Below are 72089 nucleotides of genomic sequence, written 5' to 3'. Positions count from 1 at the left end.
AGTGAAACAGCTCTCAAAATGATGTACGTTAGAAAAATTTTTTGGCTAAAAGCTAAAGATAAAATAACAGACACAAAAAAATAACAGATTTAAAATGATGGACTTCAGAGACCCTTTTGGCCTATTTCTAAACCAAACTAAAAATAAAAGACATCAAAGACAGTTGTTTTTTACTAAACACTAAAGAAGAATAACAATACTAGACATTAGGATATGTTTTTGGCTAAACATGACTAAAACGAATTTGCATCTGAGAAATTTTAGTCTTAACACTTAACCCAAATCAGAACTATTGATATTAGAGACATAGTTTGGCTATGAGTAAATCAAAATTAAAAATGATGGGTATGAGAGACATTTTTCGGCTAAATGCTGAACAAGACTAAGAATGGTTGAAACTAAATACTTTTTTCACTTAAATATAAACAAGACAAAAGGGAATTTCAAAGTGAGGGAAGCATGCAAACAATACTTTCTGTGGAAAGTCAGAGACGTGACCAATTTTTTCTTTGAAGTCAGGGACACGTGAATGTGAATTACAATTTATTTTCCAGTCTTAAGAAAATGAACAGGATTTCATATAAGGGTCAAACACAATTTTTTTTTCAGATCAGAGACACGTAAATAGAGTTTTCTTAATTCGGAGACATATTAATAGGATTTTAGGAAACAGAGAAAGATATATGAGTTAATTTTATAAATTCAGATACACGTGAATTGAAATGTCTAGAGGTTTTTGCCAAGGCCTGATACATATGAACAGGATTTAGGGAGTTTGAGAAACACAAATTGGTTGTTTTTTAAAAGTCAGAGAGGTAGATGGGAATTTTCAGTGGTTTTTAACTTAGTATTAGATGCATGGACATAATCTTTTCCAAAGTTAGAAATATGCAATTAATTTTTTTTTCAAAGGTCAAACACGTGAACAAGAATTTTTATTTTCAACAAAAAATAAGATGCCCAAAATATATTTGTCATTAAATTGTCCAACAATTATGTTTTCTTCGAGATTTTTTCCCTCGAAATTTGTTTCCTCATAATTGTTTTTCTTCAAGATTTATTTTTTCGTGATTATTTCTCCATTACTTATTTGATTCGAAATTCTCTATTTTTTTATTTTTACAAAATACGATTAGCTTTCAGTCTTGTTGCACAATAGTTTTTTTATTACTGTTTTTTTTTCTTAAGTCAGAGACATGAATGAGTTTTCTCTTTACTAAGAAACGTCAGTTGCAATGAAGGGGACTGATTTTCAAAAAAGTAATATCGGAAAAGAATTTTGTCAAAGTTGGAAAGCAAGCAAAAAGGAATTTTTCAGCCTTCAAAACTTTACTTACTTAGACTTAGGTCGTCCCACGCCTGAAGGCGCATAAGGCAGCAACAGTTGTTTGCCAAGACGACCTGTCCTGAGCCCTAGACCAAAGCTCCTATGTCGAAGACATCGCCAACTTTGCTTCCTTCTCTAATATCCTGTCAATGGTCATTTTGGTTCTCCCTGACTTGCAGAGGCCAGGGGGTGTCCAACACCATATGTCACGAGGCAGCTTTCCATCACCCATAAGCACCTTGTTCCCAAAATACATCCATTGTCACTTTCTAATGACATTAAGCCTGGAGAAACGAGGAGGGTTGGTCAAAGGGCTCGTAACCCGCCACCGTAAAGACCAATTACTCAAGAAACAGCAGGAGAGAACCTCGGATTGACTTCTTCTTATTCTAAACATTAAAAAAGAATATTATTTTCAAAATTCAAACTCGCAAACTTGCTTAAAGTAAAACACACAAATATGAAGCTCGTGATTCAAGTTAATAAATCAGAGACACATAAACAGGATTTTAAGAGGTTTTCCAAAAGTAAGGCAAAACAAGTGGGATGTTTTTCAAAAGTTCGAGACAAGTGTATGGGAATTTTCAGGGAGTATTACCAAAGTCTGGTGCTTATGAAAAGAATTTTTCCAAATCAAGTACATACAGATTTTTTCCAAGGTCAAAAATGTGAACGAGCTTTTTTTCCAAATTCAGACAAATGAACAAGATTTTGCTCCTTAAAAAGATGAAAAAGATGTGTGGAAAAAGATAATCGTTGAAGATTTTTTTTCAATATTTTATTGTTCAAGATTTATTTTCTTCAATTTTATTTTCTTCGAATCTTTGTTCTTCCATATGTTATCCTCAAGATTTTTTCTGAGTTTTTTTTTTGTTCAAGATGTTTCTTCAAAATGTTTTCTTCAGGATTTTATTTTCTTAAGGAATTTTTCTTAAATCAGACATGTAAATAATTTTATTTCTATTTTTCAAAAATAAGAGATAAGAATGGTATTTTTTTTTAATGTCGTTCTTATCTCCTATCTCTTATCCACAAAACAATATTTTTTCTTTTAAAGTTTAGATGTACATGATTGGGCCTTTTTTTCAACACTGCGAAAGATGTGAGGGATTATTTAGTTTTAAAAAGTAAAACAAAACAGATTTTTTTTAGATTGAAAAACATGCAAAACAAAATGTATATTTAAAAATGAGGAAAGTGAAATAATTTTTCTTATGGGCTAGAGACACATGAGTGTTAACTAAAACGTTCTGACAAAGGTCTAAGTGAGATGAACTAGACTTTATTCCAAGAACAAACGCACCTACAATATTTTTCTTCAATAGTCAAAAACACGTAAATAAAGTTTTTATATGTCAGTGACATATTAGCAGGAGTTTTTAGGCTCTTAAAGACTCAGAGAAAGATAAATGAGTTGTTTTTCAAAAGTCAGACCCATGAATAAGGATTTTCAAAGGGGTTTTTACCAAAGTCTATGTCATATGAATCGTATATTTTCCAATATCAAAAACATTTAAACAATTGTTTTTTTTTGTCAAAGGCCAAATATATTAACGAGTATTATCTTTAAAATATTCGACAAAAGTACAAAATTTGGAGTCAAACTTACTGATCCTAAGAAAAACTAACCTAAGATCTGTTTTCATAATGTTACCTTGCTTAAAAATAAGCTATGCTGCCATCTAAACATTGCCAAATTAGATGGATACACTTTGGGTTTTAAGAAATTTTACCCACTATGACTGCCAATGAATATATGGCATTAGCAGACATGGCTGAAAGAAATATTTTTGATGCTGTCCAATATTCAACTGATATTTAATTTTTATTTATCAAGAAAATGCAAAGAGGTTTTACTTAGCTTAGCAAATTCCAAAAGTGATTTTTTTTTTGTAGTAAAATATTACTTAAAAAAAAATAATGGTAATTTTTTATCTTCAAAGATAATTTGATGAAATTAAGAAAAAATATGTTCGATTGATGTTTCTCTTACTTAATTCCACTTTGGTTTTTTTTTAACTTAAAACCCCTTTGAAAAAAATTTCCATTCATCTACCTCTAACATTTGAAAAAAATTATTTTGTATGTTTTTAACTCTCTGAAAGAAATACTGTTTATATGTCTCTTACTTTCAAAAAGTAGAAATGAATCAATTACTTGTTTGACCGTTGAAAAAAATATGATATGTGTGTCTGATCTTGGAGTAAAATCTCTCTCAGAATTTGATGAAAGAAAACACCTGTAATTCATGTCCATGTTTCTCCAGCCCTAGAAAAAAAAATCATTCACTTGTCTGGCTTTTAAATAAACGTTTGGTTTCCCAAGTCTTTTGGACTTCAAAAATTTAGTGTTACTAGTATTTAAAATTGAATAAAATACCTTATACTTCTTTCTGACTCTTGGAAAAAAAATCCAAGTGCTTTTGACCCTAGAAAGTAAATTCTGTTTAATAATTTCTTAGCTATTTAAAAAAGTTCTATTTTTGTGCCTATTACATTTGAAAAACAAAATGAAAAACACTTAGGTAGCTGAATTAAAAAAAAACTAAGAAGAAAATCTTCAGGAAAATAACTAAAGAAAAAGCTTAAAGGAAAATATCTTGAAGAAAAAAAATCTTGATTAAAAATCATCTTGAAGAAAAAATCTGGAAGAAAAATAAAATCTTGAAAAATAATATAAGAAATCTATTTTTACGTTATTTATTTTTATGGAAACATCTCATTCTTATGTCTTACTTGAAAAATGAAACGCTCTCCGTGCCTTACCTTTAGAAGGAATTTGTGCAAGTTTCTGATTAGGAAAATCCTGTTCATATGCTTAAGACTTTTTTAAAGCCCCCTGAAAGTCTCCATTCACATGTTTCTGACTTAACTCTTTTATTTTCTCTGACTCTTGAAAACTTCTAAGAAACCTGTTAATGTGTCTCTGATCATTGAAAAAAATTGGATTGTAGGTCTGACCTTGGAATAAAATCTTGTTTATCTCTCTTGTACTTTGGAATAACTGTTTTATTTACATTTAATCTATCTCTGACTTTTGAAAAAAAAACTTTATCAACTGTCTGACTTAAGAAAAAATAATTTCTGTTTTGTATATTTTTCTTACTGAAAAAATTCTCTTTTGCTTAATTTTTTAAATTTGGAAAAAAAAATCAAATCTTTCTGTCTTAATTAAAAAGTCGAATCCATGACTTTTGAAAAAGAACTTTTGTTTTGTATGTTTCTTTGATTTAGATTAAAAAAGCGTTTTTGCGTTTCTTACTTTTGAAATAAATTCATTGAATTTTTTCACATCTTCACATCTTTAAGACTTAATCTAAATTTATTTAAAGACTTCACATCTTTAAGGAAAAAAATATAGAGGAAAAACTTTTTTTTTAAATCTTGAAGAAACAAATCCTGAAAAAAGCAAAATCCTGAAGAAAAAAAATCTAAAAAAAAAATATTTTGCACATTTCAAAAACATTTCAAAAAATCTCGTTTTTGTGTCTGACTTTCAAAAAATAAATCACAATTACGTTTATGACCCTTGAAAAAAATTGTTTTCTTGTCTATGACATGGTAAGAAAATCCTGCTCCTAAGTCTCATACTTTGGTGAGTACGCCGAAACTTCCAATTCAAGTATCGAAGACTTTTAAAAAACATCAATTTATTTTTCTTTGACTCCTTAAATCCTTTTTATGGGTCTCTGATTTATAAGAAAATATATTAGCTGGTCTTTTGACTTTCAAAAAATTTGTTTACGTGTCTAACTTTGATATAAAATCCAATTTATTTCTCACTGACTTTGCCAAGAACCCTGTTATTCATATTCACATTACTCTGACTTACAAGAAAAAAAACTCACCCATATGCCTTAAAACAGAAGAAAAAACATTCTATTTTGCATGTTATTGTCATTAAAAAAAATCTTTTTTGGCTTTTTTAGCTTTTAGTAAAAAAAGAACTTGAATGTCTATCATTCTAAGTCTAGTTCAGCATTTAGAATAAAAATGTCTCGAAGACTCATTATGTTTATAGTATTGTTTCGCTTTTAGTCAAAATATATCTATGATATCTCTTGTTTTTAGTCTTATGTCCGTTTTTAGTCTTCTTTAGCATTTATCAGAAACATGTCTTTAATTTTTATTAAAAATAGCCTTGTTTAGCTTATAGCCAAAAATGTTTTCCAATGCTTATCATTTTACTATTGTTTAGCCTTTAGGCAAAAATTTTTCTATGGTCCATTATTTTTAGTCTTGTTTAGCTTTTTAATAAGAAAATGTCTGCAATTTCCATTATTTTTAGTTTTTTTTTAGTCTTTAGTCAAAAAATGTCTTTAATTCCCATTGTTTTTAGTCTTATTTAGTGTTAAGCCAAAAAGTTTCTCTGATACTCATTATTCTTGGTCTTGTTTAGTTTTTAGCCAAAAACTGTTTGGAGTACCAAAATCTTTAATCTTATTATGTTTTTAACCGAGTTTTAGTTTTAATGCCACAAATGTCAATTACTCTTAGTCATAATTAGCTTTTTAGCCAAATATGTTTCTAATATTCCTTTCTTAGTCTTCCTTAGCATTTATCCGGAAATGTCACTAAAGTTTATTATTTTTAGCCATGTTTCGCTTTCAGCTAAAAAACAAATTTGAATTGCCCTTCGCTTTTATTTTTACTTAGCTTTTAGCCAAAAATATCTTTGATGTCCATTATTTTTATTTTTGTTTGGCATTTAGTTGAGAAATAGTGTCTTGGTTCCCATTTACTATAAATTTGTAAAGTTAATATAAGTGCAGAGGCATATTTTTTTAATATTTTTTGGGAATTTTATTTTACTGGTTTTAGCAAATACTAATCCGCAAATTACCATTATTTGAACTAATTTGCATTGGAACAAAAGAAAAGAAAAAAGTTAATTTTTAATTTTTTGGCAATGGATAAATGCACACCGAGTGGGTTTATGTGTGAGTTCATTGAATTCTTCATACATTATTAAGTTATGCTTGATATAATCTACTAGTTACGTATAAGGTATTTTGCGTTCCTTTATATATACTAAATAAAAAAAAAGGTTTTTTTAACTGAAAGTAAGGAGCGGCATTAAAACTTAAAACGAACAGAAATTACTTCGTATATGAAAGAGGCTGCTTCCTCATCAACACCCCGCTCTTTACGCTAAAGTTTGACTCTTTCTCTCAATTCTTGTTTTTAAAACAGTAAAAAACTTTAGCGTAAAGAGCGGGGTGTTGATGAGGAAGCAGCCTCTTTCATATACGAAGTAATTTCTGTTCTTTTTAAGTTTTAATGGTGCTCCTTACTTTCAGTTAAAAAACTTGTTTTTTTTATTTAATTTCTGAACGTTTTTGAATCAATGCATGTTTTGATTTTGGCTCTCCGCAGAGGAATAATCAAAACGAAATTTGCATTTTTTTTTGGTTATATGGCTTTCTCATAATTTTGATCGAATGACAGAGAAAAAAAGAGAGGGGGAGGAAGCCTAGTTGCCCTCCGATTTTGTGGTTAATTAAAAAGGCAACTAGAACTTTTAATTTTTTATGTATATTTTTATCAGTAAAAGATTTACGTAACATATAACTTAGCTTACGTAGAGAACTTTTGTATTCTCATATTTTTATTACATATATGAGGGGGTTCACTCCCTCGTCAGTACCTCGCTCTTTACATTAAAGCTTTAATTTTGTCCCAATTCATTAAGAAAGACCCCTGAATCACAAAAGTCGTAGAATAAATAGTTGAAATTACTGAAAATACTTTAGCGTAAAGAGCGAGGTATTAGGAGGAGGTGAGCCCATCATATGGGTAATAATTTTGGTTTGTTTTAAGTTTTAATGGTGTTCCTTACTTCCAGCTTAAAAAAACTTTTTCATATTTATTTTTTCATTGTTTTTTTTTTTAAATAATGCTAGTAAATCCTGCGCTCTCTTCATGGAAAGTTTCTTCCCCCATAACAAATTCTCGATGGAAAGCTCCCCCAGTATATCCCCCTCTTCCCAACTCCTCCCCCCAACCAAAAAAAAAATCCTCCTGAAAACACCTGTACACTTCCCAATAACCATTACTATATGTGAACACTGGTCAAAGTTTGTAACTTGTTGCCCCTCCCACGGGTACTCTGGGGGAGTAAGTCGTCCTCAAAGACATAGTTATAAGGTTTTTTGACTACGCTGAATAAAATGGTTATCTCAGAATTTTAATCCATTGTCTTTGTTAAAATAAATAGGGTTGGAGGGGCTTAGGTGCTCTCCAATTTTTTTGGTCACTTTAAAAGGGCACTAGAACTTTTCATTTCCGCTAGAATGAGCCCTCTTGCAACATTCTAGGACAACTGGGTTGATACGATCACCCCTGGAAAAAAAACAACAAATAAACACGCATCCGTGATATGCCTTCTGGCAAAAAATACAAAATTCCACATTTTTATAGATATGAGCTTGAAACTTCTACTGTAGGGTTTTCTGATACCCTGAATCTGATGGTGTGATGTTTGTTAAGATTTTATGACTTCTAGGGGGCGTTTCCCCCTATTTTCTAAAATAACACAAATTTATTCAGGCTCGTAACTTTTGACGGGTACAACTAAACTTGATGAAACGTATATATTTAAAATCAGCAGTAGAATGCGATTCTTTTAATGTAGCTATTGATATCAAAGTTCATTTTTTTAGAGTTTTGGTTACTATTGAGCCGGGTCTTTCCTTACTACAGTTCATTACCACGAACTGTTTGATATTTTAAATCAAGAATTGTATTTATCTTAGGGTATGGAATGTATTAAAATGTGTATACTTGTGATATAAAAAAGGATTTTGATGATTGAAAAAAATACTTTTAATTGTCTACTAAAAATTTATAACTTATTAAAAAGTTAAAGTAAATATTCATAAAGGGCAGTAGGCACTATTTTATAGCTTTTTCAATGGTCAAAAGATCAATTGTTATTAGCTGGGTGCGAAACAGAAAGATTCAAGGTCAAAAAGGGATGGATCAAAGGAGGGGCGGATGAGGTGATTATTAGTTGTGCAGTATTAGGAGCTTGTCCAATGATTTAAAATATTCAAACGATAAAATTTATTCTATTCAAAGTCTTTTGATTGAAAATAGTTAATATAAAAATTTTAAACATAGTATTGCTAACTGCAAAGATCCACTGGCGTTGTTGCTGTGTTCTATCACGAAAGATTTTCATATTTCTTACTTAGAAAATCAAAAGCTTAATAACAATTTAATAGCAAGGACACGAATGACTACTGAATGTCCCTAGGTGAAACCAAGACCAGTGGAGTTTTCTTAGATTAATCATAGGCCAGAGTTTATTTTTCTTTAATGGCATTTTAATAGCAAGGGAAAGAACAACTATAGAATGCCCTGCATTTTACGCTAAGAGGTGAAACCCAGACCAGACGAGTTTTGGAGATTTTTTTGTATGTCAGAGATGCAACAATGGGATACTTCTTGTATTTTGTCTATTCAACTATAATGTAAGAAGCGAAACTGAGAATTAAGACTAACAGAAGTTGTTCCGTATATGAGGAAGCAAACCTTTAATTATTGCCTTGATGTTTACGCAAAGAAGTGAAATCAAGACCTGAGGATTTTTTTTTTTCATAGGCCAGTGTTTATTTTTCTTAATTGTTGATTTGTTTATTAACACACACACACAGCTACACAGAGTCAGGCAAACACACAAAAAGTAAAACACAGATACGAAGACAGAGACAAAACACAGAGAGGAAACAAACATATACACAAATCAAACAAAATGGACTCACAGGCACAAACATTGTCAGTCAAAGAGGTACAGAGGGAGAGAGGGAAACATCTAAAGAGGGAAAACACACACATACACACACAAACAAAAACACAAAGTGTCACCCACAAGTATGGAGAGAGAGGCGAAAACACTGAGAGGGAAAATTTTGGAGATAATTTAGGAGATATACTGGATTATATCAAGAAGAGCAATACATATGATTTCGACATCTCGGTATTTTGTATATTAAGCCCTAGTGAAGTCCCATCATTATCACAGTCTGGAGCCAGTGTCTCAAAACTTGCCGATAACCACTCTACTATTGTTGTTTCTAAATTGCCAAGATTTGTTAGAGATCCGACAAGCCACAAAGACCTTATCGACCAATTAAGTGGTCATGATTCGGTTGCTAGTATTCAACCGGTGGGAAATAAACTGTTCTTGAACATTGAAAAATCGGTAGCTTCTGATTTCTGTGAGTCTATGAAGTCTGTAGTCTCGGATATTGGCACGAAGATTCTGCAGAAACGTTAACTTTGAATAATAAAAGGAATCCCGCTTTTATTTATGGCTTCCAAATTCAAAATGCACTCAGGAGTCGTTGACACAAACCGAATTGGTTTGTCCCATACTATCAAGCTAGACTTTTCAGATTCGTTTGCAAAACGTGACGCTATGAAGAATGGAGTAAAAATCGGTTACGAGATTTTCAGAATTTATGATTTCGTAAGTGTACCGCGATGTTGCTTTAAGTGCAGGTCTCCTGATCACTTTATCAACGATTTTACCAGTCAGGTGGAAAAATGTGCACGCTACGCCAAAAATCAAATTTTTTCGAAAGAGGCACCCTGTACAAATAGCCCTAAATGTGCAAACTGTGGCGATTTTCACACTTCATATAGTCTATTATTTCCATTGCTCAAGTTTTGTATTGCGACCACTATGAAAAAATTATGTCGAAAAATTTGTGAATGATAAGAATTTTCTGAATAAATAGTAATTTGATATTATATCATGCATGAAGGAAGCTGAGAGGGTGGCTATTCCCGAAGAACGTGTTAAATTTAATACGCGGAAGCCTGAATGGTCATGGGATCCGGGTCTAAAATCAGTGAAAAATAAAGCCAAATTTTCGCTAAGCATTTGGGTTTCTTGTGAACGACCACGTAGCGGTGTAGTATTTCAGCTTAAACAGAAAACTAAATTAGAGTATAAAAAGTATTTACGGTCTGCAAAATCTAAAATTTACAAATTCCTGTCAAGTAATTTAGATTAGAAAAATGTTGTTAATTCAAATAAAATCGATGACTCTTCGTCAACAAGTAGCCCAATTAGTCCTGCTGCTTTATGCAATTATTACGACCAGATTTTTAAAACTATAAACCATTTTGTTCCAGCTACTTTTATGAGGTCTCTTATTTCTGCGCTTCCCATATCACACCGCCAGAACCAGATTCTCCCAGTTAATTTAGTTTCGGTGGCACAAGCTATAAAGAAGCTTAAGTCTAGCTCTATTGATAGTGATGGTATAAGTGCCGAACACCTAAATGTTGATTGTCCAGCTATAGTCCAACATTTACAACTTCTGTTTCAAATGTGCTTATACACCTCGGTCGTGCCTGAATGTTTTTTGTGTGGAACAGTTACTTCGATCCTGAAAAGAGGAAAGATTCCGACTGAGTGTGCATCTTACAGGCCAAAAACGGTTTCCTGCAATATAAGCAAAATTTTTGAGTATCTACTCCTCCCATCAGTTAATTCTTTGGCATATTTTGGTGAAAACCAGATTGGGTTTTCGGCTGGGGTAGGTTACCAGCAGGCTCATCGGATTTTGGCTAATGTTCTTACTTAGGCTACTAAAAAGTGATTCGAGTTACATTTATGTGCTTAGGATCAATCCAAAGCTTTTGACACTGTTACGCATTCACAAGCTATCTTTTCCCTTTTTTGCCACGGTATCAACATATAGGTAATTTTTATTCTTAGATATTGGTATTCAAATCTCTTTTTGCGGATTAAAACGGATATGAGGGTTTCAGATAGAAGAATTCCAGTACGACGTGTGGTCCGACAAGGTGCTGTCCTCCCCCTTTTAATTTCAAACTTTGTATAACATCTGTCCTTTCCTCTATCCCACCTACCTTCCTCTTCAATTCTGTAAATATTTCTTATCTTGTCTATGCGTATGATATTCTTTTGATCAATAGGATTAAAAAAGAGCTCTCTTTGCCTGTTTCAACAGTAGCATCTAAACTTCATGCGATTGGACTTTCTCTTAATATTTCAAAGTGTGAATATCTTTCATTTACCTCTAATCTGTGGATCTTTTTCTATCCTGTTGATTTCTTCATTTCGGTGGTTGGGAATTAATGTTAGTAAAACATTAAAATCCTTACGGTCTCTCGCTGTTGTTGATTGCAAGATAAAAATCCAATTAAGTTACTCTAAAATTGTTTCTAGCCTAGGTAGATACAATAGAAAGTCTCTTGCTAAATTATACTTGGTTTTTACAGATCATTCGGTTTTGTTTCTTTCTGGTATTTACCCTATTTTTCTTAAAAATGATAATAATTCAAATCGTTCTTACTATTTCCGGTTGTCCCATTTTATATTGTATTTGCGTCCATGGTATAGGAATAGGAGCCAAATATCTGTTTATGGTTTCTCGGACATTGGATCTAAGCTCACGGATATTGTTGGCAAAATACCACGACCTAGTTATAAGTATCTGCCAGCCCACAGAAGCCTTACTCGTTTGCTTTAGTTTCTTTTTTTCTGTTTTGTGTAGTGTTTGTTTTGCTTCTTTTATTGATACTCTGCTTTGATTTTTTGTAGCAGGTCAAAAAAAAACATTGGAAAATGGTTATGCACTGCATTTAAACCATTGCTTCACTCCCAAAAATCTTATATAAGAAATTCAGTTGATCTTGTAGAAAAATTGAAACAAATACACATTTCCGAAAATTCCATATTAAGCAGCTTTGACATAGTTTCTATGTATACTAGTATTGATGTTTCAAAATCTGAAAAATTATTACAAAATAAACTGGAAAACAATTACCATCTAATCGAAGAGTCAGCAATAAGTCTGGACATTGATGTTCTCATGCATTTGGTTAAATCATGTAACAAATATTCCATGCACTTCCAGTTTCGAGATTCATATTATAAACAGGTAAGGGGCCTTCCTATGAGAGCACTTCTATCAGGCCGACTCGCAAATATTATCGTCAAAAATCTTGAAGATTGGGCCCTAGATTCGTATTTTCTTAATCATGTGTTTTGGGGACGTTTCATGGACGACAAAATTTCAGTTTGGAATTATGGCGAAAGTGATCTTAAAGGTTTTCTAGAACTTTTAAATACTTATGATAGAAACCTGCAATTCACTCTAGAGACCAAAGAGATGGAAAAATACCTTTTTTAGATGTATTGAAAATACGCAGTGTGAATAAACATGATTATATGGTTTACAGAAAACCTACGCATAATAATAGATGCCTTCACTTCAAATTTAACCATCCTCCACAGGTTAAAAGAGGTGTGGTAATATCTCTTGTCAATAGAGTACTTAATATCGGTTCAGAGCCGTATGTTAAAAAAGAATTAAATTTTATTACAGACATACTTTTTGGCAAGGGGTACCTAATTTCTCTTATAAATACTGTTATTGCTCAAAGATTAAAGATGCATTCTTCTAAAGCCTTAAATCCCACACCAGTAAATGATTCTAATAAGCCCCCAAGCACGATTTACCTGCCTTATATTCCGAAAATTACTTCAAAACTGAAAGAAGTTTGTTTAAAGAACAATTTACATGTTGTATTCACAAGCAATTTAAGTATAATGAATCTTGTCAATTCTAGTAAGGATAAAACTCCAATTACTCGTCTACGAGGGGTGCATCAAATACCATGTAGTTGTGGAAATTATTACATTGGTCGAACCCACCAGAATTTGAGTACAAGATTACAGCGACACAAAGAAAGTATTGAAAAAGCGTTGAAATCTAAAAATAAATCCATATCTTTCGATTTAGCTTTAAGTAATCATACTTTTGAAAAACCAAACCATTATGTTGTATTTGACGAAACAATTCTAATTAGCAATGACCTAGGAATCAAACAAACTGTCCGTGAGGCAATTGAAATCAAACGAAACTTAAATAATAATACATCCCTAAATAGAGACTTGGGTGAATACACACTCAATTCTATGTACACAAAATTGATTCTAGAAAATAATCTAATTCAAAATAAAACAAAAATAGGAACGGACAAAAACAAGCCCAATATCAAAAGAACTATCAGATTAGCTGCAGAGAAGGCAAATATAGCAATAAGAAATCATTCCAATTTTAATAAATACAGTTAGTGAAATGAATGAACCTTTTTATCTTGTAAAATGTTAGCTTTTATCAGAAAGTCTTGGCTGAACTTTTTGTTAAGAAGTAATGATGCCAAGGCTATTTTAAAATAAAAAATGGATTTTTAACTGAGAACTTTTATTGTAGGTGTTTTATTGTTTTTTATTTTTTCTTTGCTGAAGACAGCCCTTAGATATAGGGCCGAAATAGTAGAATAGGTTTTGTTGGTTCACTGTCTTGGGAAAAAGTCCTCATTATTCTCTCTTTTGTTGTTGTAAATCATTATTATTATTAAACAACCACACAAAGTAAGAAATACAGGCACACACACACACAGTCAGACAAATAGACAAAAATAGAGATACAAATCATGCAGAGGGGGGAAAGCACGCAAACACAACAAAACTACACAAAATCAGACACAAGGGTACAAACACAAATAGAGACACAAGCATGGAAATAAAGACGAAAATACAGAGGAAAAACACACACAGGTAAACACATATACCCACAAGCACACAAACAATCTTACAAAGTCAAAAACAAATGCAAACACACAGTTAGGCTCACCGGCACGGAGATAGAGATAGACAAAACAGATAAAGCCCATAGAGGTAAAATAAACGCATACCAAAATAAACACAACCACAAAGAGGAAAACACAAATATTCACGCAAAACTACTGAAAGTCACACAAACACACACAGGCATATACATAATCAAACCTATTTTATCCCACTGTTATAACAGTTTTTAAAGGTCAATGGTAGAAGGCCAACGAAATGATGAAATTTACAAGTCCCCAGTTCATTCTCTGTCTTATTTTCACTCTCTGTGCTTCAGTTTGTCTGAATGTGAATGTGCCCGTGTGCCCCAATTTGTTTGGTTTTGTGTTTTTGTTTGTGTTCTCCCCCTGTGTGGTTTTGTCTCTCTCTTCGTGCCTGTGTGTCTAACAGTGAGCTTGCCTTTTTGTCTGACTCTGCGTGGCTGTGTTTGTAAGTGAATTTGTGTATATATTAGTGTTTGTGTTTTTCCCCTGTTTGCTGTTACCTCTTTCTCCGTTTCTCTGTGTCTAAGTTTGTATATTCCTGCGTGTAAGACATTCCGTAGCAGTATGTCTTTGCAAATTTGTTTTTTTTTTTTTGACTGAGTGTTGTTGCCTCTCTCTCCGTTTCGGTGTTTCTGACTATGTGTGTGCATATGTGGTCGTGAGTCTTGAGTCGTCATTGGCTGTGTCTGAGTGTGTGTTTTGTCCTTCTATTCCTGCCAATGTTACTGACTTTGAGTGTGTCTGTTTGTCTGACTTTCTTTGGCTGTGTGTCTTTGTGTGTTTTTTTCCCTTTTTTCTTCGTCCCTGCCTATGTTTCTGAACGTTTGTTGTTGTGTGTGTGTATTTGAGTGTGTTTCTGACATTACGTGGATTGAATCCCTTTACACATTACGTGTCTGACATTTGTGTTTTTGTGTGAGTTTGCGTGTCTATTTGATATCCCCTCTGCGTGTTTCTGTCTCTCTCTTTCTCTCTGACACCGTGTGTCTGATTGTGTTTGTTCCTTTGTGTCAGATTTTGTGTGGTTATGAGTATAAGTGTGTGCCTATGCGTCCGACTTTGTGTGGTTATGTGTTCATGTTTTTTTTGTGTTTGCCTGCTCATTTGTTTTTCTCTCTGTATGTTTCTGTCTGTTTCTCCTCTCGCAAATGTGTGTCTGACTGTGTTTTTTCCTATGTTTTTAACTTTGCGTGGCTCTGTGTGTTTTGTGTTTTTTGGCTCTGAGTTTTTGTGTGTGTTTTTTCCCTCTGTTTAATTCCGTCCCGTATGTTTGACTCTTGTGTGTTCCTGATGTATATGTGCTTCAATATTCTACGTCTTTTGGTTTTGCGAGATTATGGATGTCCGTTTCTGTGCGTTTGTGCGGGATTGTGTTGTTGCATTTCTTTTTCCCTTCTGTGTGTTTTGTGTTTCCCCTTGACTGTATGCCTGAAAGTGTTTCTGTTTTTGTATTTGTCATTAAAAGCCCTCAAAAACATCTTAGTTTGTTCAAATTTTGCTCTAGCGAGATAATATGAAACTTGAAAAGAAAATATTATCCAAATGTGTTCTTATCACCGGGGAAAGTACACTATTGACTGAAAAAACGGGGGATTTTCCTTGAAAGAAATCAAAAATATCTTTAGTTGGCTCAAATTCACTTTTAATAACAAGCCTCCACACTGGAATGAGTTTTTAGGATCCCCACTTTTCTTTAATTCGTGGGTGTTTTCGCTTATATTTTATCCTTTAAGAGCTTGTTTCAAGTTTTTTTTTTATTTTAAAAGTTTAAACAGCCTTTTTGGTGTTTTATGAGCCAGCCATATATTGTCATTGTGGCCTCAATTGCTATGAGTCATCAGAAGAAATGCTAATAGGGAATGATTCCTTAAGCGTAAATTATCGATTCTAGTGTAAACGAATATTTTTGAATGAAAATGCCCGAAAAAATGCCAGATGTGTGAAATAGACTCTAAGCACTAAGAGTAACCCCCAGTAATATCTGATAACATTCTCAAAAGCATTACTCAACCGACAGGTGAGCTCTGAATATTAGTAAATTTTATTAATCAATTTTCGACCCAACATGTCAGTTATTTCAATCATATGGGAACAAACAATTCATATAATCATTATAGTAAACGCAAACGGTGATTCTTTTTTCGTGTAAAAGTTTGTTTAATAAAATATATTTCCTGAATCAAAATATTAGAAAGGGGTTCATGGTAGAGATCTATAGGGCTCCATTCCATTGATGGTGATTCCTTTCAAATCCTAATGTGGTCAAAAATCTTTTGTTCATATAGGTTTCCTGAGATAAACGCCTTGAAAAAAAAAACGGCTTGAAAAAAAAAACGAAATCCTGAACAAAAATATATCTTAAAAGTATTATATAACATACTGTATGTATGTAATCATTAAGTACTACCCTTATGTTTGTTTCCCCCCTTCCAATTGGGTCTTGGGATTCTCCACTTGATTAGTGGACTCTAGCATGTCTTTTTAAGATACAGTCCTTACCACCACCTCCTGGTGCTCAGGTTAGGGTTTAACAATGAAATTGCAAGTTTAGGCCCTCCGTTGGAGTTGTATTTTAGGGTCCACAGTGAAAGTGGACACTGGTTTTGGGGTAATTGGTATTTGGTATATTAGAACCTTAATGGAATTGGTAGGTAGAGCCCCTTTCATTGAAATCGAATGCTTGGGTCCAGTTCTTCAGCTTAGGTTAGAGGCTCAATATAATTTGATCCTAGGAGGCCTGGTAGAATGGCTTGCTTGGATTTGGTATTTTCAAGGTTCCCCAACTAGTGGACCCCCTACCCTGCCATCGTAGGTTTTTTAAAAATAAGATAAACTTTTAGGTAGTAACTAAAGAAACCATGAAGAAAAACGTTTCGATGAAAAATTTCTTTAAAAACATCTTTTGAAAATTTAAAACGTCTTGAAGAAACTTCTTGAAGAAAAATTGTCTTAAAACCACCTTGAGATGACTTAAAATATCTTGTAACGTTTTGAAGAAAATTGTTTAGAAAATGTCTTGAAATGACTTGAAACGTCTTGAAAAAATGTCTTGAAGAAAAATATCTTAATAAAATGTCTTAAAATGTTTTGAAACTTCTTGAAAAAATGTTTTGAAGAAAAATGTCTTAATAAAACCCAAAGTAAACAAAACTCTTTTGCATAACAACCAAAAGTAAACAAGCCCTAATACGTAACAGATTTTTTCCTGACCCTCTAATTAGTCCTATTGCGTAATAACCACAAAAAAAAACAAGCCTTATTACGTAATAGCTTTTTTCTGTCTCTCTAGCAATTCCTCTTTCTTAATAGCCTAATGTAAATAAACCCTGACCCGTAACAGCTTTTTACCTGGCTCTCTAACAAGTCATATTACGTAACAAGCAAAACCTATTACGTTACACTCAAATTCTATTAGGTTACAATAACAGTAATTCTGGAGTAATGAAGCCCTTGAACGTTATTTAAAGATTCTCTGTTTCGGTAGAACCGATGTAATTCGAGATCGAAGAAGCCCCTGAAGGTTTTCCACACGCCCTTAGGTTTCTTAAGCATAACAACTATATAAAAAACTTTCCTATAACGTAAAAAGTACCTGAATCACTGAAAAAATTATTAACGCTTGCATTTTCAGGGATTTACCGTTCAGCCTAAGTCATTAAGGGCAGAAAGGAGTAGTGGCAATGGATTCATTTAAAGTGCCTATGGTGTCACTACTGCGTGCCTCTTCCTCAATCCTATTAGTTTACACAAATGTTGCTAATTCTGGCCCGAGTCTATAAAAATAAATTAAATATAACAAAAGCCATTCAATTCTAATAAGAAGCTTATTCGAATCATTGAAAATATTGTCATACCGATGGAGATTTGTATGAAGGATATCTGAGGGGTTTGTTGTTTGTCCCTTTTTTTGGTCGTAAATGTATGAAGTGGAAGTGAAAATTAGCGACAAAATAACTTTTATTCATTTTAAATCTTAATTTTGTCCTTTCACTCAATGTTGAATATTTTTTGTTGAATTTTTTTAAAACTTAATGCTTTACATGAAATGTTTATGCTCTATATACGGACAACAACAATATTAGGATTTCAACTTTATTTAAAAGTACTAATTTCTTTTTCACTCTTTTTGAGCCTCCTCCTCCCACCTATTTTCTCTGCATATTTCTTTGCCTCTATGCTATCTGTAACTTTTTCATTACTTCTTACTAACTTAGTCATGGGAATTTAGATAATTTTTTGTTCTTTGTTCAAAAATCAATGCTTTGTCGTACATGGATAAAAAAGTGATATTTTAAGTTAAGCACAAGTTTTTCTATAGGTTAAAAATCTGATCTCATACATTATTTATTTTTGGATATGAAAGTAAAAACGAACTTGAGGGTTTACCTGTATTTTCCAATTTTTGTATACCTCTTTTTATATATAATAAATTTTCTTTAAAATATTATAATCCATTGGTTCTAAGGCTTGGTTTGTAACTATCTAAGTCCGGAACCAATTTTGCAACTCCTTTGAAGACCAAAAAATAATTTGAGGACCAAAAAGTAGATCGGAAATATTTTCAGTCTGATGACTTTAATAAATAAGAAAATATTGAGACTTTAAGAAATAGATATTAGCATATGTTTATTAAAATAAAAATAATAAATTCCTTAGTCTACACTTATAATTTTATTCGTGTTTTTTTCAGTAAAATAAAAAATATGTTCTGGTTTCTAGGAGAAATTTAGAAGCTTACAAAATATCATTAATGTGCTTTCATGCACAAAATCTGAAATTTTGAATTTTTGTCAAAAGATATCAAACCTTTTTTTGATTGAAAGAGTAAATTGTGTTTGTAAGTAAAAGTTCTATTTCTCTTATTGAGTGGCCAAATATATTTCGGGGGACCTAGTGCCTTCTACCTATCACGTCTAATTTTCCCCATAGTCTTCTGACCAAAATTGCGGGAATTCCCTTCTGTTCAACAAAGCCGAAAGATCTAACAAATAGTTATTTTAGTACGAATCGATCCCCCCATACCTGTGGGAGGAGGCATCACATTTTTGAGATTTAAGGGTATAGTGCAGTCATACTAACTATAATTACCTTATAAACACAATTTTTGAGTAGTATCTGCCCGCCCACAGAGGCCTTACTTGTTTGCTTTAGTTTCTTGTTCTTCTGTTTTGTGTAGTGTTTGTTTTGTTTCTTTTATTGATATCTGCTTTGATTTTTTGTGGCAGGTAAAAAATAACATTGGAAAATGATTATGCACTGCATTTAAACCATTGCTTCACTCCCAAAAATCTTATAAAAGAAATTCAGTTGATCTTGTAGAAAAATTGAAACAAATAGACATTTCTGAAAATTCCATATTAAGCAGCTTCGACATAGTTTCTATGTATACTAGCATTGATGTTTCAAAATCTGAACAATTATTACAAAATAAACTGGAAAACAATTACCATCTAATCGAAGAGTCAACAATAGGTCTGGACATTGATGTTCTCATGCTGTGGGAGGAGGCATCGCACATTTGAGATTTAAGGGTATAGTGCAGTCATACTAACTATAACTACCTTATAAACACAATTTTCGAGGGGGATAATATTTCTAGAGGAAAGTAAGGCCTGAGGATTTTACACAGTCAAATTGTTTCATGGGTGAAGGAAATTCTGCTTCTTGGGAGATCCAGATAAGTAGTACTATTTTTTACTTTTCTATATATAGTATTTGGTATTTTAGAATGTATTACTGATTTTGAAGATAAAAGATTACATGGGAGTGATTACTACTTCACTTGTTGAGACTACTTGTTGAAACTCCTCTTCAAGAAGGAGAGTTGATCCCTAGAATTTGTAAAAAGGATAAGAATTAATTTAAAATTTTTATAAAAGTAAAGAGAATATTCTGGAGGGAATCGTAAATTCAAAGTTCTTAGCGAGGAAAAAATGGTCCGAGGAAATTTTCAACAATAGAAGAGGAATTTAAGCTAAGTTGATCTTATCGAGGGGAATATTATTCTTGCAGAAGGAATTTTTATGAGGGGGAGGATATTTTCATGGAAGGGGGATACATCTGCATAATTTTAGATTAACATGTTTCCTAAAATCTACAATCTCAGAATTTTTGTTTACAAAATATAAACACAAAAACAATTCGGGCAACTTCTATAGATGTAAAAGTCAGAGAATGGCAATGAGAAGCTTATTTGAAGCCTGATCAAACATTTGCATACCAATAGAGAGTGTATAAAGGGGAAGTCTAAATAAGAGACATAATAACTTTTGTTCATTTTAAATCTTAATTTTGCTTCTTTCATTCAATATTGTTTATTCTCAATTGAAATTTTCTTATTAATAGTTTACAAAAGCATTTTTACTCTAAAAACTAAATCCGAAAATTTTAATATTTCTACTTTAGTTAAAAGTGTTAATCTCTTTTTGTCTCTTTTAAACCTTCAGTTGTCTTTCCGTTTATTTGTTTCTCTGCTATCTGTATTTTTTTCATTATAATATATATATATATATATATATATATATATATATATATATATATATATATATATATATATATATATTATAATTGAGCGGATTTTCTTAAAAATTAGCCACATGGTAAATATGAATTCTATAATTGATTAGTTCATTCAGGGTTTTTTGCAATGTGTTAATATTTGTGATTTGGTAAAATTTATAATATTTAGTTTACCTATTGTTGCTAAAGGGAGGGATATAATAATAGGATAAGCTTTTTTGGTTTTACTTGGTTGTTTTACATTTGCTGTTTTTTTTTCTTTCATAGGCGCATATTTTGGGGGTGATCCTGACGCGAGGATGCCATTCTGTGGTAGCCACAACACTGTGCTGGGTAGAGAATTTAGAGTGGCGAAACCCTATATAGGCCAGTGTATTCTCCTGATGAGCCCTTATGTTGGGTGTTGCCTGTGTGAATTATTTGTCTATATTATTTTTTCTATTGTTTGGTAAATGACGACTTATACTTATTGACGACATGACTGCCTGTCCATGGATTATTCTTTATGGTTGATTGTATGTGGCTATGCTGTTTGACCTATGTGATTGTATGGATGAGTAGGGTTAAGGCCTCATTCAAGTGCTGGTCTATATTAATCACTAATTTAGGAAAACAGTCTTCCTGTTCTCCTTCTGTCTCTCTTTTTTTGTGTTTGTGCTGTTGCATTGGTGATTTCTCTTTTCATGATATATATATATATATATATATATATATATATATATATATATATATATATATATATATATATATATATATATATATATATAGAGTGAAAATGTGCTAGGTGTGATATTTATTGTGGCAAAGATTTTTAAATTGCAATTGGGAGGCATCATGTTGAGTTTGGCTTCGAAATTCGGAAGTAATACATTTAGAGCATATTAGTATCATGAAAATATCTGAAAATGCTTTATGAATGATTAGGAAGTGCTAGAGGGGTATCAGACCGCATCGAAGTTTTACAAAATCATTGGAGGAGCGTGAATAAATCATTAAAAAAAATATTTCAATTTCCTTTTTAAAGAATGAGGAGATATATAATTAAAGACGAAGCATATTGCGTATGAGCTCTTGAAGCCTAAGCTTTTGAAGAGAACTGATTGGAAACACACGATCAATAGTTAAATTGATCTAGATTGTATACCATCTATCCGTCTGACCGAATCTAAAAAGCACCCAATACATCGGTATGCAAATATTTTTCAGTTCCTTAAATAAGAAATCTATTACAATTGCATGGCTCTTGCGTCTTAAGATTGATTTTTTTCAACGAATTGGACAGAAATGAACCTAAAGGTAAGAATTTAGCATAGATATCTAGGATTGAGGAAGTTGCAGTACCCCACCTATATGAAATAATTTCTGTTCGTTTTAAGTATTAATGTTATTTTTAAAGTTTTAGTAGGATATTATTTTTGTATTTATTATGTTGCTAGAGTTGTTTTTACTTTATATAAGTAAACATCATTTCTAAGATTGTAACTTGATAGAAAAGTTTTAATCTCAAATCATGCCGGGCTATCCTCCTAAAGTGAAAATATCCACTCCTTCCTTGAAATTCATTCTAAATAAATAATTTTCTGACGAACAGTTCATCCAAGCTTAAGTTCTCTTCTCCTTTTGAAATTTTCCCAACAACCTTTCGTCCTTGCTGAAAATTTACCCTTGACACTTCCCTTCTGAAAATTTTCTTTATTTTCATATAAATTCAATTTTATTTCTTTTTGTTTTAAAAACAATCGTAGGAATCAACTGTCCCTTCTTGAAAAAATTATCCCAAACCTCCTTTCGAGGGATTGTGGGGGGTCAAGAAATCATGAGAGACATAGATATAATATCCTTTGACTACCCATAACGGATGACAGTATTCATTCAATAATTAAGGCTAGAAATGTAAAGTAAGGAAAGAAAAAAAGTAGAAGGAAAAAGAAAAGAGAACAAACGTAAATTAATAAAACAAAACTTAGAGAACTATTTGTAGTATAAATTAGGATCTAATTCATTGTTTTCCAATAAGAAGCTTTTAATCTTACTTTTGAACTCTGGTAGGCTATTAGTATTTCTCAAAGTATTTGCCAAATAATTCCATATTTTCAGCCCTGTAAATTTGATTAAAAAACCAGTTGACGTGAGACTTCTCGCTTCTGTAACTAGTTGCGATGCATATAAAGTACCATATTGGTGAATTTCATCATTGCTTCGAAAAGCCGACATAAACGACTCAGGTGTGGTTTTTGTGATTAATATATTTATAAGTTTTGGCAATCTCTTTTTCTCGAAGTCGAGCCATATTTAATTTCTTAAGTTTTATTAAAAACACCTTCACACTCTGACGAGGATCAAGCTTGCAAATTGCACGTATAGTTTTATTCTGAAGAATTTGAACTTGCTTCAATTCTGACTTATAATTTGATGTCCAAATGCATGTTCCATATAAAATATATGAGTGGATTAGACATAAATACAGGATCAGTGATATTTTATGGGTAAAAATAAATTTCAGTCTATGGAGAATACCAACAGCTCTTGACAGCTTCATACGAAGGAATTTAATGTGGATTGCCCAATCCTGCTTTTCATGAATTATTATACCTAAATTTTTTATGTGGTCAAGTCCTTCAATTTCTTCATAGTCTGCCATATCTATCTTGCTTTCGTAAACTGGGTAATTTCCATGTTAAAAAATGATATACTTCGTCTTTTTTGTATTAAGGGAAAACAACTGCTCTTCAAAGAATTCAGTTGCTGCCTGGAGGCAAACTTCAGCGTTTTTAATTAGTTGCTCACGGTTCTTATGTTTTAGAAACAGTACTGTGTTGTCCAAAAAGTTTATTATATATGCAAAGGGGATATCATGTGAAAGTTCATTCAAATAAGTTAAAAAAATAAAACTGTCCAAGAACTGATGCCTGGAGTACCCCACAAGTTACATCCGAGGAATCTGATAAGATACCATTAGCAAGTATTTTACAACGTCTTTTTGTTCAATATGACCTAATCCATTCAAGAACCGTTGACTTTATCCCGAATCCTTCTAATGTTTCAAGAAGGATGTGAAAATCAACACAATCAAAAGCTTTTGTTAAATCTAGAAAAATCACCAGAGAATATAAATCATCATCTTGCGTTGCTTTTATATTCATTATAAGATCCGTAATTGCAATTTAAGTGGATCCGTTTTTCCAAAATCCATTTGCTTATCAAAAAGAATTTTTTTAGCTACAAAGTATTCATACAGTCATTTAGCAGCAAACTTTTCATATATTTTTGAAAAAATCAGAAGTAAGCTGATTGGTCGATAGTTATCAATTACTGTTGGGTCTTCTCATTTAAGAAGAGGGGTTAATTTGGATTCCTTTAGTTTAGTAGGGAAAATACCTTCGTCATGGCTTCTGTTTATAAGGACTGTAAGAGGCTCAATGATTGCTGGTTGTATTTTTCTTATTAGTTGCAAAGAAAGTCCATTTAGGCCGTTCACCTTATCCCTTTAGTTTCATAAATACATATTTTACTTCATCACATATAACAGATGAAAATTTTGTAGTTCTGCCAATGTCACTTGCTTCTATAGTTTTGGTGGTGTTACCTTTGCCATGAGTTTTCTTTTTGACTTTGCATTCGAAAGTTTATGTTTTATTTTTGTCTCATATTTACAAAAAATGGACCAAGAAGACCTGAAATTTCTTCCGGTGATTTAATTCATTCTTTTTCCCTCACTAGTTCTTTTATATGATGTATTTTTTCTGATTTATTTAGATCGATGACCGAATTAGTAATTTGCCAATTTTTCCTGTGGTTCCCATTTGCATTTTTAAAACAATTTTGAAAATATATTTCCTTTGCATTTGTTTTTAGCTGGTATAACTTTTTTCTATAGTCTTTATACCGGTAAAAATTCTCTTTAGACTGATCATTTAAATATTTCTTATAAAGAGTTTCGCGGCTATTAACAGAAACGAGAAGTCCTCGTGTCATCCATGGTCTTCTAGGTAAATGCTTACGCTATGGCTTTTTCAACATAGGACAGTGGCATTTATAACTGCTAGAAATTAAATTAATAAATGCCGAATACGCTGAATCTGAATCAAAGTGGTCTTGAAAAAATTCTTCCCACTGAATACAATTTAATCTTAATACCATATTCGCAATATTCTTTTTTGACTCATCTCGACGAATAAGACTTTATCTCTGTTCTACCAATCACTACATCAGTGAAAGTAGCAAAATGATCTGATGTTTGAAATAATTGTACTTCTACGATCTTTACAAAAATATTTTGGTGAGATAAAAATATATTATCAATCAGAGTCGCAGACGTTGGGGTTACCCTTGTGGGTATTCGGACTAATGGTAGGTAACCATATGACACACAATTTTGAAGAAATAACAGATTTTTCGTATTTTGTAACAATAGGAGATTCATATTAAACTCCCCAAGCATTTTTACCAGGTACTGATGACACTTCAACTTTGAAAAAAGGTTTTCTAGTTCAACCATGAATATTTCCGCATCACCTAATGGGCTATGATAAACCAACACCATTAAAATTTCCTGATAATTTCATTTTACCTTGAGACAGAATGACTCAAATATTCCTTCAACATGAACATTAAAATCAGGGATTGGTGAACCATCAAGTCCTTGTCACACATAGTACGCTAGGCCACCTTTCCCTAGCTTTTCATGGTTTATTACTTCTAATGAGAAATCCGTAATATTAAGCATTTTCTTATCCATACTCTCTGTAAGGAATGTTTCTGTCAGCGCTAGATCATCATTTTTGATTATATCTACTAATAACCTCATATATTTCATCATATGCTGTCTGTAATGACTGACTATTTATGTGACCAGCCCTTAAGTCCAACTTATTTACCTTTTTCGAGCATTCACTTAAATATCTGCATATCACCAATAATCCACCCTTTTCTTTGTCATCTTCACCTAGCATTGTGTTTATCAGATAATCAAGGCACAGAAGATTTCTGTGAAACTTTTCTAGTCGATTCATCCGTATAAACCACTAAATGATCTAATTAACAATCACTGATTCATTGCAAATAGTCCCTGTCTTGTTACAATATTGGATGAGAAGGTTCGGGCAATGCGACTATGTCATTGATTTTCGTAATTCGCTTTGTAGTTGACCCGATTTTGGCCATGATTTTTCCGTATACTGTACAAACATTCCGATTTCCAACTTTGTCTTTTTTAGCATTGAGGAGGTCTAGCCTCGCTTTAGTCAAGGACTCAGAAATGAAGAGACCTGTTCCCTTTAATTTTCTTCTTTCACCCTGCAATATTTTTGCCATTTTTATCTGTATTTTATCTCTTCTCTGTCTCGTTGCCAATCCTTCGAACATCACTTACATCGGCTATGCTGAGGTCACTAATTTCCAGCTTTTTTTCATAATGTTCATGAGACTTGATACCACAGTTTGTGAGACGGAAACCTCTTTCACCCCATGTATGACCAGCTTTGTTGCCTTCGCTTCCTGTTTCAAAGAGTCGACCTCACACCATAGGAAATTGAATCACTTTTCATAGGTCGAGATCATTTCTTCAATTCAAAGTAGTGACTTATGGTACAGTTCAAACTTCACGTCGCATTCGATCTTCAAACTTTCGTGGACAGCTTGAGTGATTTTTAGATCTGAGAAGTCGTGATTCCTGGTACACTGTCCTTTAGTTTTTCTACTTATTTTGTGATTTCAGCAGAAACCATTGTGATAATATTGGCTTGATAAGATACTATCTTGAGCGCTATTTTGATCAAGCGATTCTCGAAGCGAAGTTGCGTTACACTAGACAGTTCCACCAATATCCGAATTTTGAAGCATTTATTTTAGTGATTTTGCCACTGCTGGCCTTTTATCGTCTTTGGCCACTTCATAACCAGCATCGTATTTGATTAGTACCCCAGAAGTAACAATTACAAGTTCGTTTTTACCTCCGTAGCAGAGTAACTGGTACTTACCTTGACCGTCCTTAATTGGTATAACTTTTAGTATCTTCACGGGCCAGCTTTTGTAGTGTGTAAATCTGAAAAACAGTATTTCACCATTTGCAAACATCCTTATCATCAACGGGTGGGGACGGAAACTATCACTGACTATATCTCGATACTAAAGATTTGATTATAGTTCTAAAAATACGGTAAATGACTTATCTCTTCGAGGTCTCTAATTAATTCAATATATAATCCTTTTTCCACCATTGGCTCAGATTCATTCTCTAATTAATTCAGAACATAATTATTTTGTCACCACGGCTTAAAACTGAAATTAATTTTTTTTCATAGAGAAAATAAGTTTTAACAGGTCGAAGAATAAATGAACACTGAACAGTATTCATTTTTTTGTAATAAAAAAACGGACAAAAATCATTATAAAATTTTTTCCACAATATGTTTTTGAAATAAATGCAAGGAGTTACATTAAAACAAAAAATGAGCAGAAACAAGTCAATTAATCTTCCAGACCTGAAGGTACCACAAATCACGATGTTAAATGAATAAAACCCAAAACAAACAGACTTTAAAAAATAACCGAATTAAACTAAAAAACTGAAAATTTTAGAGTTTGCTCATTGAATTAAACTTCTGTTCCCATATTTTTGCAATATCTGATATTCAGGCTGGAAAATTGAGTACTGAAATTTGTTTAATTTTGAAGTAAACCTGCTTATTGAGTAATACTTAAGAGGATGCTACCGATAATATTGGGAGTTCCTCTTAATGAATTTTTTACCTAATAGTCTTTTTCACACATATTGAATTTTTTCGGGCACTTTCATACAAAAATATTCTTTACAGTAGAATATATCATTCATACTCAATTAAAAATTCCTCATAAGAGCTTCTTTTCATTACTCTTGGCAGTTGAGGGCACCATGCATTATGCTGCTGGCCCATAATACAAAGAATATCCAATTTAACTAAGAAAATTAGTAAAGGGAATAAGTTTAACAAGTTGATAAAGCATATGATACCAACAAAAAGAACCATGAATTAGAGATAAGTGGGGATCCTACAAACCAATTTCAAAGGGGAGGACCGTTGATAGAAGTATACTTAAATCATCTCAAGATATTTTTGAGGGCTTTTATTGTAAATCCCTCTTGACTTTGGGCCAAGATTGTGCGTTCCCCGTTGACACATGCAATTTGGAATAAAAATTTCTCTTTAAATTTCACCTAGTTCCATTGGAGGTATATTTAAGCCTCTTTATGGTATTTTCGGGGACTTTTAATGAAAATACCTCATGTATTTTGACTCATTGTTAGATTTTGCTCAACCTCTGTCAAAAAATTCGTTTTAACACCTCCCAGCTTTACTCTAAGTTCTAGAAAATGTTTGCCCAATCAATTCAACCCACCATTGAGATATGTTGCTGGCCCGTATACCCAGAAAAGCAATTCACACTAAAATTGTGGAACAAAAAACAGAAGAAAAACGCTATATAGGATAAAATATAAGCAACAGGAACAGTGAATTGCAGATTGGCGGGGATCCGACAAACCAAATCCGACAAACCATTTTTCAGCTATATTCCTGTTAAAAATCGCACGTTAAATCCACGCAAGCCACCCACAATATGTTAAACTCTATTAATTCACGTCACTGTGCAACACTTTGAATGGTCCTCTGGAACCTTTTGGTTAGACACAAGCACTGTCAGACACAAAGGCACGGAAAGCAAGAGACGAAACCCACAGAGAGAAAACACAAAAAAAAAAAAAAAAATACACACAAACACACGCACACTCACACGGTCACACACGTACGCACAGACACACTAAAATACAGATACTAACAAACACAAGAACAATGGCACCCACAAACTCACTCACAGACACACTCAGAAGAACAGGCACGAAGGAATACACAAAAACACACAAAAGGAAAATGCACTCGCACACTCAGACACACAAACACATACAGCCACACAAAGACAGCCATAGTGGCACCCACACAAAAAGTCAAAACAAAGGCATGAGGGGAAGCACAGAGAGGGTAACACTCACACGCAGAAACATACAAAAACACAAGGTCAGACAAACATGGACAACACAAGGAGAAAAAAATACACATAATCACACACAGATCCACACAAAGTCAGACACAAGGCACGAGCAGAGTCAGACACAAACAGAAGAAAAAAACACAAGCAAACAAACACACGAAGTCAGACACACACCCAAACAGACAGGTAAACAAACAGGTGTGGAGAGAAAGAGAAAAACACACAGAGTGAAAAACAAATATATACTCATTAACATAAAATCAGACACAAATGCACACTAATGTAGTCAGACATACAGGCACAGAGGAGGGACAAAGCACATAGAGGTGAAAACACACTAAAGCACTCATAGTCACACACAAAGAGACGGCGAGAAAGAAAAAAACACACATAGAAAAAAACCTACACACACAAACAAACACACACAACCACACAAAATCAGACACACAGATAGAAATACAGTCAAACGCAAATTACTGGAGAAAGACAAAATCAAACATGGGAAAAACTTACAAACACATACAAGCAAACGTAGACACACATACGCATGCACAACCACACAAAGTGAAACATACAGGTACTCTCACAAGGAGACACACAGTACGGGGGTAGAAATAAAAACACCGAAAAGGAAAAACAACATAAAAAAACACACACCATAACAAACACATACATACACATATACAAATTCAAACACACAGGCACACACAGTCAGACGCACAATCATGTAGGGAAACAAAAACAAACAAAAAAATCATACACACATACAGACACAACTAAACAAATTAAAAACACAATGGTCTGGAGAAATGTAAAAAAAAAAACATATAGGGATAACAAACACACATACAAACAAACACATAGGCAGACACACAGCCACATAAAGTAAGACACAGATGCGCATACAAAGTCAAACAAGCAGGCACCATGGAAAACAAACTAAGGGAAACACACAAATACAAATACAAAAAGTAAGACACACTGGTATGCAAACAAACATTGTCAATCACTTAGGCACGGAGAGAGAGAGATAAAACGTAGAAAAGAAAACACACACACATACACAAACACAAGCAGGCACACACGCAGTCAGAAAAAAAGGCATGGGGGACAAAAATACATAGAGGGAAAGACACAAGGAAACAAACAGAAGGAACTCCCTGTTTCCTTACCAAATAATGAGAAAATTATATTTTTTCATTTTTTAATTGCTATTTTCAATATTGTTCGATAGTTTGGATATGGACATTCCATTCAAATTTACAAAGAATCTAAATTGTCAAAAAAAAGTCAATTAGAATCCTGCGTCCTTTTTAACACACCCTAAGAAGACGAAATAATTACTTAAACCAAACATATTTTTTATTTCTTGATATTCTTCATTTACCACAGATTTTTTACCTCAATATAGGCATATGGCTTTTAGATTTTCAGAGTAAGAATAATTTTTCCAATAGCATGAGACTCTTGGCTGAAAATAAACATAGCCATTTATCGAAAGCAAGGAATAAGTTTCTGCTTCCATTTATTAAAAATGAGAGATCAAGACTAAATTCAAGATATCAACTTCCTGATATTGCCAATAAAAATAAAATATTTGATTTAATAAGTGAGTCATCATCACTCTATACATATAAAAATATTTCGAAAGAGATAGTTTCTTTTGGCTAGAGTAGTGCGGACTGATTGTAAAGTGATTTACATATAAATTAGTTTACAAGTCCCATCCATGTCTCCGTGAGTCGATTTTTTTCCGACTTCTTCTCCCTCTCTCTCTTTTTTTATGTAATCCATGTGAGTTATTGAGGTGTAATTTCTTTGTCATTGTCTCTCTATTGTTAAAAGAGACAAAACGAGTTGTCTCCCTGTCTCCTTTGTATACGATTTATGTATGTCGTTTCTTGTTTAATAAATTCAAGTCTAAGTCTACAGAATTTGGTTTTTATTTCATTATTAACTTATGAATTAGTTTTATTTGTAAAACAAAAAACGTAGATACAGGTAATAGCATATATAATCTATTTGTAATATAATTAAAAAAATTATGAATTATTTGTTAGGGATAAGATAAATGGATAACTGCTCCCCAGCTGCTATTAATTTTTTTATATTCATTTCAGTAGATTCTGTACATTTTGCAATCGATAAACTAATAGAATATCCCTGGCTGTTATTCATTTTTGAGTTTATGATCTCAAATCAGCCTTGGTTCTGAGGCAAGACCCACAGGGTTTTTGTTTGGAGGAAAGCTACTCTTTTTCTTAATCCTTGATCTGGGGCCCCAGTCCTAATCGTATTGTTATCTTCAATTGCTACACAGGGTGACAGTGAAAGTTGAACAGTTGGATCCTAAACGATGTTCAGTCAATTGCATTATCTTCTCCACCAGGCTGGCCTCTGATGAAATGGTATTTAATCCTCTTGTGTCTCATTTGACAGGCTGCTGACTCATGTTTGGATTTCCTCCCAGTATTCCAAATGAAGAATTCTTGGGAACAAAGCCAGAGGTAATTAAAAGAAAAATTGTATTCGATTAGGAAATTCGTTTAATGAATTTAGCAACTAAAATTGGAAATTTTTTTAGCTCCAAATGAAAAAGGAAAATAAATATAATCGAAATATTAGGAGAGATGATTTAGACAATGGAATATAATACACGATTACAGGAATGAAATATGTTACAACTAAATACGTATAAAAATTGCCAATATTATTGATTTTAAAGGTGAAATGGTTAGTCTATTTGCAAATAAGCGTTATGATCCTAAGGCTTCTGATCTAGAAAAAAAAAATTAAAAATAAGATAAAGGCATGATTTTAAAGGTTATCGAAATGAAAATTCAGATAATATTAAGTATTTAGATATCAATTTCAAAGAATCCATTAAATATTAAATCATATTAAATTATTAAATTTTATCAATAGTTTAGTAAGAATGGAATATAATTATTTTTTTTTAATTAGATCTAAAATTCTTATTTTACAAGACCTGTTTCAATTTGGAGCTGAGGATTGTTATAATGGTGGAAGCTTTGATTTAAAATGATGATAATTTAAATGAAAAGGGGTAAATTGATGGGGTGATCTAGGTTTGGTCTGGAACCCGTATTTAGTTTGCGAGAAAGTATAGAAATGAGACCATGATTTATATCCAATGACCTGTTTTATTTTGAATTTAGGGATAGAAAATTTTCAAAATGTGAAATATTTCATGTTAGAATGAGGTAAATTGGACTGAAAATTATGTAAATTGAAAGGATGAATTAAGGGATGACAGAAACCCTATTTACTATACTACTATTGGCAATCATAAGTTATAGTGTCCTTTTACAGATTGACAGTAATCGAAGGATGGATAGCCTCCAACACCTTGCATTTTCCCGAAATGTATCTGATAGACATTTTGGGATGGCATTTTTTGATTTTTGCAATTTGTAATTTGTCCAATTTGCTCATTCGATTGGAAACTGAAATGGATAGTACCCTTTATATTATTCACAATTGGTTGGAGTCTAGAGAACAGCAGTCTTACGCCCCCCCTTCCAAAAAAAAATGCCTAATTCTAGAAAGACATATGTTCAAAATTACGCGACAACCATTTTGTACAGAATAGTTCAAAGGTCTAGAAATAATCTCGTTGACATCTTCCACAACTTCTCAAAACCAGAACATAATTTGTATTTCATGCGCTGATTTTTGTTCGTGAAACTTATGACATCTTCATTTTTCTCTTCGTGAAACCTGTATAGACGTTTTTTCACCTTGTAAGACTGATTTTTCTAAAGCACTAGTAGCGTGCTTTTCTTTTGTTCGTGGAACTTGTTTATGGCTGCTTTTTTGGGTGAAACTTGTTATACCTTCAATTTTTCGCTTCGTGAAACCTGTACATTGATTTCTTACCTCTTGAAATTGATTTTACTCATGGACTTGTACATGCTGATTTTTTGTTCCTGAAATTTCCTGCATGTTGATTTCTCTCTTCGTAAAACTTGTGGATTGATTATTCTCTTCGTGAAATTGATTTTATTCATGACACTTTTTGCTTGCTGAGTTTCGCTTGTAGAACTTGTTGTGTCCTGATTTTATTTTCGTTAAAATTGTTTCATGCTGATTAATCTCTTTGTAAAACTTTTAATTTGATTTTTTCTCCTCGTAACACCGGTTTTGGTCAAGGAATTTATTGCGTGCAGATTCTGGTCACAAATATTGTTGCGTGCTGATTTTTGTTCGTAAAACGTATTGCAAGTTAATTTTTCAATTCCTGAAACTTGGACATAAATTTTTTCATTACAAAACTGATTTGGTTCATGGTACTTGTTGCGGGCTGATAATTTCTCCAAGAACTTATCGTGTTCTGTTTTTTGTTCGTGAAACTTGTTGTACGTTGATTTTTCACTTTATGAAACTTGTACATTGATTGTTTTTATTACTCTACCAACTCTCACGGAACCTAGGCCTAACTTGCGCGTGGTAGATTAGGTTAAGCTAGATTAGATGACATGGCATCAAACCTAACTTTGCATAGCCTACAAAAAGTATTTTAAGTGCAGGTTCTATCGCGCTTTATACAGTCCCAGAGACCTAACCGAATCTAGCACAAATTCCAACAACAAATTTATTTTCATGAGGACGGATATCTATGTACGAGTTTAACTCAGAGAAAAATCAATATGTAACAAGTTTCACGAAAAAAATCAAGTTTCACAAAAATTTTTAATCTCAAATCATAACGAGATATCAACTTCAGGTGAAGATATACTCTCCCCATTAAAAATTCATTCTGCATGAACAATTTTCCTACGAAAAGTTCACCCTAGGTTAAATTCCTTTTCTTTTGAAATTTCTCCTGGAAAATTTTGACCTTGCTGAATATTTACCTTGAAAATTCTCTCTAGAAAATTCTCTTTATTGTCATAAGCATTCAATTGCATTTCTTATCGTTTTACAAATAATCCTAGGAATCAACTCTGCCTTCTTGAAAAAATATATCAAGTCTTTTCCTTGGGGATTGTGGGAGGTCAAGAAATCCTGAGAGATATAGATATTAGATGTTTTGACTTTTCGTAAAAATATCTATTCTAAAATTTGAATCAAACAACATTAGAACTTTTGATTTACAATCAAATGAGCTTTGTTTCAATCTTCTAGGACGAATTATTAGACACAATAGCCCCTGAAAAATACAAAATATATACAAACACAAAAACAAATAAATAAACAAGCATTCATTGTCTATTTTTAACAGAATTCTATATTTTGTACTTAGGAGCTTGATACCTCTAGAACAGGGTTTTTTGATATTCTGAAATCTGATGGTTTTATTAGGATCAATTGATTTCTTATGGGAGTTTCCCTCCCTATTGCAAAACTGGCTAAATTTTAACAAGTAATACTTACCATCTAACTTTTGATGGTTGATGCAGAAAATTAAACTTTATAAATTCTATCTTCTTTGAACAGGAATAGACATTAAATTTTGTGGTGTATCGAATATTATCGTGATTGAGAGTTTCTGGTTAATATGTTTCTCAAAGTTCCTTTTACTATTGAGCTGTACTACTTCTTATTTACTAATTGTTACTGTCAAATTTTTGACAAACAAAATTAATTAAAGTATTATTTTACTTTTTGGACAATTTTAATTAACACGACCACAAATTAATAATTCAAACTTTTCCACAATACATCGTTGAGAGAAATGCAAAGGGAATTAACCAAAAAATGAACAAAAACAATTCAAAAAATCTTCCAGGCCTGAAGCTACCACAAATCACCATATTAAATAAATTAAAACAGAAAAAACAGATATTATAATAAATAACTAAGTTAAACTTACAACAAGCAGAATGTTTTAGGGTCAACTAGTCAAATGAAATTTATGTCCCCATATGATTGCGATAACTGTCAAGCAGGATGGAAAATCCAGTGGTAAAATTTGTCTAAACTTAAAGTTCATCTGATTGTTGAGTAACTCCCTAGAGGATGTTGTCAGTTAACATTGGGGGTTGCTCTTAACGCAGGGTTTTACCTAATTGAGTCTTTTTCGTGCAAATGAAATTTTTTAGGCATTTTTGTGCAATAATATTCGTTTAGACTAAAATCTATCAAATATACTAAATGAAAAATTCCTCGTTAGCACTCCTTCTCATGACTCTTAACAATTGAGGCCACCATGCAATATGTTACTGGTCCATAAAACACAGAAAAAGTGATTCGAACTTAAAAATAGAAAAGAGAAAACATGAACATAAAATGAACAAAAAAATAGAAAAGAGAAACAAGAAAACATAGGCAGGGATCCTACAAACTAATTCAAGACGGGAGGCTTGCTATTATAGGTAAATTTTAATCGCCTTAAGATGTTTTATAGGGCTTTTATTAAAAATCCCTCGTTTTTTGAGCAATTTTAGCAGTTTTCAGTTTTCAACTTTAGCAAATTTTTACTTCACCATGAGAGCTACAACCGGACTCCAAACTCGTAGTAATTCAAAAAATATGTTTTTTTATATTCCACCATTTAAATATGTGGCTGCCCTTAAAACAGAGAAAAAGCCATTCAAACTTAAATCTTAGAAAAAAAAGCATAAAAAACGTATTTTATAAAGTATAAAATATAAGCAAAAGGAACTATGAATTACAGAACTGCAGTGATTCATCGAACCTATTCCAGAGGGTGATGGGGACTTGTTATTAGAGGTAAATTTAAAGCAAATTAAGATAATTTTGAGGACTTTTAATGAAAATTCCTCGTTTATTTGAGCCAAAACTCAAATTTGTGTTTGTATATTTGTGTTTCTCCTTCTGTCTGTTTTTTCTTCTTTTTCCGTGTCTGTGTGTCTGACTCTGCGCTTGTCTTTTGTCTGACTTTGTGTGAATCTTTGTGTGTTTGTGTTTGTTTTTTTTCCCACGAGTGTTTTTGTCTATCACTCCCCCTGATTTTGTGTGACTGTGCTTGTGCCTGTATGTCTGAATTTTTATGGTTGTGGATCTCTCTTTGTGCTCTGATTTTTTCCCTCTGTGTGCTTTCATCTCCCGCCCTGCCTTTGTGTCTGACTATGTGTATGTTCGGCCAGTATGACTGTCCTTTTGTGGTTGCGTTTATGTGTGTCTGTGTGTGTTTGAGAGTGAGTATTTTCTTTGTCTGTTTTGTCTCTCTCCTCTTGCCTATTTGTCTCACTCTGTCTATGCCTATGTGTTATACTTTGCGAGTTGTAAGTGTGTGTCTATGTGTGTGTGTTTGTGTTTGTGTATGTGTGTTTCTGTGTGTGTCATTGTGCATGTGTGTAAGAGTGTGTTTGTGTGTGAGTGAATTTTCTTACTTTGTGTCTTTGTCTCTCTACTCGTGCCTATTTTTCTGACTCTTTGTGTACCTGTGTGTTTTACTTTGCGTGGTTGTGTGTGTGTGTCTGTTTGTGTGTGTGTTTGTGTGTGTGTGTGTGAGTGGGTTTTGTGTGTGTGTTTGTTTGTGTCTGTATGTGTGTTTGTGTGTGTTTGTGTGTGCGTACATTGTAGGAGTGTTCGTTTGTATCTGATTGTGTGTTTGTGTGTGTGTATGTGTGTGTTTGTGTTTGCACGTGTGTGTTTGTTTGTGTATGTGCGTGTGTTTGTTTATATGTGTGTGTTTGCTTGTGTATGTGTGTTTGTGTGTGTGAGAGAGTATACTTGTATTTTTCCCTCTGTTTGTGTTCGTCTCTGTCTCCGTGAATTTTGGTTTGACTGTGTGTAAGGCCAAAATGTGCCGGAAGACCAGTCATAGTGCATTTGAATTGACTTGGGGTATCACATTATGGGTAGTATTTGCTTCGATTTAATGTAATATTTTTAACAGGAAAATACCGTGAAAATGTCAAAGGATTCAGGCGGATAGGCAAGAAGATGTCAGACATGGGGTATCACATTATATGTAGTATTTGCTTGGAATTAATGTAAGATTTGTAACAGGAAAATACAGTGAAAATGTCAAAGGATTCAGGTGGATAGGCAAGAAGATGTCAGACAGTCAGTCGTAGCGAGAAATGGTGACGGAGGTGACAATGGTGTGTCACGAAGGGTTGGCCTGCAAAAATATGAGACATTGGGTCTAATGCAAGATTTTTAAAAGAATATATCTGGAAAATGTCTGTTAATGATAGAGCGAGGGTGTCAGAGGGTTTTCGAGTGTCAATAGCAGTGGAATAGAGTGGCTGGAATTGTTTCGACCGAGAGGGAGTGAAACGAGATTAAGAGAAACGAGAAAAATCGATAACGGGATTACGTGGAATTTGAAGAGAGAATATCATTCAAGTGTCCACCTGTCAACGATAAAGTAAAGTCTTGGCTCATAGATACGAGGAATTTTCATTAAAATTCCAAAAAATTATCTTAATTTTATTTAAATTTACCTCTAATAACAAGTCTCCACCACCCTCTGGAATAGGTTCGATCTGGAATAGGCTGGATCCCTGCAGTGCTTTAATGCATAGTTCCTTTTTCTTATATTTTATCCTTGATAAATTTTTTTTCAAGTTTTCCTTCTTCGATGATTTGAGTTTGAATTGCCTTTTCTGTGTTTTAAGGGCAGTCACATATTTCAAAGGTGGCATAAATTGTTTGGGCTAACTTTTTCTAGAGCCAGAAACTTAAGCTGGGGGGAGGGCGTAAAGAGAATTTTTTACTGAAGGGAAGTGAAATCTAGCGCTCAGTCAAAGATACGAGGTATTTTAATTAAAAGTCATCAAAAATATCTTAGAGTGGCTTAAATTTACCTTTAACAAAATTATTTGAAATTTGAAGAGACAATATCATTTAAATGTGCACTTGTCAACTTGAATGTACAGTTTTGGATTAAAAAAACGAGGGATTTTTGATAAAGGCCCCATAAAATATCTAAAGGCGATTTAAATTTACCTCTAATAGCAAGCCTCCTGTCTTAAATTAGTTTGTTGGATCCCTGCCTATGTTTAAATTATGGATACTTTTGCTTATATTAAATACTTTATAATATCTTTTCAAGTTTTCTCTTTTCTATTTTAAATTCGAATCGCTTTTTCTGTCTTTTATGGACCAACAACATATTGCATGGTGGTCTAAATTGTTAAGAGTCATGAGAAGGAGCGCTAACGAGGAATTTTTCATTTAGTATATATGATAGATTTTAGTCCAAACGAATATTATTGTACGAAAATACCTAAAAAATTTCATTTGGGTGAAAAAGACTCTGTTAAGTAAAACAATGCGTTAAGAGCAACCCCCAAGACTAACTGACCGCATCTTCTAAAGGATTAATCAACAAACAGGTGTACTTTAAATTTAAATAAATTTCAGCACTCGATTTTCCATCCTGCATGTCAGGTATCGCAATCGGATGGTAACTAAAATTTCATTTGTGTAGTGGACTCTAAAATTTTCTGCTTTTTTAGGTTTAACTCGGTTATTTATTATAGTTTCTGTTTGTTTTGGGTTTAATTTATTTAATATTGTGTTTTGTGGTAGCTTCGGGTCTGGAATATTATTTGACTTGTTCTTGCTCATTTTTAGTTTAATGTAACTCTTAGCATTTCTCTCAAGGATATAACTTGAAAAAGTTTTAATTATTAAGTTCTTTTCATTTTTTACTAATATAGTCTAAAAAGTAAAATAATACTTTATTTAATTTTGTTTGTCAAACACTTGGCGATAGTAATTAGTATATAAGAAGTAGTACAGCTCAATAGTAACCAGTACTTTGAGAAACACATTAATCAGAGACTCTCAATCACGATAATATTCAATACATCACGAAATTTAATGTCTATTCCTGTAAAAAAATACATAATTTATCTATAAAATAAAAATATATATTAAAAATATATATATATATATATATTTTAAGTTAAATTTTACGCATCAACCATCAAAAGTAACCATCAAAAGTTTACCCATTTTGTAAAAAAGAGGAAAACTCCCAAAAGAAATGAATTGATCTTAATAGAACAATCAAGTTTCAGAGTATTAGAAAAGCCCACTCTAGTGGTATCAAGATCTTATTTACAAAATGTAGAATTATATATTTTGTTAAAAGAATTATCACGAAAGCTTGTTTATTTATTTGTTTTTGTTTTCGTATATCTTTTGTATTTTCCAGGTTTTTCTTAAAGCCTGTCGTCCTAGAAGATTGAAACAAAAAGTATTTGATTGTCAATCGAAAGTTCTAGCGCTGTTTTTAAACGGCAAATACATGGCACAGCCCCCCTTTCCTACGTGTCGTCACTCCCAAAGTTATTTGATCAGATTTTTAGAATAGTTGTTTTTTTTTTTCAACCAAGTCAAAAGATCTAATATATATATCTCTCAGGATTTCTTGAACCCCCACAATCCCGAGAGAAAAGGCTTAAGATATTTTTTCAAGAAGGGAGATTAGATCCCAAGGATTAAATTGTAAAACGATTAGAAATAAAATTAAACGCATATGAAAATAAAGATAATTTTCTAAAGGGAATTGTCAAGGTAAATTTTTAGCAATGACGAAATATTTCAGGGAAAATTTCAAAAGGTGAAAAAGAATTTATGCTAGGGTGACCTTTTTGTAGGAAAATTATTCGTGCTGAAGGATATTTTAATAGGGAGAGTATATCTTCACCTTAAGTGGATATTTCGGCAGGATTTAAGATTAAAAATTTTCATGGCACTTGATTTTTTTCGTGAAACTTTTTTATATAACGATTTTTATCTGCGTAAGACTTTTACAATTAATTTTTGTCCTCGTGAAACTGAATTTGTTGTTAGAACTTGTGCTAAATTCGGTTAGGTCTGTGGGACTGTACCAAGCGTGATAGAATCTACACCTAATATGCTCTTGTAGATTATGTTAAGTTAGGTTAGATGCTACGTCATCTAATCTAGCGTAATCTAGCCTATCGTTCTTAGGTTAGGCTTAGGTTCTGTGAGGGTTGGTAGAGTAATAAAAACAATCAATGTACAGGTTTCACATAGTGAAAATTCAACATACAACAAGTCTCCCGAAAAAATAAAAAGCGCAAGATAAGTTACATCAAAAAATATAAGCACGCAACAAGTTCCATGACCCAAATCAGTTTTGTAATGAAAAAATTCATGTCCATGTTTGAAGAAGTGAAAAATGAACGTGCAAAAAGTTTCAAGAACAAAAATCAGTATGCAACAAGTTCCGTGAACAGAACCTTCACGCAATAAGCTCCAGGACCAAAATCAGTGTCACGAGGAAAAAAAATCGTAATAAAAGTTTTAAAAAGAGATTAATCAACACGGAACAAGTTTAACGGAAAAAATCAGAATACAAAAAGTTCCATTAGCAAAACTTAGCAAGCAGAGAGTACCATGAGCAAAATCAGTTTCACGAGGAGAAATAATCAATGTACAAGTCTTACGAAGAGAAAAATCAACATGCAGCAAGTTTCAAGAGCATAAAATCAGCAAGAAAAGAGTTCAATGAGTAAGATCAATTTCAAGAGATGATAAATCAGTGTTCAAATTTCATGAAGAGAAAAATGAAAGTGGAACAAGTTTCACACACAAAAATCAGCCAAAAACAAGTTCCACAAACAAAAGCAAGGCACGCAACAATTCCCTGAGCAAAATCAGTTTTACGAGGTGACAAAATCAATCTACAAGTTTCACAAAGAGAAAAAAGAAGATGTAACAATTTTCACGAACAAAAATCAGCACACGAATTACAAATTAGGTTCTAGTTTTGAGAGGGTATGGGGGATGTCAAAGAGAAATCATTTTCAGACCTTTCAACTATGCTTTACAAAATGGTTTTTACATAATTTGAAATAGAAATGTTTTGAGAATGTAAGGGTATGTCGGGAGAGGGGAAGTCAAGCTTTCTCTCCTCCAAACTCAAACCAATTTTGAATAATAAATAGGGCACTATCAATTTCAGTTTCCAATCAAATGAGCAAATTGCACAAATCGCAAATTGCAAAAATCGAAAAAAAAGCAATCCAAAAATTTCTTACAGATACATTTTGAGAAAATGCAAGGTGTTCGAGGCTATCCATCCTTCGATTACTCTCAATCTGTAAAAGGACACTAGAACTTAAGATTTCCAATAGTAGTATAGTAAATAGGGTTTCTGTCCCCTTAATTTATCCATTCAATTTATATCATTTTCAGTCCATTTTACATCATTCTAACATGAAATATTGCACATTTTGAAAATTTTCTATCCCTAAATTCAAAATAAAACAGGTCATTGGAAATCAAATTTGGTCTCATGTTTACGCTTTGTCATAAGCTAAAATAGGGTTCTAGACCAAACCTAGATCACCCCATCAATTTTCTTCCTTCTCATTCAAATCTACACCATTTTAAATTAAAATTTCTAACATTTTTTCAATTTTGCATCCTGAGCTTTAAAATGAAAAAGGGAATGTGAAAAGACAATTTTAGATCTACTAAAAAAAATAATTTAGCTATATCATTATTCCTAAACTACTGATAAAATGTAATAATTCCAAATTATTTAATACTCGGTGGATAATGTGATATTGATATTTAAACTTTTTATATTATCTTTATTTTTTTATTTCCATAAGCCTTAAAATCATACCTTTATCTTATTTTTTAATTTCATTTCTAGATCAGCTGCTTTAGAATTAAAACGCTTATTTGCAAATAGATCAACCATTTCAACTTTAAAATCAATAATCTTGACAATAGCTTTCCATATTTAGTTGTAACATATTATATTCCTGTAATCACGTATTCTATTCCAATGTCTAAATCATATTTCTTAATAATTCTAAAATAATTCTAATTTCCTAATTATTTTTATTTTCCATTTCCATTTCGCGTAAAAATTTTTCCGTTTGTTAGCTGCTAGTTTCATTAAACGAAATTCCAAATCGAAAAATCTGGTTTTGTTCTCAAGATTTCTTCATTTGGAATTCTGAGAAGAAATTCCAAACATATGTCAGAAGCCTGTCAAATGAGACACAACAGGATTACATATAATCTCATTAGAGGCCAGCATGGTGGAGCTGGTAAGGCGATTGACTGAATATCAGTTAGAATTCAACTATTCAACTCTCACTGTTACCACGTGTAGCAGTTGAAGATGTCAATACGATTGAGAATGGGGGCCCAGATCAAGGATTAAGAAAAAGAGCAGCTTCCCTCCAATCAAAAACCCTGTAGGTGTTGACTGAGAACCCATGCTGATGTAGATCATCAACACACAAGAAATGAATATTAACAGCCTAGGAGGAAGGTTTTGCAAAAATAAAAAAAAATATTTTTAATTTCATTTTTAGTTTATATATATTCTATTATTTTACCGATTGTAAAATGTACAGAATTTATTGAAATGAGTATAAAAAATAAAAATGGTTAAGAACTGGGGGGGGGGGGGTATCTATTTTCGGTATCCATACCTAATAATTGGTCTATTTTTCATTTTTATTATATTATAAATAGGTCATTTGTACTATTTCCTGTATCTACAATTTGTGTTTTATCAATAAAACTAATTCATAAACTAATAATGAATTAAAAACCAACTCAGTAGACTTAGACATGAGATTATTAAAAACGAAACAATATACATAAATCGTATAGAAAGGAGACAGGTACACAACTCGTTTTATGTCTTTTAACAACAAAGAGAAAAAAAGGACAGAATTAGAGCTCAATACTCACTTGGAGTACATAGAGAAAGATAGAGAGACAAAGAGAGAGAAGAAGCGGGAAAAAATCGACTCATGGAGACACGGATGGGACTTATAGAATAATTTCAAAGTAAATCACTTTATATTCAGTCTCCGATACTATAGACAGAAGGAACTATCTATTTCAAAATCTATTTTATATGTATAGAGTGACGGTGACTCACTGATTAAATCAAGTTAATATTTATTGACAATCTCAGGAAATTGATGTCTTAAACTTAGTCTTGATATCTCAGTTTTAATAAAAGGAAAAAGTAACTTATTTCTTGCTCTTGATAAATGGCTACGTTTATTTTCACCAGCAGTTTCAAGCTATTAAAAAATTATCCCTACGGTGGATTTCGTTAAGTCATATGCCTATATTAAAGTCAAAATAAAGTCTATATTTCGTCTTCCTAAGGTGTTTTAATAAAAGACACAGGATTCTTATTGACTTTTTTTGGACAATTTACAGTTTTCATAAATGTTGATGGAACGTCAAAATCCAAACTGTCAGGCAAGATTGAAAAAACCAATCAACTAATAAAAAATATAATTTTCTCATTATTTGGTAAGGAAACAAGAACTTGGCTCTTTGCATACAACCTAGATTCCTTGAAACTGATACCTCGAGTTTATTAATATGCGTCTCAAAAGACATACCTAAGTCATATCGATTATTACTCATGGACTTGTCACTTTCTATTGACGGAAAGAAATTTATTTCACCGAACTATTAGGAAAGGATATTTTGACTTTGCAATGGAATCCACGAACACAGGAATGAAATGAGTTCCAACTTGATATGGAAAAAAGAATCTTTATCATTATTGATTTTAAAGGTGAAATGGTTGATCTATTTTCAGCTTTTTTTTTATTCAAATGTTTTGATTCTAAAGCAGTCAAATTTGAAAAGAAATTAAATAAATTAGATGAATTTACGATTCTAAAGGTTATTGGAACAAAAATAAAGATAATATAATTTATTTAGATATTGATATCAAACTATCCAGTAAATATTATATCATACTAAATCATTACAATTTATCAGCAGTATGGGAAGAATGGAACACAACTAAACCCATTTTATTTTAATTAAATCTAAAATTCCATTGCAAAAAGACAAGTTTTGATCTTAAGGCTCAAGATGCAAAATTGTAAAATTTTGAGAATTTTGTTTTAAAATAGCGTAAATTCAATTGAAAAGGGGTAAAATTGATGGGGTGACATATGTGAGGTCTAGTACCCGTGTTTACATTGTGAAAAAGTATAAAAATAAAACCAAATTTGATTTCAAAGAACCTGCTTTCATATTGAATATAGGGATACAAAAATTTGATATTAGAATGATGCAAAATGGACTGAAAATGATATAAATATGAATAATGGATAAATTAGATAAAGCAGAAACCCCATTTAATATACTACTACAAATCCATTTAGCCCCCTTCGAAGTTTATACGATCAACCTTTATATACGTATTTTATATGCGCCCAGGGCATAACTTACGACCCTTGTCCTAATTGCTTTGGTGGACGGGAGAGGGGGGTTGTCATCGTAAAATACATAATTTCCAGACCTATTAATTTCTTTAAAAAAACCGGCTATCTAAAAATTATGGTTAGATATGTTTGGGGAAATGATGGGCTTAGGAGCAGAGATAATATGCTCTCCAATTACTGTTGATTATTTAAAGGGCGCTTGCCCTTTGAACTTTAATTTAAATGAGCTCTTTTCGAGGTTTCTAAGACAAAATATTATTATCTCATAATTTCTACCAGATGTATACAGGAAAAAACGAGGTGAGGGGGGTATTCCACCTTCTCATTACTCTATATCTAAAAATGGGCACTGGAACTTCTGAATACTAATCCAATAAATTTCTATCGAATTTAATGGGATTGCCATTTTTGTATATGTATTATATATCACCAAAGTATACCCTACAAAAAATCATAAATTTTCCTAGTATAAATCTTCCTAGTTAACTCTGAGGGCTCTGAAAGAAGGTCATGCTTAAAGACATATTTTCTGGGCATTTCATTTACGTTGAACGGACTGGCTAACTCGAAATTTTAATCATATGTGTCAAGGAAAATGGTGAGTATGAGAGGAATGTTAGTTGCCCTCCAATTACATTCGAATATTAAAAAGGGCACTTAACCTCTCAATTTCCAATCGAATGAGCCTTTTTCGATATATCTACGACAACAAATGGCCAGCCCAAATTTTTTATCAGATTTAGTTTCGGAAAATACGATGTTTTTGGGGGCAAACCAGAACACTCATCCTAACATGCCCCCAAGGCATGCCTGACAACCCTTGCCCTGATGTTTTAGGGGGGTAGTCATCATCAAATACATAATTTTAGGAACTTTCAACTAAGTTGAACAAAATGATTATCTCTGAACTTTGAATGGATTTATTTAGGTAAATCGTGGGCGTGAAAGGGGGGTTAGATGCCCTCCAATCATGTTTGAATATTAAAAAGGCACTAGCTCTTTCAATTTCAATCAAAAGAGTCCTTTTCAAAGTTTTTCCGACAACTCATTCGATACAAAGTGATTTGGTCAAAATCCGAAAAAAAATAATAATACATTGCACCAATCGCTTTTCACTTTGGTGGCACTATCTTGCTGCCTCTGATTAAGGAGAGAAAAAAGTTTTTCAACTAAAAGTATCGACCTACTTAAAAACAATAAATATTTTTTTCCATATATGAGGGAGCTTTTCCCTCATAAGCCCCTATCTCTTTACTCTAAAATTTTACTTTTCTCCCTTTACTTTACTTTTCTTACTCTAACTCTTTATTCTTTCTACTTTACTTTTTCTTTACTTTTCTTAAAATTCTCTGCTTAAAATTAAGGTTAAATATTTCCTAATAAAAAATAATGGAAAGTGAACGCTTGATTTTCAAAACCTCAGAGACTATATCGCTGCGTATTGGCTTTGTCCTTTCTAACATATTTAAAAGACTACGGAACCTAATATCCAAAGTGTTGTTTTTTTTATTCATTCTAGACCTTGCAATTAAGGATGGATTTTAAACATGTTACTTCTACATTAATTCATCTTGCATGGCGTCAGAAAAATGTGAAAGAAACTTCCTGCTTTCTAAAAGTAATTTCAACACCTCCCCATCCATTTTATAACTAACATTAGAACAATTTCATATTTTTTTTGTGGATTCTCTTTGGATCTTCTTCAACCTTTTGTTTTCCCAGGTGCTAAGAACCCTGTTCGTACTTTCACCAGTGCAATTTACTTTTTAGACTAAAATACTTTTTTCACACAATCAAAAATTGTGCATTCTTATTATAGCGACGTTAATAGACAAAATAAATATTTTTCACGACTACAGTACAAAATTTAGGCACATTAGGGTCTCAGGACTTAAAACCCATAGAAGGACTCCTACCATTCTTTTTGTTCGGCATATTTGACTAATTTCATGCACTCGGTTACAAAAAGTAAAATAAATATAAAATGTTTTTAGGACAGAGGTATTTTCAATATTTCTCTAGCCATAGCCTCCCTTGAAAATTTAAATATTACAGCCTCAAAAAAAAAATTCAAGAGAAACCCTTATATCATTAAAAGATTTTTTCTTTTCAAGCATATTCCTTTTTAAAGATTAATGGTCACTTGAATCATTGATGCGAAACTTGTTTTTACTTGTTACTCAAGCACCATAGTTATCAATTAGAAATTTTTGCTATTGTGATTTATTGATTCTCTTAGACAGTTATTTTACGATCATTATTTGAAGGACAGACATACTTCAGGGATAAGGAAGAAAAAAACACTCGTTATTCATGAGGGTACAGCATCCGAAGTAAAATGAGGATTTTGCATAACTATGCCTAATATAGTATCATTCGTGAATAGTTGTTCGTCATAGCACACTCCAATGCAAATATGTTTTTGCATGCTTCTCCTTTTTCATACAAGATAATACAGATTCTTCAGTTAGAGGTGCAATATAACTTATGATCCAGTTATTCCTAATTAAAATCCTAATTAAATTCAAATTTAAGTTTCAATTTATTCCTAATAAAATCCTAATTCCCAATAAAATTTTCTTCTGATCTTGAGATAGCATGATAGGGCTCAGAATAGATTGTTTTTTACTTTCAAATTATAGGTTTATTAAATGAAAATCGAAATATTTCGAGGGTTTACACTTCACAATATCAGGCTTTAACACTCAAAGAAATAATTGGGTTTTTGTTGTGTGCTGTGTTGTCGTTTTTATTCTCTGTTGTGTTGATTATGGTATTGTTAATCGTGTATTAAATATTTAACGGTTTGATTATAAGATGGATAATGATTATCATTGCGTGTGATATATTCGATATGATATTGTTATATTAGTTTGTTTTTTATTTCTATTTCACTGTTACGCAGTGCTCACGATATATTAACTGAAATTTTTTTTCCCTTGAATTTTTTTAGATAGTGACCAACTTGATTAAAATCAGAAATCATGGTACATAGTTCTTCAATTTACTCAATTGCTGCTTTGTTTGTTTGAGAGAATGAATTTTTTCTTTTATTTTTCAGTTGTTTGCTAGTACCCATCGATGGCGGTTCATATTTTTTGTATTTTTTGCAAATCTCAAATATTGGCGAAAAACTCACTTTATATTTTTTAAGAATTGTATTTTAATTTTTTTAGTTTTGGGTCTTTTATTTAATTTTATTTTATTTTTATGTGTTTTTTCATTGGTTTTGTTGTACTTTCCGTGTTTTCTTTTTGGTGTTTTCCTTTTCCTTGATTATATTACTTTGTTCGCAATGAGAATGAGAGGAGGATGTTATCTCAAAATATTCGCTTTCTGAGTTGTCTTCAGTATTTTTATTTGGGCTTTAAAAACCCCATATTTGATCGTTTTCTTTCTTTATGTGATGAGTTACATGAGGCAGAAATCCAATTTACTATACTACAACCAATTCAATGAGCCCCCTACGAAGTTTTTAAGATCATATTTTCGCTATATACTTTATACTACCCCAGATAATAACTAAAACCAATGACTTAAGAGCTTTAGTGAGAGGGGGGGGGGTTGTCATCTTCAAATAAATATTTTCAAGAACTTTCAATTACCTAGAAAAACAGACTGTTTCAAAATTTGTATTATGTGTATTTGGGAAAATGGTGGGCGTAGGAGCAGAGGTTAGTTGCCCTCCAATCACTTTCAATTATGTAAAAGGGTACTATTTCTTCGAGCTTACAATAGAATCAGCTCTCTTTGAAGTTTTTAGGATAACAAAATGACCATCTTAAAATTTTATCAGATGAACTCAGGAAAATACGAGGTGGGGAAGGGGGTATTCCACCCTCCAACCAATCTTAATCTTAAATAGGACAATAGAACTTCTGTTTGCCAACCCTGTGAATCCCTAGCGAAATTTATGAGATTGTGCTTTCTAAATATATTCTGTATTTTCCCAGGGCATAAGCTATAACCATTGCCCTCTTGCTCCTGGGTTCTGAGAGGTTCGTCATCCTTAAAGGCATAATTTCCGGGACTTTCATTTTCGTTGAACGAAATGGCTGAATCAAAATTTTGATTAGTAGTATCGGGGATAATGGTGAGAATGAGGGGAGGGTTAGTTTTCCTCCAATCAACCTCGAGTATTAAAAAGGGAACCCCGTTTTAATTTCCAATCGAATGAGCCTTTTTCGAAATGTCTATGACAACAAATGGCCAACGCAAAATTTCTATCAGATACACTTTGGGAAAATACGAGGAAAAAAATTCGAATCTCTAAAACTATACAAAAACTTCTGATTAGCAGTCCAATGAGCACCTTCCGAAGTTTATACAGCCACCCTTTCAATATATACCTTATATCCCCCAGGGCATATCTGAACACCATTGCCTTGAGGGTCTTAGGGGCTTGGCATCCTCAAATGTATAATTTCAGGACTTTTCAACTACGTTGAAAAAAATAGTTATTTAAAAAATTTGATTGGATGTGTTGGAGGGAAATTGTGGGTGTGGGAGGAGAGGTTAGTTTCCCTCCAATCACTTTCAGCTATTTGAAAGGGCACTATCCCTTTGAGCCTACAATCGAATGAGGTCTCGTTGAACTTTCTAGGATAAAAAATGACCATATCAAAACTCTTATCAGATGAACTCAGGAAAATACGAGGTGGGAGAATGGGGTATTCTAATATCCAGCCACTCTGAATCTTAAAAATGGCAAATTAATAATTTCTGGGTCTTCAATTTACGTTGAAGAAAATCGCGAACTGAAAATTTTGATTAGATGAGCCAACAAAAATAGTGAGCATGAGAGGAGGGTTAGTTGCCCTCCAATCACGTTCGAGTATTAAAAAGGGTAACTAACCATTTTAATATCCGATCTAATGAGCCTTTATCGAAATGTCTATGACAAAAAATGGCCGACTCAGAATTTATATCATATACACTTTGGGAAAATTCGAGGTGTGTGGGGAGGGGGCCCACCCTCCAATCACTCTGAGTTTCAGAAACGGCACTAAAAATTCTAATTAGCAATCCAATTGGCCCATTCCCAAGTTCATACTATCCCCCTTTCTATCTATACCTTATATACCCACAGAGCATACCTGAAAACCTTTGCCCTTAGGGTCTTATGGGGTTTCCGTTCTCAAATACATAATTTCACGACCTTTCAACTAACTATGGCTTTTAACTAACTATGGTAATTTAAAAACTTTGATTTGATGTGTTTAGGAAAATCGTGGGCTGGAGAGGGGGGTTAGATGCCCTCCAATCACTTCTGACTAATTCAAAGCGCACTAGTTCTTTCAATCCCTAGTCGAAAGACCCATTTTCAAAGTTTCTATGACAACTCCTTCAATACGAAGAGATTTAGTCAAAAAAATAATACATTGTGCTTGTCAATCTTCACTTTGTTAGCACTATCACGCTTCCTAAAATTAAAGAAAAAAGAGTTTTTCAACTAAAAGTAACGACCTGCTAAATAACTTTAGATTTTTGTTTCCATATATGTGGAGACTTTCCTTTCATAAGCCCCTCTCACTTTACTCTAAAGTTTAACCTTTCTCCCAGTTCCTTCAGAAGGAACTCAGAAGCATTTTGGTTGTTATATTGGAATAAAAACTTTACTTTAACGAGCAAGGAACTTAAGAGCGTACAACCCCATTCATATATGGAAAATTTTTTTGTCTTTTATATTATATTAGAACTCTCAGTTTAAAAAAACCAATCTTTTGAAATTTTAATATCTTATTGTTAAACAGATCACACCAGAAAAAAGGATCCCTTAACATGTTTTCAGTTACCCTCTCCTCTCCTCACTCTGCACCCACCGACACTCTTTCATACTAGATGATTGAAAATTATACCTGTACCATGTACACAATCGTTTACATTTTGTGCACTATACAGATTGTTTACACTGTACAAAATTACAACAAACATAACCTGAATCTACTAGGTCCCTCCTAGGACACTCCATACGCCCCACCCCTCATCTCATCATCAATAATAAACGTATACAATTAAAAACTGCGTGTAAACTAGAAAGAATTAGACAATAATTCCCAGAGAATCAATTACGTTAATTACTTATAGGAATCATTACACATATGAAAAGGTTTGCTCCCTCCCAAAGACCTCGTTTTAAGTTTTTTAGTGAATTAAAAAAACTTATTATTCTAATTATACGGCCATTGTGTTTTAGGAATTGTTCTTATGTAATTGAGAAAAAAAGATTTTGGCGTAAAGAGTAGGGTCCTGAGGAGAGGGCAGCCCCTTTCATATACGTAAAAAGTTCTTTTTCGTTTTAAGTTTTGATATTGTTCCTTACTTTATTTTTTTTTTCTTTTTTCTTCCTGATCGTTTTTAAATAACACGGGGAAATTCGACTCCCCTTCCTGCAAACTTAATTTCATGTAAAAGCAACCCCCCTCCAGGGAAAATCTCTAAGATAATATTCTAGCTGAAAATTCTACCCTGAAAATTTCTTGCTGACGATCTAGTTGATAGACTTTTATTAGTACATTTTTATTTGAAAAAGAAATTAACATCTGTCTTTTAAATCGTGCCAATAATCGCCATGTTACTGGTAAAGTTTCCATTAAAAAAACAAAAAAGTATATTTTCCAGGTTTTTTAGTTAGGAGGAGGAGGAGGGTATGAAGAAACCTGTAAAAAAAACATCAAAACTGTGAAATTGTTATACTCTTTTGATGATTTCAGGGAGTATTTCTGGTTTACTCTGTAAGTATGAAAGTTGAGAATAACATTAAACCCCAGAATGCGCAATATTTATTTCGTGCAGGAGAGGGAATTTGCCTTCCTCATCCATTCCTTTACCTCGAGATCGCAAAACTCTTGAGTGTCATAATTAGATCCTAGCTAGAGATCTCTAGTCCCTTTTTAAAGTCTAAGAGAATTGGACACCAACCAGTTACGTGCGGGTGGTATTTTTTTGCAAAGGGAATGGTTTTATTTACCACAGGGGTATATTCCAGAGGGGAGGCATCTTCAGTTGAGTTTATTTTCTAGGGCTTTTCTTAGGAGGGGTGTAATTTTCTTTGGGGTGTTTTTTACGGGGAGCTTTTCCAGGGGAGGGGGGAAAACCTAGCCACAGTTCTTTAAGGCATTTAGAATCAAAATTTAATTATTTTAAACATATTTTTTATTTATTGATTACCCAATTAAAGTTATTGAAAATATCTTAGATGCAGGATTAAACTACGAAAACAAAACAATAATAAAAAAATTCCTCTTTATTTAATTGTTCTGGCAATTGAAAACAAAACCTTTCCAGCTATACCATGGAACGCAAAACTCAAAGACAAACATGGAACAATTTTAAGGAAACATAATCTTTCAATTTCTTTCAAAAATTATCTTAAAGTTGAGCTTTTTTTTCAATCCTCGAAATAGTAGAACTGACCCTATAATGACATGTGGTGTTTTACACGGTCACTTGTTTGCAAGGGAAGTTTCAAATTCAGAGGATCAGTCACAGCTATGGGAACGATTGATAGAACACAATATTTTAACAGCTAAATTCCTCATATTTGAAAATGAAATATACATGGAAATTTTGATTTTCGTTGCTCGCTACATTTTTGGCATTACAAATTATTTAGTTTTTTTTGAGGAGGCAACTTACATATCTAAACCAAATAAACTACCCCATGTTTAAAGAAGCAATTAAACTAAAAATAAAATACATGATTTTTGCTTCCTTTCGTTTTGCTAGCTGACTTTACACATGTTTTTTTCAGGTATTTCTTTTTTGTTCATTATTTTTTTTTCTTTTTAAAACCTTCTCTCTTTATATTTTACACAATTTTATATTTTATTCTTTCTTTGATTTTCCATTCCATATCTAGAAATCCGACCATTAATGAGAAATAATCAAGGCTATTGTTGATGTTCTTAAGTCTACAATGCCTCTGCAAAATAAGTCTTCTGTGTATTTTTTTTGCAAAAGCCTTCAAGTTTTTAACATAGATTAATAATTTTGGAAAAAGCTCTCGTCAGAATATATTTTCGTCATAAGCCAAATTTCTTATGTCTCATTGATACAAATAATTGGTCCTGTTAATTTCAGTCCGATTTAGGAAAAACTTACTTTATCAATTTCACTGCTCGTCCGTGGGGAATTTTTTTGGTTGGAGAGGAATATCTAAAGTCAAAAAGTCTAAACATTGCCATAGAACAAATTATTCAATGTTAATTCACAAGTAATTTTTTTAACAATCTTAAAATTCTCTTCTGAAAATAAAATTTAACATTTTTGAATTAAAAGAAAATGGAAAGTGAACGCTTGATTAGCAAAACTTCACAGACAATATCGCTCCATATTGGCAAAAACTTTTCTGACATATTTACAAGAAAATTGAGCCTAAGAGCCAAAGTATTAGTTTTTTTCATTCTAAACCTTGCAATTAAGGATATATGCATTTTATACATACTGATGCTATTTCAATTTATCGTGCATGACGTCAGGGATGTGTGAAAGAAACTGTAGCCTTCCTACATTTCTGAAAATAATTTCCACACTTCCCAACCCATTTTTATAAAAGACATCAAAACCCTCTTAATTCAATTTTTATATTGTAATTAACTAAACTTTCTCAAGAAACTGTGGTAAAATGTCAGTCTTTTGCGTAAATATTGGGGTTTGAGGAAGGAGTAGTATCCTACACATATGGCATAATTTTCGTTCATAGTAAGTTTCAATGTTAATCCTTACTTCTAGTTAAGAAAAACATTTATTATCAAATTGATTTTTACCGGTTTATAAACCATTCCTAAGAATATCCTTACCTGCCTCCCCCTCCCTTTTTGACATTCTCCTGGAAAATTCTTCGCAGAAACTTTTCTTCCCATAAATAATTCAAGACAGCTCATTGAAATGAGCCACCATTTTATCTTCCATGACCGTTAGTTTGATTGGATTACCCTGGAGGATATAAAAGTAACGCATAACCGTAATCTGTCTTCTGGTAAAAGGTACAAATGTCTAACAGGCCTAATGCTGACAACCCTCTTGTCTTCTCAAAACCAAAACATGATTTTTACTTCACTGAATAACACAAAACAAATGGCAACGGATCATCAACTTAATTGTTTATTAAGGTCGAAAAGTCAAAATATTTATATTATACTCTATTTATAGCAAAATGAAAATTATTTTCGGTTCTTAAGAAGGCATGAGGGTGCTTAGAAACAATTGTTTTAATTTTTCCAATGAAAGGTTTATCGAAGAAAAAAGACTTGCAAGAATCACATTTTCCCCAATTTAGGGGCAGCAAAAAAACTATAAGCTTGTTGGCTTTCAAAAGGTCATATAAAAATATTATAAGCAGCGTTACGCTATAATAACTGCCAATATCATTAAATCTTTTAAAGGACTTAAATCAACTGGAGATTAAAAGTTCTCAAATTTTTTTCCAAGAGTAAAAAGTGATTGAAGGGCAAGCAGCCCTCCTTCTAAGCCTTTTCAGTTTCCAAAAACATTCAATAAAAATTTTAGATATTCATTTGTCTGACACACTTCAAATTAAAAATTACATATAAATAACCGAGTTAAGCACAAACAAGCAAAAATTAAAATCAATACAGCTGAAAAAACCCGTGCCTTCTCAAGAACAGACTTTAAGACTCGTAAGTCATTTAGAAATAAAGGGAAAGAGCATGTTGGAAAAACATATTTGGTTTTTCCAATACGACACCGGTTAATTTGTTTTTGCTCTTAGCAATGATATTGTTTTTGTTCATTTGTTCGCACCTAACACAGTTTTCACCAATTTATTGGGAGTTGAAAAGCTATAGGCATATTGTTAAGTTGTTCTTGCTCCTAGCAATGATGTTTTTTTTTGTTGTGGGCTGTGATTTCTTTTTTATTCTGTTTTGTGTTTATTATCATATAGCTAGTCTGATTACGGTGATTACGTGGTTTGATTACGTCATTGATAATGATTTTGACTGTGTATGGTATATTCGTAATGATTTTTGTTATATTAGTTTTCTTCTTTTTTTCATTACTTCGCAGTGTTCACGATATATTAAACTGAAATTTTACGGTCGTTTTTATTCGATAATGACCAGCTTGAAAAATATACAGTCCCCCAAAAATGCGACTCCTTGCACGAAAAATTTTACAATATCGGAAGGGAAACCTACATTTACTTCCCCTGTAAACTTCTTGTTGACTTCTTTAGTCTCATCACTCGTCATTAAACAAACATTTTTGTATAACTTTCACTGTGTATTTAAAAAAGAACAAAAATAAATTTAAAAAGCAAAACTATTTCTGCAGAGTGATAGAGCACAGTGAAAATCATGAACAAAAAAATTTATTGCACTGCCAGTTTGTTTTATACAGACCCTAGAGAAAGGAAACCATGCCCAACAGACACCACTATGATAATATCCACGGAGGAGGTAAATGTGTTCTGTTTTTAAGCCCGTCTAAGGCCAGCCTCCCAACCACACAAAATTTCACCTAGAAATATATAATTTTTTGGTCTCATAAGAAAGTAATCTCAGAGTTTTGAGTTGACTGGAGTAGTAAGGGGTCTACACGACCGACCATCCTAAGGTAAATTACTTCCTTATGTCATCCCCGATGTTTAAACAAATCTGACCATTCCTAGTGAAAATTATTTCTTTTTTCCAAATAATCAGCATGGAGGACCAATTAAATCAATGCATTTCCTTATGGAGATCCAGTTGTGTCTATTCTGATAACTCTGGAAAACCAGTAGTATCCATACCTATCCTGCTGGAACAGAGTTTTTTTCTATTCCCTGGACACTCCCATCTAATAATATGCCCCTGACGGTACTCATTAGCCAAACTTTCAATTTTTCCTCTCTACTTTCCTGTAAATTTCTTATTAGATATATGATTGCTGCAAGATTCGATTCCGTCTCTTAAGCACAATTGGATAACAGGCTAAGAAATTAGTTGTCAAATCGCTTGTTTTAACTAATACCTTTTGAAGGTTTCTTAAAAGCTCAATAAGGAATTAAGCAAACCAATTCTCGTACAAAATCCACAGGAACTGTATGAACTCTTGGCAAAAATGATTACGGGCATTGATTTGTAGATTTTACCATTAGAAAGATGAAATATCAGCATATTGCCTAAGTTCTTTAAGAAACTTTAATTTTAGTTTTTACTAATAATGACGTATACAGTTAATATACATCTGATTTTTTTAATAGTATTGAATCATTAAATAATTTGGGTTTTTATTTTCCAGAAATAGGAGCATATTGGTTGAAACACATTTAATATTTTTAACAATATTAGACAAACTCGAAGAGGAATGAATGTTTGTCAACAATTTCATGTTAGTAAGTGTAGGGTTAATATGGATATAGGAAGATATCAGTTTTCATATTATTGAACTTTATTTGGAAATTGATTTCAAATCGAATAAAGATTTGATTTCTAGAGTTTTGTCTTGATTTCTATATACAAGATTTGATTTTTAAGGATTGTCCTGAATTTCTAAGTATTGAAATGTTGGATTTTGTGAGTTCGTCTGGATTTCTATTAGTTGCTTTTGATTTCTATGGGCTCGCTCTATATTTTTACATATAAATTAATTTATTTCTTCCGTTTGGTCTTGATTTTTAGACGTTGGCCTTGATTTTTTCGCTTTGATCCTGATTTTTATGTATTTGTCTAGATTTCTATGGGCTGGTCATGACTTGGTTGTATTGATTTTGATTTTTAGAGGTTGCCGTTTATTTCTTCGGATTGGTCTTGGTCTCAGAGGTTGACCTTGATTTAAATTTTTTTTTTTATGGTGTGGTCTGGTTTTCTATGCATTGGTTAGGATTTCTATGGTTCAGTCTTGATTTTTATATATTAGTTTTGATTTATGAGGATTGTTCTGGATTTTAACATATTGATCTATTGATTACATCGGATTGGTATTGATGTCTAGGGTATCGTCTGAATGTCTACAGCTGACACTAATTTTTATGAATTCATGTAGATTTCTATATATTGGTTATGGTTTTTATGTATTGGTCTTGATTTTATAGGTTTTTTCGATTTCTACAGTTTGGTCAAGATTTTAATGAGTTTTCCTGGAGTTCTACGGCTTGGTCTTGAAGTCAATGGTTTGGTCTGATTGTCTAAATGTTTTTGAAATAAGAAAAAGGCTCAGTCAAGAAATTCTTATAAATTATGTCGTATGTCAACCATATTTTGTCACAGGCTTGAAATTGCCATAGAACATCAATATTTAACAAAGAAATAGCACTTTTCAACTGTTCAAATAAAAAATTTGTAAGTTTAGTTTATAATTATAGTTTTTTATAGAAAAAGGTAGAAAAACAAGTAGGTGAAATAATATGCGCAAGAATGGTGTCATCAAGGCTGTTACACTGTGCTATCCTAGCCTCTATTTTCTTATGTCATCAAAAGAAACGCTGCTGGGAATTTTTTCATCAAGCTGTAACGATCAATTCGAGTATAAACATACATTTTGGCAGCAAAATGCTCAAAAATGTCATATGTGTGGTTTTGTTTGCTAGAGGGTGTCGTTTATACGCCAATGAGTGTCACATGCTGAGAATTCTAAACGAACAATTTTGCAGGAAAATGCTCAGAAATTGTAATCTGTGTGATATTGCATGCTAGAGGGTACCTTGTGTTAGCCATTGAGGGCCACGGGCTTGAAATTTCCATAAAAAACATCCCAGTTTAGCAATGAAATGCCAAGTTTCCGCTGTTAAAAAAACTGTCATTTTTACACTTTATAAATTTATTTTTGAGAGAAAATAATGAAAACTGTTAGGTGCGATAATCTGCACTTGAAGGTTGTTATTGGGGGTTGGGAATTGTTTCAAACTGGCTTTAATTTCTAGGAGTCATAGTAAGAAACGCACATGAAGATTTTTCTCATTAATTTTAATAGATCGACTCTAGTGTAAACAAGTATATTTGTAGGATATTCCTGAAAATTGGTATATATTGATAATGCTTGATGAAGATTTAAAAGTCGATAAATATTAACAAAAATCACACCATAACCTTCAGCGTATCAAAGAACCCTAATGTAGAAGTTTCAAGCTCTTATTAATAGAAGTGTGGAATTTTGTATTTTTGCCAGAAGGCAGATCACGGATGGGTGTTTGTTTATATTTTTATTTTTTTCTGGTTTGTTTCTTTCCCAAGGGTGATCATATCGACCCAGTGGTCCTTTAATGTTGTTAGAGGGCTCATTCTATTTGAAATGGAAAGTTCTTGTGCCCTTTGCATGTGACCAAATAAATTGGAGGGCACTTAGGCCCCCTTGCTAATTATTTTCCCAAAGTCACCGGATCAGAATTCGGAGATAGCCATTTTATTCACCATAGTCAAAAGGTCTATAATTATATCTTTGGGGACGAATTACTCCCCCAGAGTCCCCGTGGGAGGGGCTACAAGTTACAAACTTTGACCAGTGCTTACAGATATTAACGGTTATTGAGAAGTGTAGAAACATTTTCAGGGGGATTTTTTAGTTTGGGGGAGTAGTTGATAAGAGGCGATATGTTGGGGGGACTTTCCATGGAGGAATTTTTCATGTGGGACAACAATTTCCATGAAGGGAGCGCATAATTTTCTAGCATTGTTAAGAAAAAACTATGAAATATATATATATATATATATATATATATATATATATATATATATATATATATATATATATATATATAATAGATTTTTAAACAATGAAGTAAGGAGCAGCATTAAAACATAAAACGAACAGAAATTACTACGCATATGAGGGGTTCACCTCCTCTTAATACCTCGCTCTTTACGCTAAAGTATTTTTAGTTATTTCAAACATTTATATTACGGTCTTTGTTGTTCAGGGATCATTTTTAAGGAACTATGACTAAATTTTAGCTTTAGTGTAAAGAAAGGTACTGAAGAGGGGGGTGAGCCCCCTTATATACGTAGTAAAAACAGGTGAATACAGAAGTTTGTTACGTAAGCTAATTCGTAAGTTACGTATATCTTTTACTAATAAAAACGTTTGTAAAAAATCAAAAGTTCTAGTTGCCTTTTTAAGTACCCAAAAAATTGGAGGTCATCTAGGCCTCCTCCCCTGCGTCTTTTCTTCTCAAAATCATTCGATGAGAACTATGAGAAAGCCATTTAGCCAAAAAAAATTGCAAATTTCGTTTTAATTATTCATCTACAGAGAGCCCAAATCAAAATATGCATTGATTCAAAAATGTTCAGAAATTAAATGAATAAAAACAATTTTTAAACTGAAAGTAAGGAGCGACATTGACTTAAAACGAAATAAAATTACTTCGTATATGAGAGGGGGTAAAATTTTTTACCGTTCTAAAAAGTAGAGTTGAGAGAAAGAGTCAAACTTTAGCGTGTAGAGTGGATCGTTGAGGATGGAGCAGCCCCTTTCATATACGAAGTTATTTCTCTTTGTTTTAAGTTTTAGCATCGCTCTTTACTTTCAGTTAAAAAAAAAATTCAATTTAATTCTGCATCAAAAAGGCATTTGCTGGGTCGCCTAAAAAGGGAAAACTCCCTTAAAAGTGCAGAAGTTTGAAGAAAATAATACCATGAAAATCAGTGTTTATAAAACCTACTGAAGTGGTTCAAAACTCGTATCAACAAAAATATGGGTTATATAATAATATGGGTTATATAATAAGGTTGCTTTTCCTTTTCCCTGCATCAGTTTCCTGAATTTTCCCGAAGCAACCGACCCTACTTCCCAAGACTGCTCTTCAGTGACAGCCATAAGGCTGCTGGAAAACATGACATCCCAAAATCAAAGGATGTGGAAGAATTTTGGACACGTGATTAGCAAGCCTCAAACCCAATTTCCAAATATTCTTCTTCAGTGGTAGCCATAAATCTGCTGAAAAGCGGACGTCCAAAAAGCCAAGGAACAGGAAGAATCTTGAGCACTTGATTCACATGCCTCAAACCCGATTTCCCAAGGATATTCTTCAGTGGACACACTAAACCGCGGCCACCAAACACATCTAAGCAATTCCAACGCATCAGTTCATCCCAGTTGGGAAGACAATTAGGCGGCAGTAGTGATAAGAAGTCGGGAAGATCTAGCGGCACGGGAGGATCTTAGATATAAGGTAAAAGCCTTCTGGATATAAATAAAACAAAAATAAGCATAAATATAAGAATGGATAAAACTTTTAATTAAGATAATAAATAAAATATTTAAATCCTAATATTTTTGTTTCACATCTCAATACCTTTAATAACGAAAAGAGAAAAAAAATGAAAATAGAAGATACAGTTTCAACTGAACATGCTATAATACTGAAATAAAATGTTACAAAGAAATAACTTCAATAGATCATTTTTTTGGAAATTTTAAGGCGACACAACTAAAGAAATTATTTATGAACAGTTTAATGAATAACCTGAATAATATTACACAGTTCAGATCCCTTAGAAAGGATCGAACCAGGGTTACTACTCTACCAGAATAGAACTTGATATTTTACCAGCAAAAAACATACTATTTTAGGGTGGATTTGAATCGCGGGTTGCAATTTGGAGGATCCGTCCATTTTCCATCCCCTCGTACCAATCTGCTTTTACCGACTAAATAAAGTAGAACTGGGCAGAAATGATTCCTTGCTACCTGGTTATTATGTTTCCGAAAAATTCCCCAAAACTTCCAGTTTATTCAAACCGTTTTTAAAATTTCAAAGGATATTCATTCAAACCATTTAAACTCAATAAAATTTTTCCAAATTTATACAGACTATTAAATTGGAAGTTTAGAATTTCAATTAACATTGCACTATAAAGCAAACCCTTTTAGAATCTCCCAATTTTAATTGCATCTTCCAAGATATCGTTAAAATGATTTAAATTCCAAAAACACAAAGCGTCTGGAAACCTTGCTTTTCGCAAGTAACAATATCTGTATGAATCGGAAGTCGTCTTCCCAGATAAATACGCTAAGGTGTATTTAGGTGGAATACACAAATACGAAAAAAATTATTCATATAAATTGAGCTAGGCTATTATTCATATATAATAATTTATAGAAAAATCATTAAGACCTTGAGATACCAGGGGGTCTAAACTTACCTTTATTAACCTTAGCCTGACAAAGATAAACAGTTCTTTTATTCAGTGGTATTATCGAACCTCTTGAAGTTTGTCCAAAGTATCCCTGAAAAATAGGAAAATAGTGGTCTTAAATTTACATTTCCCTTTTCAACATCCCCCTATTTCCCACAGAAACTTTCTGACACCCCCCCCCCTCAGAGTTGGATCTATGTGCATCTACGGCTTATATTATGTGACTATTCCCTCTCTTCAAGTAGAGCAAAGCCATCGAGTCCCCTTTAAGAGTCCTCCCCATGCATAATTTCATTTTCTTTTATATTATATTTTCTGTTTTCCTTTAAGTTACAGTCTTAGCCTTCTCGATATTGGGAAATTATATTGCTTTGCAACACTGGTGCCAAGGCTCCAAAGAGTGATATCAAGTGAAAAATACTATGATTCCAGGAATTTGTAAATTCTTATAATTCGCCTACTGTAAAAGTACTATTTTCTAACATATAGTTCAAGTCACTTTTTTGGGGAAAAGGAGCAAAATACTGCAAATGCACTGCAGACGGCAACACTGGTTTTTATGATTTCAAAATTATAAGTTTAGACTATACTAAGGGTTAAATTTTGAGTTCTAAAGAATTTTCAAAAAATTTGGCTATTCATCTTCTTCAAACCAATCGTAAACTTATATGCCTCTTGGCTTTTCAGTTGTACAGGACCGTTTTGTACTACTCCGCAATTCAATTCAAATTTTTTCTGAGTGTTCACAGAAGAGTATGTGGAGTTATATCTTGATATTAATTTGAACAAGTCGAAGATAGTGCGCTTTAAACCAATAAAAGTGATGTTATGGAGCCAAATGTTCCGTTCCTTCTAACAAACAGTATCAAAATCCTTGAAGTTACTTTCTCCAATGACTTCAACTTTGCCGCACATATCGAAAACGTGGTTAAAAGTGCAAATACTAGTGTACAGACTTTAAACGGTATGCGTAGGTTCAGTGCGAACACAGATAGTATTAACTATGCATACATTGCGTGTGTCCGCCTCATTCTGGAATATGCGTGCCCTGTTTGGGTGCCATCAGCATTTAGAAAAGTGCATCTTTGGCAGAAGCTTTAGTCGGTTCAGAAGCGAGCGGTATCGATCATTTTGGGCTGCCGGTACATCCCCTACGAATAGGCTCAAGAAGTGCTTGGACTGTTATCACTCCAATACCGGTAAAAAACTCTGATAATGAGTTTTGGAAAGTTCTTACTTTCTAAATCTCATCCCCGTGACATTCTACCTGATCAACCTCTACCATCAAGAACGAGAATCCAAGATAAGTTAATTCCCGTTAAAGCAAGAATCAACCGATAAGGTAATTCTTTCGTCTCGGTTTTCGTCAAAATGTACAATAAGAGTTAATATTTATAGTTTGATTTATATTTAAAAGTGTAGTTTGATTTTGAATATATTGTAAAGAAGCACAAATCACCGATAGTCTCAATTTCTAAGGTTTGGTCAAGATTAATTGGAGTTTGCGTGGCTTTCTACAGCATGGTCTTGGTGTCTATGGTTTAGAGTACGTTTCTATATGTTGTGGATATAATAAAAAGTCTTTTTCAAGAGATTTTTTTAAAGTGTGTAGTAACAAAAAAAAATACCTTACTTCATATCAAAAATAGGGCATGGAGCTATATCTGAGTTTACTCTAAATCTAAAGGGTGATGTTTTCCTGTACATAGCCAAAGCACAGACACACAAACGCTATATCTAAGTTTTCTCTAAATCTAAAGGTTATGTTTTCTTGTACATTGCCAAAGCACACAAACACAAAAAGGTAAAGTATTTGAAAACCAAGCACATTAAAAGTATCTTAAGTAATAAATATTTCGTAATCTTACTTAAGTATCAAGTAATAAGTACACCCTAGAGTTTTTTCTTAAGTGCAAGTACAAGTAATGGAAAATTTTAGTTAAGTAATGCTTCAAGTAAAAGTACTTCAAGTAAGTGACAGCACTGGTAGTATGTCAGCCATTTTTTGTCACAGTCTGTGAATTGTCATAGAACATCAAAATTTTACAAAGAAATAGCAAGTCTTAACTGTTCAAATAAAACTTGTCATTTTTAGTTTATAAATATATTCTTAGAGAAAAAGGTTGAAAAACAAGTAGGTGTAATAGTGTGTGCCAGAATGGTGTCATCAAGGATGGTATATTGTGCCACGCTATCTTCATTTTTTGAAAGGAAACGCTATTGGGAATTTTCTCATCAATTTGAACCGGTCAATTTCAGTATAAATAAAATATTGGCAGCAAAACGCTCCAAAATACCATATTTGTGATATTGTTTACAAGAGGGTGTCGGTTGTACTCCATTGAGTGTCTCAGGCTGTGAATAACCATAAAACCTATCAATCTAAGAAAACAATGGCATGTCTCCACCATTCAAATTAAAATATTGTTATTTTTTTGTTATAAATACATTTTTGAGAGCAAAAGGTGGAAAAACCCTTAGTTTTGATAATCTGCGCAGGAATGGTATCATCGGGGCTGGTAAATTGTGCTTCACTGGTGTCAATTGCTTAAATAAGAGTCTAAATTCAAATGGTCTCAAACGTCTCAATTGTCAGAATAAATTTTAATCAGTGGTATATTGGTTGCCAGAGTACCGTGTGTCAGCCGTTTATGGTCACGAGATTGGAATTGCCAATGGCCTACAACTTCGCAGTCAAGCAGAGAAATGGCAAGTTTTCGCTGTTGAAATAAAGACAACTGACATTTTAAACTTTACAAATTTATTTGTGAGAGAAAAACTGAAAAACTGTTTGGTGCGATAATCTGTGCTAGAAAGGTGTTATTAGGGGAGGGCATGGTGCCAAACTTGCCTCAATTGCTAAGAGTCATCGTAAGAAACACTGACGGAGATTTTTTTTTCATTAAGTCTATGTGATTGTCTCAAGTGTAAACAAATATATTTGTATGGAATGCCCGAAAAGTGGTATATATTTGACAATACCTGCTGGAGAATGCCGTTTTTCATCCATTCAGAATCAGAGGCTGGGAATTTTCATAGAATATCGCAGTTTAGTAAAGAAAAAAGGAATTTTTCACTGTTCAAATTAAGGCAATGATAATTTTTTGGTGTATAAATTTTCCTTTGAGAGAAAGAGTTTTAAAACCCTTTGGTGTAATAACGTGCACCTGAAAACTATCATAGGAGGAGGGGGGGGGGGGGCTTTTGTTGTACATTATGCCAGGTGGGCTTCAATTGCTAGGAGTCATCAGAAAAACGCAAACGGGGATTTTCTGCATTAAGTGTAAGCAATCAATTCTAGTATATTCAAACATTTATATAGTAAAATTCCCAAAATTGGTATATATATGATACTTCCTGCGAGAGACTGCCATGTGTCGGGCATTCAGTGTCACACTGGGAATTGCTTGTACTATCATGTTTTACAGCTTAAAGTTAAAGTAGGATGTATTAAAGGAATTTTTATACTTATGAGAGTTTTATCTAAAACTCAGTCAAAGAAACAAGGTATTTTCATTAAAATCTCTCAAGGAAATCTTAATGTCACTTAAATGTGTCTCTAACAATAACCTTTCCCCTCTAAAATTACTCAAAAATCCTTGCTAGCTACGACTGGCTAGTACTCTATTGTCACGGTTGAGTTAATACGCAGAGCCTTGACTCAAAGAAACGGGGGCATTTCTGTTAAAACCACTTAGAAATAGCTCCTAAGAGGGCTTAAATTTACCTCTATAAACAAATCCCCCCTTGGTGGAATTGCTTTCTAATCATCACCTCCCCCTTTCGGAATTCCTTGCTAGGCTAAGGTGGAATTGGATGCTAGGATACTCGTGGGTGTGAATACTAAGGTTTTCATCTTTGTATAGTTCACAGTTCCTTTTGCATATACTTTATCTCTTATGAGCTTTTTAACATTTTCTTTTTTCGTTTGTTGAGTTTCAAGCACTTTTTTTGTGTTTTATTGGGAAGACATATATTGCCATGACAGCGTGAATTGCTTGGACTAAGATTTTTAAAAGCTTAAAGTTAAGGTGGGGATTGTTGTATGATTTTTTTGGGCTGTCAGGGGAGTGAAATCTAATATCCAATCAAGATAAATGAGGGATTTTCATTAAGACCCCTAAGAAATGACTCTTAATAGGTTTCAAATATTTCTCTAATATATTCCCCCTCCCCACTGAATTTGATTGCTAGGACCCCAACTTTTCTTTAATTCATTTTCGTTTTGCTTATATTTACCCTATGTCGGTTGTTTTTCAGGTTTTTTTCCGTTGTTGAGTTTTAACTACTATTCCTGCATTTTAACAATGATTTAAATTTGTTTTTATTAATATAATTTGTATGTACAATATCCTTTAGCTGTATTAATCCAGGATGAAACTTCAATATACCTCACAAATGTGACTAAAGTTTCTTGTAGCCTTTCCACATAGGTATGCATATTAACAAATGAGATTAATATGAGTGTAAAATTTGGTGTAGTAAAGATAAAAAGGAAAAACTTTGGTCATGCATAAAGGTATGGCATATTTTATCCAAAACAGTAATCTTGCTTTTATTTCCTCTCCGATACCAATATTATCTGATAACACTCTGTAAGGCATTAGTTAATATGCTGCTACAATACAAATGTAACCAAAGTCAAATAATCAATTTTCCCCTCTACATCTCAATTATTGCAGTCATAGGAAACACACAATCAATAGTTTGATCATTCTTTTAAGCGAGACATGGGAATTCAATCGTAGAATTGGTTATATCTTGGATTCCTGAATTATAATATTAGAAAAAGTTCGTATGTCCACCTATAAATGGTGCAGTTCCATGGGATGAAACTACCGTTTTGAATCCTAGTCGGGATACAAAATCTTTAGAATATAATGAGCCACCGGGAAAAATGCTTTGAAAGTAAAAAAAATTCCTATGGCATTAAATAAAAACATATGTGTACATTGTCGTTACGTAATACCCCACGTTTGTTTCCTCCACATTTACAAGCAGGGATCCTCCAAGGAGACCTGAAAAAACAAGTCAGGTTAGAATGCGTCATCCCTGATAGAAGTAAACATTCTCTCATTACATAAAAAAAAGAAATCATGAAGAAAAACACCTTGAGGAAAAAATGTCTTAAAATACGTTTTGAAATTTGTAAAAACGTCTTGAAGAAAGCTGTCTTAGAAAATGTCGTGAAATTTCTTGAATAATATCTTGCAGAAAAATGTCTTAAAAAACCTTTTTGAAATATTTTGAAACTTCTTAAGAGAAAAGTCTTAAGTAGGGTCTTTGGAAGTCTTGAAACGTCTTGAAATACCTCTTCAAGAAAAAGGTCTTAAAAAACTTCCCTGCTTGACTTTTGGACTCTAAAAAGTCCATTAAGTAATACCCTAAACCTTAATGTGTAACAACCCAAACTAAACAAGCCCTATCATATGGCAACCATAGGAAACCTTCTCTTTTGCATGATAGCCATTTGCTTCTTGAAAAAAAGTGAGAGAAAATGATTTGAAATGACTTGAAACGTCTTGAAGAATAATAATTTTAAGAAATTTCCTGCTTGACTAGTTGACACTAAAAACATAATACATAATGCTCTAGGCCCCAATTAGTAACAACCCAAAATAAACAAGCCATATTATGTAACAATTTAATGAAACAATCCCTTTTAAGTAACAGATACTTGCATCTCTTTGAAAACATTTCTTATGATGTAACAGACATCTGCATCTCTTAGAAAACATTTCCTATGACGTAACTTGCACCTACTGGCTGTGTCTAAAAGCAGGGATATGGATGTCCTTAAAACTACAAATAGAGATTTCACAAAATCTATCTTTGGGATACTACTGCTACTGGTCATACTTATGGGTGAAATTGAAGTGAATGGGAGAGAGTATCTCCCAAGAACTCTAGATCAATGAAGCAAAATCGTGGTAACAGGGTAACAACAGGGTAACTAGTTTTCCTTTCAGCCAACCGTCTATCATTAATGGCTCCAGGAAGGGGCTCCTCTTTCCAAAAGAGACCAAGTCTCCCTTAGAGCTTACGTGACTAATCGCAGATTCCTTCCGGATTTTTTGAATGCAACTTAAAATTCAGTACCTATGGATTTCTCCCAATGAGTTCAAGATCTCCTTGTCCCCCGATTAATTCTTAAGTTATGCTAACTAGGTATAGCCCATCCATTTTCAAGTTTTCAATATATATATATATGTATACATATATATATATATATATATATATATATATATATATATATATATATATATATATATATATATATATATATATATATATATATATATATATATATATATTTATATGTATATATAAAGAATGAATTTGTAATTGTGCCAGTGGATAAAGCTAATAATAATTTTGCCATAATTTGTCAGAAGCTGTATTGTGATATCTTAAAAAGGGAGTTATGCACAACTAATGTTTACGAAAAGGTAAATATAGAAGATGAGAATTTAATTGAAAAGACTGAAGAAATACTTATTAAAAATTTTAATATTAAAATAAATGACAATGATAAAAAGTTCCCTTTCCTATATTGGACTGTAAAATTTCATAAGAATCCCCCTAAACCACGGTTTAGTGCTGGAGCAGCTAAATGTCCAACCCGCATTGCTGCTACTGACCTTTCTTTAATTTTAAAGGAAATTGTAAATAAACTTAAAACCTAATGTTCTGGTATTAAAACATTTTCGAATTTTAATCCATATTGGAGTGTTAATAATTCACTGCAGGTGATAGATTCTTTAACAATGGTTTTAGCTAAAAGAATTGAGTCTTTCGATTTTGCGACAATGGATACTAATTTATCACTTAATGTAGTGTTTGATAATTTAAAAACTGTTATCAAGAAGTCTTTCCTCTTATCTAGTAAAAGGTTCTTAAAAATAGACACTTATAATAAAAATAGCAATATGGACAAAATGCTTTAATACTACAGTTAACTTGAGATGTTAGAACTTGGATATGATTTTTGAGTTATTAGAATTTGTTTTATACAATAATTATATAAGATTTGGGGGTGATTTGTACAAGCAAATTGTGGGAATTCCCATGGGGGGGAATGCCAGCCCATTTATAGCTGACTTGTTTTTAAGTCAACTAGAATATAAATATATGATGGATAAGAATAATCCAATTAATTTAAAAAATGCTTTGTCAAATAATAAAAGATATTTAGATGATATTTTGGTCTTAAATTGTAAGGATTTCATTGATATTTCTAAAAATATATATCCATCAGAGCTTATTCTTGAGCTTAGTCATGGCGCTGGTCATGAAGATCATTTCTTAGATTTAAATATTAAAATATTTGTGATAATAATAAATTAAGTTTTAAAATGTATAATAAAACGGATGATTTTGATTTTGAAGTGATTAGTTTCCCATTCCCTGAAAGTAATATACACTCAAATATCACATATTCAGCGTTTTTCTCACAGTTATTTCGTTATGCAAGGATTTGTAGTAATTATATTGATTTTAAAAATAAATGTAAATTCTTAAGCCAAAAATTGATATCAAGAGGTTTTTATGCAAATAAATTAACTTGGCAATTTAAAAAAATTAGTTTTCATTATAACGAACTTTTAAATAAATATCAAAAGAATTATCTAGAAATACTAAAAAAAAATTTCAACTAATTTCGGAGGTTCGAGAAATGATGTCGCAGCGCCATTTATTTTGAATTGTGTTTTTAATTGAGCGGATTTTTTTGTAAAATTAGCCACATGGTAAAGATGAATTCTATAATTCTTTAGTTCATTCAGGTTTTTTGCAATGTGTTAATATTTGTGATTTGGTAAAATTTATTATATTTAGTTTACCTATGGTTGCTAAAAAGAGGGAAATATTAACAAGATAAGCTTGTTTTGGTTTTACTTGGTTGTTTTAAATTTGCTATTTTTTTTTCTTTCATAGGCATGTATTTTGGGGGGGATACCTGACACGGGGATGCCATGGATATTCTGTGGTAGCCACAACACTGTGCTGGGTAGAGAATTTAAAGTGGCGAAACCCTATACAGGCCAGTGTATTCTCCTGATGAGCCCTTGTGTTGGGTGTTGCCTCTGAATTATTTGTCTATATTATTTTGTCTATTGTTTTGTAAATGACGACTTATACTTATTGACGACAAGACTGCCTGTCCATGGATTATTCCTTATGGTTAATTGTGTATGGCTATGCTGTTTGAACTATGTGAGCGTTTTTCTGACAGTTACTTCGTTATGCAAGGATTTGTAGTAATTATATTGATTTTAAAAATAGATGTAAAATCTTAAGCCAAAAATTGATATTAAGAGGTTCTTCTGCAAATAAATTAACTTGGTAATTTAAAAAATTTAGTTTTTTATTATAACGAACTTTTAAATAAATATCAAAAGAATTATCTAGAAATACTTAAGGAAATTTTCAACTAATTTCGGAGGTTCGAGAATTGTTGTTGCAGCGCCATTTATTTTGAATTGTGTTTCTAATTGAGCGGATTTTTTTTTTTAAATTAGCCGCATGGTAAAGATGAATTCTATAATTGTTTAGTTCATTCAGGTTTTTTGCAATGTGTTAATATTTGTGATTTGTTAAAATTTATTATATTTAGTTTACCTATTGTTGCAAAAAAGAGGGATATATTAACAGGATAAGCTGGTTTTGGAGTTACTTGGTTGTTTTACATATACTGTTTTTTTTTTTCTTTCATAGGCACGTATTTTGGGGGTGATACCTGACATGGGGATGCCATGGATATTCTGTGGTAGCCACAACACTTGCTGGGGTAGAGAATTTAGTGTGGCGAAACCCCATATAGGCCAGTGTATTCTCCTGATGAGCCCTTGTGTTAGGTTGTTGCCTCTGAATTATTTGTCTTTTTTATTTTTTCTATTGTTTGGTAAACGACGACTTATACTTATTGACGACATGACTGCCTGTCCATGGATTATTCTTTATGGTTGATTGTGTATGGCTATGCTGTTTGACCTATGTGATTGGATGGATAAGTAGGGTTAAGGCCTCATTCAAGTGCTGGTCTATATTAATCACTAATTTAGGAAAACAGTTTTTCTTTTCTCCTTCTGTCTCTCTCTTTTTTTGTGTGTTTGTGCTGTTGCATTGGTGATTTCTCTTTTCATGATATTATTCCAGGTTGGATCCAGTGCTGGTAGAGAAAATTTTTGTTTAGTTTTCTCCCCGAAAGACCTTTACCCTGGTCAAGCTTTTTAACCTGATATTTTTAATTATTGGCATATTTACCTTGGCATGTTTTTTGGACTTTGATTTTTGGATTTTGATTTGGATGTTGGTTTGTTTTACATTTATTTTCAATTACTTTTTATGCAACAAAACACAAATATTAGCCTCGGAACTCGGAACAATTTTTTTAAAGTTAGTAAGTGTAAGAGTCGTTGTTTTCTTTGCCAAGATCATTTTGTCTCACGGACTTCTGTTAAGAGTACATTGTATAATAAAAATTGTGCATGCAAGTTACGTGGTAATGTGAATTGTAGAACAACCAATGTAATTTACCTATTAGAATGTAATAAATGATGCCTACAATATGTGGGGGAAACAACTAATAATATATATAAAAGATTTTCTGGACATAAGACAACAGTTAATAATGAAAAAACTAATAACTATCTAGTTCAACATTGTAATAATGTTAAATACTCCATATCAGATGTAACTGTCACAATTTTAGAAAATTTAGAATTAGAAAATTTAAATAAAGAAGAGAAGAACAATAGACTACGTAAACAGGAGGATTTCTGGATCCATAATCTTGGTACAGCTTATCCTTTTGGGCTAAATGATCGTGTAGCAAAATATGGTGACATGTCTCATGTTCTTGTTAAATGTATTGATGGTTTTATGGACCATCCTTCTTTTATTTGTCCTACTAAACGTAAAAAACGATCGAGAGGACATAGGAAAAATAATAGAAAAAATGAATTAGATGTACATATGCTTTCTATAGATCTATGCCAGCCACTTGAATATAGGGGTATGATTTCTGGAATAAAATGTCTAAATAATTTATCCAAGAGGAATCTAATCAAACTTTTCTGGATTGTTAAGAATAATACAGCTCTTGATTATAATTTTAAAGTAATATGTGATACAATTTGCATTCTAACTAAAACGAAATTTATTTCAGAAAAGAAAAAGTTCGATAAGATTAGTAATAAGGATAACAGATTATATTTACCTATTAATGTTACTTGTAAGAAGATTGAAGATATTAATTTACCAGAAATTTTATATCAGCGGCATGTGAAACAGGCCCTTCCTAGTAATTTGAATTATAATGATTGTCCAGTTTTAACTTATAATTTTTCAAAAACTATTGGGCAAATTATTTTTAATTATAATTTAATACTAAAAAGATTAGATAGTGATATAAATTGGAAACCGGTTTGTAATTGTAAGCAACTTGACCCGTTTGTAAATCCTACTTACAAACATGTTATAACAGGGGACTTCAATAATAAAGCAAGATGATCTTCAAATTATAATGAATAAAGGGGCTTATTTCCGTCTTTCTCATCATCTGAAACCATCGAGTGTTCTTGATGGCTTGGAAAATGATTTTGATTTATTTATTGATAAGTGGTGTAAGAAAGAGAATAAAAATAAAGAGAGTTTTCAAAGTTGGAAGAATTTAATTATTAGTAGAATAAGAAATAAAATATATTCAAACTTAAAAAATAGTAATGCTGCTTGACCTATGTGATTGTATGGATGAGTAGGGTTAAGGCCTCATTCGAGTGCTGGTCTATCTTAATCACTAATTTAGGAAAGCAGTCTTCCTTTTCTCTTTCTGTCTCTATCTTTTTTTCTTTTTCTTTTCTTTTTTTTGTGTTTGTGCTGTTGCATTGGTGATTTCTCTTTTCATGATATATATATATATATATATATATATATATATATATATATATATATATATATATATATATATATATATATATATATATATATATATATATAATTATAAATATATATATATATATATATATATATATATATATATATATATATATATATATATATATATATATATATATATATATATATATATATATATATATATATATATATATATATATATATATATATATAAATATAAACATATATATATATATATAAATAAATGAAAGAGAAATATAATGAAAAGATAAATCACCAATAAAACAGCACAAACAAACAAAAAAAAAAGAAATAAAAAAAAAGAAAAAAAAGAGAGAGACAGAAAGAGAAAAGGAAGACTGTTTTCCTAAATTAGTGATTAATATAGACCAGCACTTGAAGAAGGCCTTAACCCTGCTCATCCATACAATCACATAGGTCAAGCATTATAGCCATACACAATCAACTATAAAGAATAATCCATGGACAGGCAGTCATGTCGTCAATAAGTATAAGTCGTTATTTACCAAACAATAGAAAAAAAACTATAAAAAAGACAAATAATTCAGAGGCAACAACCCAACACAAGGGCTCATCAGGAGAATACACTTGCCTATATAGGGTTCCGCCACTTTAAATTCTCTACCCAGCACAGTGTCGTGGCTACCACAAAAGATCCATGGCATCCTCGTGTCAGGTATCACCCCCAAAATACATGCCTATGAAAGAAAAAAAACAGCAAATGTAAAACAACCAAGTAACACCAAAACAAGCTTATCCTGTTAATATATTCCTCTTTTTAGCAACAATAGGTAAACTAAATATAATAAATTTTACCAAATCACAAATATTAACGCATTGCAAAAAACCTGAATGAACTAAACAATTATGGAATTCATCTTTACAATGTGGGTAATTTTTTTACGAAATCCGCTCAATTAGAAACCCAATTCAAAATAATTGGCGCTGCAACAACAATTTTTGAACCTCCGAAATTAGTTGAAAATTTCTTTAAGTATTTCTAGATAATTCTTTTGATATTTATTTAAAAGTTCGTTATAATGAATATTCAATTTTTTAAATGGCCAAGTTAATTTATTTGCAGAAAAACCTCTTGATATCAATTTTTGGCTAAAGATTTTACATCTATTTTTAAAATCAATATAATTACTACAAATCCTTGCATAGCGAAGTAACTGTGAGAAAAACGCTGAATATGTGATATTTGAGTGTATATTACTTTCAGGGAATGGAAATTAATCACTTCAAAATCAAAATCATCCGTTTTATTATACATTTAAAGCTTAATTTATTATTATTACAAATATTGATATTTATCTAAGAAATGATCTTCATGACCAGCGCCATTACTAGGTTCAAGAATAAGCTCTGATGGATATATATTTTTAGA

At 32.3% G+C, this 72089-nt stretch overlaps 1 long non-coding RNA gene across 1 annotated transcript; it reads left to right on the top strand.

Moving 5' to 3' along the window:
• Positions 1-22609: 22609 nt before the first annotated feature.
• LOC136034188 (uncharacterized) lies at positions 22610-55975 on the top strand. The gene is made up of 2 exons (XR_010619130.1): positions 22610-22733; positions 55720-55975. It is a non-coding gene; the product is annotated as an uncharacterized LOC136034188 (long non-coding RNA).
• Positions 55976-72089: the final 16114 nt, after the last annotated feature.

This window comes from Artemia franciscana, chromosome 12, assembly GCF_032884065.1.
Source record: "Artemia franciscana chromosome 12, ASM3288406v1, whole genome shotgun sequence".
In the NCBI taxonomy this organism is placed as follows: Eukaryota; Metazoa; Arthropoda; class Branchiopoda; order Anostraca; family Artemiidae; genus Artemia; species Artemia franciscana.
The sequence above is the reverse complement of the archived record's forward strand: the minus strand, read 5'-3'. Positions and strand labels throughout refer to the sequence as shown.